Source organism: Oryx dammah, unplaced genomic scaffold (assembly GCF_014754425.2).
Source record: "Oryx dammah isolate SB20612 unplaced genomic scaffold, SCBI_Odam_1.1 HiC_scaffold_28, whole genome shotgun sequence".
Classification (NCBI taxonomy): domain Eukaryota; kingdom Metazoa; phylum Chordata; class Mammalia; order Artiodactyla; family Bovidae; genus Oryx; species Oryx dammah.
Window position 1 is genome coordinate 35,303,544 of NW_024070212.1, and position 72,089 is coordinate 35,375,632.

The 72,089-nt window shown below is 36.5% G+C and overlaps 1 pseudogene; it reads left to right on the forward strand.

Annotated features, from left to right (window-relative positions):
- The first annotated feature begins 6,371 nt into the window (after positions 1 to 6,371).
- On the forward strand, positions 6,372 to 54,968 carry LOC120856526 (annotated as a pseudogene).
- The last annotated feature ends 17,121 nt before the right edge of the window (positions 54,969 to 72,089 follow it).

Below are 72,089 nucleotides of genomic sequence, written 5' to 3' on the forward strand. Positions count from 1 at the left end.
TCTTTGTATCTAAAGATTTGCCTTCTCTGAACATCTCATAAAAATAAATCAGGTAATGTATAGTATTTTGTATTTGATTTCTTTCATTTACCATGTTTTTGAGGTTCATCCGCCTTGAATCATAGATCAACAGTTTTTTCCTATTTATTGCTGAATAGTATTTTATTATATGACTATGACACATTGTGTTTATCCATTAGAAAATTCTTATTTTGTTGCACAAAATAAGCTAGAGATTTTAATATATTGTCTATAACAGAATTTACTGCATATTTTCTTATGATAGAAAGTTACTAAAAGTCATATTTTCTATTTACATCAGGCTTTGGAGAGGTTGAGACTCTTGTTCTTCTGGGAAAATTTGAGAGAAAAGAAAGCTCTGAAGCTGCAGGCACCAGCACTGAACTCTTACAAGACCCTATGATTGACTTGGTTAAAAAAAAAAAAAAAAAAGCATGCATGATTAGAAGATCTCATTACTACTGATGATAGCTTTGCACAGCTGGCTCAAATACTAACAATACTGACAGGAATTCCACTTTATGATTGGCAGCAGGAGGAGCTCCATGGACCTGCTCCATACTGAGAGGTCATGAAATAGATGGATACATATATACATACATATGTACATATATAAGCAGAATGATTTATCTGTTCTGTACATATACATGTACATAGGTATTTAAAGACTCTGGAAATTGTCCTAAGATTTTATAGCAAATAAATAAAGAAACATTTATTTAAGAAAATACTTAAAACTTGATACATACACTGAGACTGTGTAAGTGAGCCATGTCTCATGTCCCTCTTCTGCCCTCATTCACTTACTCCCCACCATCAGCTCAGCTTGACAGAAGCTCCAGTTGGGGTAGACGAGACCAAGAAGACAGCACTTCCTCTCTTCTAAGTTTTCAATCAAGGGAAACTGTGTCTCCTAGGAAGAGTAACCTCAGCATTTTCAATTCCCTTCCGCTCTGAGTTGGAGAGTCTAAGTTATTGGTGAGTGCAATTGAGGAGTCACAGACTCCACTCATAAGGCAGAAGCTCCACATAGGTATGGCAAGCCAAGGATGTTAGGGCTTTTATCACCTTTACCCTAGCTCACTCAGCAAATGTTCAAAGCTGGGAGAAGCAAGCTGAGAAGAACAGAGGCTACTGCCACCTCCCATTGTCCAGAGCAGTTGCTCAGGAACAGTCCAGAAAAAGAGCACTCCAAAGCTTTCACCAAAGGAATTAATTCAGTAGAAAGTGTGAATAATTTTAATACTAAAAACACTCTCAAAACAATGGAAATTTAGGTGATAAATAATTAAGAGGTTGTTAGCTCTTTGGGATCACCAAGCTAAACCACTGGCCAGCTAGTTTACCAGAGACAAGCAGGGATGAGAAAAGCCCTCCTAGAGTCAGAAGAAACTTGGCCTTAAAACCACACCTGCCCATATTTAATTGAGTCAGGCTGTGGAATAGTTTATGTCTGAGGATACTGTCAAAAACAATAGAGAAATCAGTCCATAACTAGCAGAGTCTTAAGAGCTGGATGTGGTAACAGTAGAGACAGACAGCTTGAAATTAGGGAAAGACAGATAACAGAGGCCCTGTTAAAACAACCCTGATCTCAGTGATGTGCATTTACCCAGGGCCATACCTTAGGACCCTGGAGAAGGAAATTACAATCCACTCCAGTGTTCTTGCCTGGAAAATCACATGGAGAGAGGAGCCTGGTGGGCTACAGTCCATGGGGTGGCAAAGAGTCAGACAGGACTGAATGACTTCACTTATACCTTAGGAGGAACAATTAGGAGATTTCACACAATGGTATTAATACATTTCATAGAAATATTCTAACCTAGTCACTAAACAAAAAAGCCAATAATAATGAAAGCTAGCACTGGAGAGGAGGTTGGAAAGCAAAAGCTAGAGTTGCTGCAATATACTACCTAACATGTCCAGTTGCCAATGACAAAAAAAAAAAAAAAAGATATATGCAAAGAGCAAACAGATATGACCCATACATAGGAAAGAAAGCACACAACAGAAATTTCATGTGAGAGGGGCCAGATATCATATTTAGACAAACAAAGATCCTTCTGGAAAGAATCAGTTTCAATCTGGCTGGAATGGAAAGGCTTTCCAACAGTTCAAGTCTACACATTCTTTTCCAAGGACTTCTGGAAAAGAACTGGAATGACAGTGATGGAAAGACTGGTGTCTGGGGTAGTGAGTAACTACAATGTGCTCTGTGGACAGTTAATATTTAAAAATTAAAAAATATATATATATTGTCTTTCAGATATTAACATGTATATACTGGCTAAGATGGTAAAATATCTGCCTGCAATGCAGGAGACCAGTGTTTGATCCCTGTCGAAGGAAATGGCAACCCACTCCAGTATTCTTGCCAGGAGAAGTTCATGGACAGTGGAGCCTGGTGGTCTATAGTCCATGGGATTGTAAATAGTTGGACACAACTGAGCAACTAACACACATTTTTAATACAGAGCTTCCCAAGTTGCACTAGTGGCAAAGAACCCGCCTGCCAATGCAGGACACAAAAGAGACATGGTTTGATCCCTGAGTTGGGAAGATCCCCTGGGCTAGAAATGGTAACCCACTCCAGTATTCTTGCCTGGAGAATCTCATGGACAATGCAGACTGGCAGACTACACTCCGTAGAGTAGCAAAGTCAGACATGACTGAAGTAACTTAACACACAGACAACACACACATTTATATTATAAAAGTATAAAAATAACAAAACAATAAAGTACATTTATGTATAAAAAGTCCATTTAGGTCCAGACTTCAAAAGGCACTTGCATGCGTGCTCAAGCAGTCGTGTCTGACTCTCTGCAACCCTGTGGACTGTAGCCCGCCAGGCTCCTCTGTCCATGGGATTCTCCAGACAAGAATACCGGAGTGGGCTGCCATTCCCTTCCCCAGGGTATCTTCCTGATCCAGGAATCCAACCCAAGTCTACTGCATTGCAGGCAAATTCTTTACCATCTGAGCCACCAGAGAAGCCCTCAAAAGGAGCCTACTTTATTCTAAATGCTCAATGAAATAATAAATAGAAATATTGTGGGTTGGATTAAATTTCATGATTCAAGAAAATATATTACTTTAAATTTTTGTCTTTATTATTACATATTGAATCCCAGATATGCTTTTCTAATTATATCAAGAATATAAAGCACATTTTGTGTTAATTTCTCACTTAGAACTTATTTTTTTTCCTTCCTATCATATTGTTCAAATTAATTTTTCTCAGAACACTACATTAGATACTTACAGAGATACCTGTCATCTTGTGCATTTGACAGATTTTCTGTAAGATACTAATTGTGTGAAGAGACTATTTAATCAAAGAAAAATATGATGTTCTATATGGTGTCCATTGCATCATAAAAGCCTCTAGTACGTGAGCTGCCCCTAAGTTTGACTGAGAATACCAGATGTCAACAAATAAACTGATACAAAAGTTTCAAGAACACAAATTAAAAAATAGTTCTCAAGTTTTCCACAAGTGAGCAATTCAAAAATTAACTAGAACTATGAAGGCCATTCATTTGGGAATGGAATCATTGTATTCTCAGATGATCCCATGTGTTGCTGCCAAAGAGACATGTATTTATGACATTTGCACACATATAAATGTTTCCTATATACACCCAGGTTTGATAAAACAGAAGCATAGACAATCTGAAAAACACATTTGGATATTCTTCTGTAGCAAAATTATGTTTATAAAATACAATTGTGTTTTACCTGTTTTTTTCTTTTTTAAATCATGGAGATCTATTCCACAAAGGTTAAAGACTTTAAATATTTAGCAAAATGTGCCTTTTAACCTTCTATTTCTCAGAAGGCAATCCAACATATTCAATTCATTAAATTAATCCTTGGTGGCCACAGCAGAGTAAAATTTCAATTCTTTAGCATGCAAATTATGCTATTAATATGTGGAAATATACAGCACGAAAGTCATTTACTTGACTAAGTGAATTTTGTTCTGAAACCTGCAATGTATTTCATATACAAGCAATAAAGATTAAAAGAAATTTAAAATTTAATCTAACAGAAAATGCATGACATTAGTTTTGACTTTATGGATAAAAAATGCATTTTAAAAACTGTTTTGGAAATGTTTTGGGGTTTGTCTTTTGGCATAAAATTGGCTTAGACTATGCACTTAGAGCATTTTGTAGATTTAATGGATTTCAAACCTGAGTATAAGACCTTTAAATGATATTTGGGATGTGTTTTTGTTTTTTGACCATAGATATTTCAAATCATAAACATATATGTAGCTCTAGAGAGTATATTGTTTTTTAAAATAACTTTTTATTTTAGAATAGTTTTAGGTTTGGAGAATTACTCTAAAAAGACTAAAGAGGGTCCTCATATACTGAATCCATAATTTTCCCTATTACTAACAACTTGGATTACTAGATACATTTGTTACTATTTATAAACTAATATTGATATATCATCATCATAATGATTATCATCATCATTATTATTACTATTAACTTAAGTCCATATTTTAGTTAGAATTTTTTTTTTTTGCTCAAATTATTCCAGCTTTAATCATTGGGAGCTCTTTTAGTTGGCTGTGGAGCTCTTTTTATACAACCTCATCACTATTTTCAACAGTATGTGAACCGTGAACTTCCAGATGTTCAAGCTGGTTTTAGAAAAGGCAGAGGAACCAGAGATCAAATTGCCAACATCCGTTGGATCATCAAAAAAGCATGAGAGTTCCAGAGAAACATCTACTTCTGCTTTATTGACTATGTCAAAGCCTTTGACTGTGTGGATCACAGCAAACTGAAAAATTCTTCAAGAGATAGAGATACCAGACCATCTGACTTGCCTCCTGAGAAATCTGTATGCAGGTCAAGAAGCAACAGTTAGAACTGGACACAGGAAAACACACTGATTCCAAATCAGGAAAGGAGGACATCAAGGCTGTATATTTTCACCCTGCTTATTTAACTTATATGCAGAGTACATCATGTGAAATGTCAGGCTGGATGAAGCACAAGCTGAAATCAGGATTTCTGGGAGAAATATCAGTCACCTCAGATATGCAGATGACACCAGCCTTATGGCAGAAAGCGAAGAAGAACTAAAGAGCCTCTTAATGAAAGTGAAAGAGGAAAGTGAAAATGTTGGCTTAAAACTCACATTCAGAAAACTAAGGTCACGACGTCTGGTCCCATCACTTCATGGCAAATAGATGGGGAAACAATGGAAACATTGAGACACTTTATTTTTAGGGGTTCCAAAATCACTGCAGATGGTGACTTCAGCCATGAAATTAAAAGATGTTGCTCCTTGGAAGGAAAGCTATGACCAACCTAGATAGCATATTAAAAATCAGAGACATTACTTTGCCAACAAAGTTCCATCTAGTCAAGGCTATGGTTTTTCCAGTAGTCATAAATGGATGTGAGAGTTGGACTATAAAGAAAGCTGAGTGCCAAAGAGTTGATGCTTTTGAACCATGGTGTCAGAGAAGACTTTCGGTAGTCCCTTGGACTGCAAGGAGATCCAACCAGTTTATCCTAAAGGAAATCAGTCCTGAATGTTCATTGGAAGGACTGATGCTGAGGCTGAAACTCCAATATTTTGGCCACCTGATGTGAAGAACTGACTTATTGGAAAAGACCCTGATGCTGGGAAAGATTCAAGGCTGGAGGAGAAGGGGATGACAGAGGATGAGATGGTTGGATGGCATCACCAACTTGATGGACATGAGTTTGAGTAAGCTCTAGGAGTTGGTGAAGGATAGGGAGGCCTGGCATGCTGCAGTCCATGGGGTCGCAGAGTCAGACACGACTGAGTGACTGAACTGAACTGATCATTATTTTGAGTGCTTGTTTTCTGGCACTAAAGATGCTCTAGGTTCATCTTAAATATATGCTACCCCATTTCTAGAATCAATGCTTTTTAATGAAGCTCTGATTCTTCTTATAGGAAAATGGTATAAGAAACAAGATCTGTACATTGAGTGTTTTTATTACTACTGAGTTCTTGTTATTTTTAGGCCCTCTAAACTGACATGGATGTATGTACCTATACTAGCTCTTTTATACATACACATCTACAAACATTTCTCTGTAAATACCTACCTGTGTCTGTATTAAACTAAACATGAATTCATTGGAGTCTCTGACTCTAATCTCTTACCACACGGATCATTCTAACCTCCTCTCTTTGCTTATCTTCCCACTTAATAGTGAATAAAATTCCTAATGCTCTACCTACAAAAGAAGTAAACATCAAATTCTGTTGTATGGCATTCAAGGTATTCTGTAATATGCCATCAACCTATTACTTCAGAAACATTTGCCTCTGCATTTTTCAAAATGAACATTAAACATGTAGCAACTGACCGTGTGAACAAGCCAACACCTCCAACTCAACTTGGAAAGTTCTCTATGGAACTGGAACTCATCCTTCAAGATGTAAGTAATTTACATATTAACTTACCTAAAAGCTAAAAGGCCATTTGTTAGCTCAGAGCTCTGTGGATCGGCTTTAGGAAATACTGTGATGAACACTTAATTCCACTTATAAATTCACAGTTTAGTGGGATAAGCAGAGAAGGAAACAGTTGCAATGGATAAATATCTCATCAGAGGTTAATATAAAATCTTCCCTTGTCCCTATGATTGAAATAATTTCATCATTCCCCTTTGCTTATACTAATTTAATTTATTTTAATTTATTTTGCAGTATGATATACTATTTTCATAATGTATCAATATGATACATTAGTTTCAGTGTTATGACATTTATGAATACAGATAAAAGAACTTATTTACCTCTTTATATCTATAGCATCTAGTATAATGTTTTGACCAGGTAACACCTCAAAGATTTACAAAATAAAATTTTAGTATTTTACTAGTATATAATGGTGCTTCTTCTTGAAATAATCTTTCTATTACAAAGAATGTGAAAAATGTTTGAAGCTTTTACATTTAAGACTATTTGGTATAGCTTGTAAGTAGGTGTTTTATGTCTTGTGTTTTATAAGACCTTTTAATTAAAGATTATGAGTTATTATGGCAGCATCATTAAACTTTCTGTAAAGGAAAATATGAAATTGTATGGAATAATAGATCAAAAGTAAACTGCTTCTAAAGGATAATCATAAAATCTAAATATACTTGGTAAATATTTATCATTCTTCAAAATTTTAGTATACCTAAAAACAATAAAAGGTATAATTTGATATGAATACAAAGGAAACTAAGAAAAAAGTCCTTTGGTTAGAAGTGAGGAGATATTATTTATATAAATTATGGTAATGGTTGAATATTTAAAGAGTTATTTAAAAGCACATTTAATTACTGATTTTAAGATACCATTAACATGGCTAGATATAGACCAATGAAGACTATAAAACGGTTTACTAGATATGTTTCATTTGCTTCAGTTTTCTTCTCAGTTTCATTTGCTTCAGTTTTCTTCAGAAAAAAAAAAGACCCAGTTGTCTGCTTTGTATTGATTAAGGAAAGTAAATTTCCTGTCAAATGTTAAATATGTCTATATAAATTAACTCTTCCAATAAGATAATATTTAGAAAAGTTTACAAGGAACCAAACTTCTATCTTCAGAATGACAGTGAGCGAGGCAGAGTTTCTTGACTGAAAATGTTTATAATCTAAACATCAAATGCATGTGATATTTTTATAGAATGAAAAGAGTAGCTTTTTCACTCATTTATTTACTCAGCATATCTATTATATATAAGGCATGATGTTTTGTGAGAATAAGTATATAAAGATGTTACCTCATCCTTCTCTTTGTCTCTCCTTTGCTCTCTTCTCTTCATTTGTTCAGAAAACACACAGTGTAATATTTGTTCCAGAATTTTATCTGGCTATTTTCTTCATCTTTCCATTTTTATTTTGATGGTTGAAAGAACCTTGTGTAATACCTGCCAATTTCACCTAGAATATTCTCTCCGGAGTGAAGGAATTTACAGCTAAGGCTGCCAAGATGCCTGCAGGTGCATTCCTTCAATCTCCCCAGTTAAAGGTGTGCCCCTTCCTGTGAAGCAGCCTGCATCCAGCGTCTGTTTGTTGTGGGCACAACAAGTCCTGGACCCTGTGCTTCAATATGGGAAAACTGAAGTGCCATCTCAGCTCCTGAGGTCTCCATGGAATTGTCTGAGGGCCTCTGGTGGGTTTGGAACTGGACCAGATCATCTATCCAGTGTACTTCCTCTTAACGATTAGAGGTTGGTATCTGAATCATTTTCTTCTCAGATGGGTCTTCATGTCTTATGCTAATTTTCTTACATTATACCCAGAAAATTAAATTCTATATTCCAAGAAATTTGGGGTTAATTAACCTCTGTTAAAAACAAAGACAAAAATGAATAAAACATGCAAAAGCTTTCTCCAAAGCCATGGGCACTCACTGTCTTGTATCTGTTATTCAAGAAGTCACATGAATTATTCTTGCCAAAGCAAAAACGGTAATATCAAGGAGACATGTCTGCGTTAGGTCTAGAGGGTTTGATCTCTTTAAATACCAGACTTTTGCTACAGCACTAACAAAATGTTAGATGACCACCTAAGCAGCCAGTCTTTAACACATATATTAACTTTTATCAGTGAGAAAGGAAAGACAAAATAAATATGTGTTCAAAGGTAGATTAATCATTATTTGTTGTGTTGTCAAGATTAATCCATTCAAAAAGACAATCCATACTAATAACTTGTTTCATTTAGTTTTTTTCATTATTTAATATATTTTCAGTTTCATTTTCACCCCATGTTTGTTACAAACTCTCTGTATATCTTGATTATATTAATATATGCATATATACATGCCTATATTAAATATATATTCTTTTCCTTAAACAGGATATGATAAAGACAAAGTAAATAGTGGTGAGTTTGTGGTAGAAATAAAAATGTTAGAACATTAGAACACTGGCTATATATGATGGATATAAGGATGGCTAGGAAGTGAAGTCAGAGTTTAAATATTTTCCCATGAAATACACAGATTGGTTGTCTGCATTTGATAAATATATTTTTATAATTGCTCAAATCATATTTCAAACTGCCTCTATGAATACAGCCTCCCTGGAATATTTTAAATCTTTCAGTGTGTTTATTAGGTGCATATATTATAAAGTGTGAAATGATTATTTAATGAACTTTCTCTTCTGCTTCAGCTCCTACAATGACACACCCACCCACAAAACTATATTGAAATGAGAGCAATGTGTCATAAATAGAACGTTCCAAAAGACTATGATACAGTATAATTTTAAAACTTTAAATTGCTAGCAGATGATGAATGAGGTTCTAGATCTAAAAAAAAGACTTTAGCTGCTGTTTTCTTGGATTTCAATGTGTAGACTGTCTGATAGAGAATGTGGTGTTTCAGAAGTCCAGAGCTGCTGCATACAGCAGTGAGAATAAATGGGAGGTGGTAGGAGATTCATAACTGCTGCATGGAGGGAGATGAATTTCATTTATATACAAAATGGAAGTTTCTGATAAAAGGACAGGAACTATAAAATCTAATCACTACAGTGAAACTCAAAAGTTGCTATTTGAGATATGTTAAAATCAAAGACCCAGTAAGGAAAGGCAGAGAAGTATACACTGTGTGAAAGAGAGAGATGCCACTTACTAATAGCTACTAGTAGCTAGAGTTTGGCAGAATGTATTAGAAGAAGAAAAATCTCAATAATGCAGTCAAAGGTCGCTGATTACTGTCTCTACCTCTATCCTCTAAATTTTTTACAGAAGTGGGGATTTCAAGGAATAAAAAGAAATGTATAGGTGTTGGGACTTCCCTGGTTGTCCAATGGTTGAAGGTTGGCCTTGCAATTGATGAGGGTTCAATTCCTGGTCAGGAAACTAGGATTCCATTCACCATGGAGCATCTAAGCCTGCATGCCACCACTGGAGAGTTGTGTGCCACAAGGAAAGATCCTGCATGATTCAGCAAAGATTCCAAGTGCTGCAACTGAGACCGAATGCAGTCAAATAAGTAAATAAATAGAAGACAAGAAAATATCAGTTAAAAAACAGAAATATATAGAGATAATTCTGAAGGTAGCCACTGGAGTGCCCCTGAAGGCTGCACTAAGGTATTCAAATGGCCTATTGGTAAGAAGAGAATGTTGAATAGAAGCATCTTGCTTGTGCTTTGTTAATGACAGGGCTGATTGTCTTTAAATGGTCCCCTCCCTGTTCTTTGTTGCTTTCATAGGAAGATTAATTATCAGCAAAGAATAAGGGGTGAGTTTGAGGATGGAAGGTGCATATAAAATGGATAATCTATTTAATTCTATTAAATCTCTTATACTCTGTGTTTTGTTTTTTCCCCAAGCAAAACAAAACCAAATTCTCCAGGATAAACACAATGGGATACTACTGAATCATAAAAAATAGTTAAATTTTGCCATTTGCAGCAACATGGATGCTCTTGGAGGGCATTATTCTAAGTGAAATAAGTCAGAGAAAGACAAATACTCTATGCTATCTCTTATAACTGGAATCTAAGAAATACAACAAACTAGTAAATATAACAAAAATGAAACAGAATCACATATATTCAGAGGAAATTGGGGGTTATCAGTGGAGGAAGTGGAGCAATGTAGAGGTGTGGGAGTAAGAGGTACAAACTATTGGGTATAAGGCTACAGGGATGTATAGTACAAATGGGGTATATAATCAATATTTTATAATAACTGTAAAGGGAGCAAACCCTTAAAAATTGTATAACAATATATATAGAGGAAAAATAAGTAAATAAAAATAAATGAAAGAAAAACCAAATATTTCAAGTTTACATAATAGTGTCCAAAGCCAAACAATGAAGAAGACCTATTTTAGTTCAGAATAGTTAATGAGTTGAGTTTTCACTATAACTACTTTTGGCTTCCTCTAGAAAATAATTTTGTTTTAATATTAAGGATATAAAACTGAAAATATAAATTCAGACTGGAATGGTTCTCACTAAAAAACAAATTTCTTCAATTAGATTGTGTCCTTGCTGACCTTCTTACTGGACTTGGAGAATTGGACATAGAGTAGAAAGAAAATTGCTATTGAAATAAAACTGCAAATTTCTGTTATAACAACATGAAGTATAAAGTTACTGTAGTCCAGAATTATCTTTTAATTGTCTTTTGACAAACAAATATTGTACATTTATTACCTGCCAAGCAATGTGTTAGTTGCTCAGGATTAAAATGTAAATACGACACTACTTCCTGCCTTCAATCTGCTTATAACAGAGCTGTAAAGTCAAGCACCTGTACAACAGCTCAGTAAATAAGGTCTAGGGTCCCTGTCACACTAGTAATATTGTGAACCTGACTGCAAAGATGAGCCAGAGAAACCTATAATTTTTTTTTAAGCCATGGCTCTTGAAAATGATGAATATATATTCTGGGAAGGGAAGGATGCTGTCCATTAGTAGCTTGAAGATCAGGCAGAAATAGACAAGATGAATAAGACAGGGACTTTCAGTTTGACAGTATAGTTTCATTATTTGAATGGGAGTGAATTCCAAGATTTTTGGAAATACCTATATACTATACTACCAAACAAAATAATAAACTTTTTTTGAATTATATGATATTTGGTGCTATTCATGCTTAATGCTCCTCTCCACTAAAATAAAGACTGCCTGTTGAGTACTGGGAGACTTGCTTTCCATTTCCCTTCTGTCAGTGTGATTAAAAGGTGAACACATATTATTTAGCCCCAGGCAACATCTTGCGCAGGATCTCTGGCATTCAGTAGGGAATTACTTTGCAGTTAATAAACTACTGAAAACATTTCTAGTCAAGCCAAATATTTTATCAAATTCATTTTCTTCTTTTAAAATATATGCTTATTACTTTTGGCACATGAGGGAAATGCCAATTTTAAAAAAGTCATTTAAAGTTAAAAATGGTTTGTAATCAAATATGGTTGGAGGGTGGAGGCATGGCAAAGAGTAAAGCATTAAAACAGCCCTATCATGAGCCGACTCATGAGCAAAACTTCTCACTGCTAAATCCTCCCATGAGAGCCTGAATAAGCAGATGGCTTTGAATTTTACTTAGAAAGTTTGAGTATGTATTTTTAAGAAATGGAACACTGATAATACTGATTGCAGAGAGTAATCAGATATAGAGTAACTTGCTATTTTCTTTTTCCCAATGTGAATATTTTTGTTGTTTTCCATGGTAGAAGTACCTCATGCTAATTGCAAGAATCCAAACAAGTATGAAAAGAAAACTAGCTCCAGGCATTCAACTATGAACATTTGGATATGAGTAAATCATTTACTCTACTGTGGCCACCTTGACCTCCTGCTCCTCCCAGAACACTCCACAAACTCCCAAACCTCAGGCTTTTTCATTTGAAATTCCTTCTGCGTAGGATTCTATTCCCTGGAAATCTGGGGAGCTTGCTCTCTGCTCCCCGACTCCTTACAGTTTTTCTCTTGAGACCACAACCACTCTAACTGATCTACCATCATTCTCTATTCTTCTTACTCTGATGCACTTTTCTTCATAGCATTCTTTTCCACTGAGAGATCACGCATGATTTGCCAAAGTCCGTAGGGCAGGCAAGCAGCAGATTTGGGATTCCTCTAGGCTACCTGGCTGCAGGGAGGGTACTTAAAACCACTATATAGTGCTGGCTTCTCTATTAGATGCTCAATAAATATGTCTGGAGGAAATTTAATATATTTCCAGTCACACTTCTAAAGACATATAGTTTCATTAACGGGAGCACATGAAATATCTTACATTCTCACCTCTTAAAATATGTAAAAGTTAACAAATTTCTATGCCTATGTGTGAATATCTCTCTGCATATCTAGATCTTTATCTATCTATACATCACAATTACTTTAACCAGTCCATTATTGTTGGATACTCAAGTGGTCTTCACAATTTCACAAGACTGTTTTAAATACTCATCTGATTATTTTCTTAGGGTTAATTTCTATATATGAGATCGCTGAATTAAAAGGTAGTCATATTTTAAAGGTATTTTAATTATTTTATAGATTTATGTCCAGAAATTCTGAACTGGCTTAAACATTTACCAGTAGGGCCTGAGAGAGCTTGTTGTGTCCTGACTCTTGGCTTTGACTTGCCCCTATAGCCAGCACTTGCTAGTTATAAGTGGGCAGCAGGGTGGTCAGGCCTTGAGCCTGTCACTGATGCTGCTTGAGCAAAATTCCAGTCTTATCATATCTTTGCTTTCTTAGCTATATAATTTTGGACAAGCTATTTAAACTCTCTTTATTCTACTTAGAACTTTTAAATATTATATATATGTATATATGTATGCATATATCTAGTACTTTATTATGCATGTTACTTGCTTTTGTTTCTTCAATTTCTTATGATATTTGTTTTCCGTATACTTTTTCTTTTCTTTTTCTTTAGTGGTGGGAGCTGTTTTGTATTTTAGTTTTTTTAATGATCAAATTTATCAAATGTCATGATTTCTGCCTAAGTATGAAAATTGTAACTCATAAGGATATTGGCTTTTTATTATTGTATTTTTCCCACCATTTCTGGACTATCCATATTTCTTGGAAATCTAGCCTTTGCTCATAAATATATTCTAGTATAACTTTAAAAAATAATGCTAGAGAAGTGTTTGCTATTTGTGAAAAAATCAAGGATTAAACAAATATGTGAAAGAAAGAGTGGACGATATCTCCCTTTACCAATGCTAAGATTAATTGCTATTAATGACTTTTTGTGTATCCTTTGCACTTATCTGCATATGCAAATTATATCCATTGTTCTGCAACTTGCTCCTTACTTAATGTATAGAATCCTTCCTCACAGCACATTGAGATATCACTTTTTCTTTTAACTGCTTATATAGATTTCTATAATATGAAAATATTAAAGTGTATTTAACTATTCTTGGGCAAGAAGACCGTAGGTGGACTCTAGTTTTTGCTACACAGTGCCACAATTTTTTACATATGTCCTTGCACATGTGTGCCAATATTCACAGAAGATAGCTACTAGAATAATCATCTCATCACTCTAAGGATATGCACTTTTAACAGTTTTGTAAAATGTGTCAAATTGCTCCCAATTTGTACTCTATCCATAGTTAAAATCAAGTTCATTGTTTACTCTTAAGTAAATGTTAGTTACTTATGGTTTGATTTTCAATCTAACATAGATAGCTTATTTTTCTTATTTTGAAGATGATAGAAATTTCTCTTTATCCTTTGACATCCCAGATTACATGAAGGTTTGTCCTAGATACGTGTCTCTAAGGGAAAGTTTTCTATGTTAACTATTTGATGTTTTATCTTCTTCCATTATTTCTATTCTTTGTTTGTAGAATACTTACATTGCTTGTGAAACTTCTATTATTACAGATATTGAACCTTTCAGATTTACCCTCTATGTGTTTAAATTTTCTGTATAGTTTTATGTTAATTTTATTTTGTACTATACTATGGAAACAAATGGGATTCCCAGGTGGCTCAGTGGTAAAGAATCCATCTACCCATGTAGTAGACACAGGAAATGGGGGTTCAAACCCTGGGTCAGAAAGATCCTCTAGAGGAAGAAATGACAATCCACTCCAGTATTCTTCCCCAGAAAATCCCATGAACAGAGGAGCCTGGCAGGCTATATAGTCCATAGTGTCTCAAAGAGTCTGACATGATTGAGTAACTGAGCATGAATGTAGAAAAAAATAAATATTTCTTCTAGATTACTAATTCCATTTTAAGTATTATTTGTTCTTCAAGAAGCCATTCTTTATGTAGAGATTTGAAATTATTTTAGAAATCAAGTTTTTAACTTTCAAAAACTAAATTCACATCTCTCTGTGTATCAGTTGCTGTTAGTTTTCTGCCATTCCATCCTCTCTGCCAACAAAATATGGGATGGAAATATGGTCAGCTTAAAACAATAATAAAAAGAAAAGTTTTTATTTTCCAGTCTCCCTTGCACCTATGTGGTGTTCTGTTAAATGTTTAATGATCAGCTCTGTGAAAGTAAAAAGAGCTTTTTTGTAACCTTTGCTTATTCCATGGTAAAATTACCCAAGGAACCCCACTAATTCTCTGGCTGCAAAACCTATCCTTGAACTTTATCAAGAAATATGTTCTACATTATTTCAAGAGTTAATTTCACAGCATTCACTGAGAACAAACATCACAGCCAAGCATATGGAAGATGGCACTTGACTTGGATGAACAACCTGCTGACTACTCTTTGGCTTACTCTCACTCCATTCTGTAGTGGTAGATCTAGACCTTGGGTTCAGGTTTTCTAAAGGCAATTTTATTTTTTGTATTTGCTTGATGAAATTTTTCTTTCTTTCTTTCGTTATTTTTTTGGTGCTCTAAGGTTTTGTTATAAACCCAATGCAGTTTCTTAAAATTTTCACAGTTTTTCTCAGAGCTGCTTAGAAAAAGGCCCCTTTGTTTTCCATTGAAACTATGGATTATTTAATACTTATATTTTTTCTATCATTAAAATTTATCTTTTTGTAGAGAAGAGGGATATATTTCCTATATGGAACTAGGATCAGGAGAATCTTAAGAGTCAGACAGTGACATTTTAAAAAAAGTAAAATGCTGAATGGAATTTCATGAATGAAGTATTCAAGGAAAAAGACAGTAAAGTTATAAGTTTACTGTGAGACTACTTTGTAAGCTTCTTAGTACTTAAAAAAACTTAAGATTATATACTTGGTGAACTCTTTACATGCCATTAATATTTGAGAATACCCTGTATTTCATAATATTTTAAACTGCTTGCCCATTTTGGAATTTTGGGCTGTTTATATTTCTGTTAATTGTTGTTTTATTTTTAAACAATATTATAATAAATATCATTTTAACTAAAACTTTATTTACATATAAGGCTAATACCTTAGTATAATCTTGAAGAAATGAAATCAGACCATGAAATTCTACATATCAAATAAATATTGGTTTAAATAACTAAATTAATTAGGTAGTAGTATTTCAGATAGAGATGCTAAATGAAAAGGAATTGAATCAACTCTAAGAATCATCTAGGAGTTTACAGACACGGTTTTAATTTCAGCTCCACTGTTTATTAGTTGTGTGAACTTGGAGATACCATCTAAACTATGTGTACCTCAATTACCATTTGTGTAAAATGGAGGTTGTAATGTCTTGCTCATGAGATTGCTGTTAAACGAAATGTTGTATGCAAATCACTCTGTACTTGGCAAACAGTGATTCATCATTCACATTCAGGTATACAAACTGCACACTGAGGTTGTATGGTACACACCTATGTTGTCATATATGTGAACTCTGGCCAAAAATAAATGCTTGCTCTTTTTACTGATATGTTGTCCTTATGGATACCAAAGGTTTTTTAAATTATTTTTATTGGTATCTGAGTTAAAACATCCAGTTAATTATCTCAGTCTTCTTTAAGCTACAGTTCAAATTAATTTATAAATTTATAAATCAAATTAATTTATAAATGTGTACATCAAGTTAATTTATAATTTGATTGAACTTTATCTTTAATTTTTTAAGAACAATCTTTGTTTTATGGTAACTGACCTTGTGCATGTTTGCTCAGCATTTTTTCAATGGAAATTTTGTATCTTCAGAAAAATTATTGTAATTGTTTCCCCCACTCTTCCAGGCTTCTCCAGATTGTTTAAGAGGGTGAGGTTAACTTTGTAGGTAATTATGCATTTTATGGAGATTATGTGCAAAAATGTACTTTTTTGGGAAAAAAACATTAACGCATGGTAACACTTGAGATGGACAAGGGCATTTATACCAACACAAATTCATATTATTATAGTGATAGACTAGAAAAAGTAATGAAGATATCACCTGGTTCTGAGGCAAACATTGACTACCTACCATATAGCAAGGTTTACTCTAGGGGCTGGTAAACATCCAACCCCTAATCTTCTGGATCTTACATCTAAGAAAAGGGATAACAAGAGTAACCGAAAAACTTTCCAGACCCAAATGACTCCATTTCTTATTGAAGTCATATGTGAAAATTAAATTCTTCTACTCATCAACTGGCTTCCCAGGTGGCTCAGTGGTAAAGAATCTGCCTGCCAATGAAGGAGACTCGGGTTTGATTCCTGGGTTGGAAAGATTCCCTGAGAAAGGAAATGGCAACCCACTCCAGTATTCTTGCTCTCCTATGGACAGAGTAGCCTGGCAGACTACAGTCCACAGGCTTGCAAAAAAGTCAGACAAAATTTAGCAACTAAACAACAACTCATCAATTAGAAGGCAATCAAATTAATGGCATGTTTAAACACTTACAAAGGGAAACCTGATAGTAAATATTCTTGCCCATTATGTACATGTGAGAAATAAACCACAAGCTTCTCCTTCTTTCTATATTAATATATATTTCAGCGCTTAAAGGAACAGCCTTTATTTATTAGAATAGCACTGCTACTGTATTGCTTTCTACTGAAGTCTTTAGCATTCCTCAATCTGCAAAATGACTGAACTAGAATTCTTACTTTTCCCTGAATATTATCCATATCACAGGGGAAAATCACTGTTTTTTGGCAATGGAGCAGAATATTTGAAATGTTTCATATTTATATATAAATAAAATTTATATTATATATTAAGTATAATGAATATTACATATTAATATATAAAAATAAATTTGTATGTTTCCATGCTCTGTGATCATGCTGCTGCTGCTGCTGCTAACTCACTTCAGTCGTGTCCGACTCTGTGTGACCTCATAGATGGCAGCCCACCAGGCTCCCCCGTCCCTGGGATTCTCCAGGCAAGAACACTGGAGTGGGTTGCCATTTCCTTCTCCAATGCATAAAAGTGAAAAGTGAAAGTGAAGTCACTCAGTCGTGCCCGCCTCTTAGCGACCCCATGGACCACAGCCTACCAGACTCCTCCATCCATGGGATTTGCCAGGCAAAAGTACTGGAGTGAGTTGCCATTGATAACCCATTAAAATCTCTTTAGCTATCTTACATTTTAGGTCTCAACTCCCTATTAAAATTTTTGTCATATCATTTAAAGCTCAAAGATTGATCTCAATGAGAGAAAACATCTGCCAAGTCATTTAATTCTAGTACGATCTTACCATAAATGGGCATGGACATGGTAGTCTTTGAGTACAGCCTAAAATCAAATTGACCTTTCACGCAAATTAATTTCACTATTGGCACATATTGAACTTGCTGTAAGTTAAAGCCTTTCAGAGTTTCTTCACATGTGTTGGTATCAAGTCAAGTCTCTGTAATGATCTACCTGGCTCCTGTCCCCATCATATGCCAGTCCTGAGGACCTGAGTGAGAGCCACTAGTAAACTTTAAGAATGCTATAATTGGGGCTTGGCAATTTAGCATTTATTAATCCATGGTTTTGTTGACTGATATTGTCACTAGTTTTTTTTGTTGTTGTTGTTGTTGCTTGATTGTTTTGCTTTGCTCTTTAAAGTTTGTCCCAGAGGGATTAATATTAACAGCTGGCATCATCTCTTGTTGCTCCAAGTCCTGAGACCTCTGTCTTCATTCCTTGTCTCAGGTCTTGCTCTAAAAACCCTATTTGTGTCTAATCAGTAAAGTCCTGTTTCTAACCATTCTTCCCTCCACCTCCTCAGCTGTCTGATCTTCTCCATAGAGATATCAATCTTGACATGTAAGCATACATCTTGGACATGTTGTTAACACATTCGGGTTTACTTTGGTCTCCTTACCTTAGTTGCCCTTAAGTATACACTTCAGTTTAATCCTATTTCTAATGCTTGTTGTTGTTTTTTTTTCCAAGGGGCAAGCTTGTTGGGGTATAATTTGTGCAGTGGACAGGCTGTAACTTGGTACTCAGTGATCTACTTCCAGATCTTCATGTCTTTGTGGAATCTCCTTCCCTCACTTGTCAGCTAGATGTAGCAACTTGCTCCTAGTGAATAGAATATGGTATAAGTAGGTGGCTCAGATGGTGAGGAATCTGCTCGCACTGCAGGAGACCCACGTTCGAACCCTGGTTCAGGAAGATCCCCTGGAGAAGGGAAGGGTAACCCACTCCAGTATTCTTGCTTGGAGAATTTCATGGACAGAGGCTACAGTCCTTGGGGTCACAAAGAGTCAGACACTAGTGAGTGAATAACACTTTCACTTCAACAAGAAGTCATTACCAAGGTTAGACTGAAAAACACTGGCTTCTGTCTTGAGCTGATCTCTCCGTCTCTTATTTACTCACTTTATGGAACCAGCTTTCATGCTGTGAGCTACTCTATGGAGAAACTCCCTTAGAAGGGACTGAGGGAGGCTTCTAGTCAATAAGCAGTGAGGAATGGGATACTGCCAACAGCTATCTGAGTGGGCTTGGAAGTGGATCCTATCTCTACCTTGAGAACCTTGAGATGACTGTACCAGCTCAGAAGTTATCATGCAACATTGTGAGAGAGACTCTGAGCCGGAGTTACCTGAGTTTGCATTTCTGACCCACAGAAATTGTGAGATAATGTATTTGTTTTAAGCCACTAAGTTTTAGGATGCTTTGTTAGAGAGTAATAGATGACTGGTATGGTTTTTTTACAGTATAGTTCATTCACCTTTTTAGGTATACAGTTCTTTGAGTTTTGGCAAATGTATACAGCTTTGTGCCCTCAGCACAATCAAGACACAGAACATTTCCATCAACCTCACCCTGAATAGTTCTCTCTTGATACTTTCTAATCGATCCCTTCCTGCCCTTCCCTCACCCCTGGCAAACACAGATCTGTTTCCAGTCCCTCTGATTTTGCCTTTTCCAGAATGTCATATAAATGGAATCATGTAGTATGTAGCCTTTTGTATCTGCTTTCTTACACTTCATATAATGATGTATTTGAGATTCACCCAAGTTGTTGGATGCAGCAGTAAATTCCTTTTAATCGTTGAGCATTTTCCATTTTAGGGCTTCCCCAGGTAAAGAATCCATCTACAATGCAGGAGCTGCAGGCGACAGAGGTTTGATCCCCGGGTCAGGAAGGTCTCCTGGAGAAGGGAATGGCGACTAACTCCAGTATTCTTGCCTGGAGAATCTCACGGACAGAGAAGGCTGGTGGGCTACAGTCCATAGGGTTGCAAAGAGTTGGACACAACTGGAATGACAGCATGCACGCATGCATCCCATTCTATGTATGCAACACACACATGCATCCCATTCTATGTATGGCACACACGCATGCATCCCACTCTATGTATGGCACACACGCATGCATCCCATTCTATGTATGGCACACACGCATGCATCCCATTCTATGTATATGCCACAAAAGTGCGCATGCGGTCTTGCCCCATTCTTTGTAACTTCATGTACTTGGCTCACCAGGCTCCTCTCTCCGTGGTATTTCCCAGGCAAGAATACTGGATTGGGTTGGTATTCCCTTCTCCAGATCTTGACCCAGGGAATGGACCCACATCTCCTTTGTTGACAGGTGCAGTTATTTATCTATTATCAGAAGATGAGCATTTGGGATACTTGCGTGATTATAATAAAGCCACTCTAAATATTTATAAACATTTTTATTTTGGGTGGGCATATACTTTTCCTATTTGGTTAAACACCAAAGGTGGAATTTATATGGTTTCATGGTAAGTATAGGTTTAACTGTATAAGAAACTAGCAAACTGTTGTGAAAAGGGGCTGCACTTTTTTTCTTATCATTAATGTGTTCAGAGTTCCAGCTGATTTGCAGCTTCAATCGAGACTTGTCGTTAGCAGTTTTATTTTTTGTTTTTGGTATTTTATTATATTTGTAGAGGTATTTCATTGTGATTTTAATTTTCATTCTAATGATTTATGATATTAAGCGTATTTTCATGGGTTAATTTTTCATCCATATGTCCTCTTTGGTGAAGTGTTTTTATGAATGCTTTGCTCAATTTTTATAAGTTGAAATGAGAGATCAAAGAAAATATCCTTGACTTGTCCCTAGTCTTAGTGAGAAACATGTTTACTTTAATGATAATTATGACAAAGCTGTTAAGTTTCTTTTGTACATGCTATTAATCAGCCAAAGGAAGTCCCCTTTAATTCTTAGACAGCTGAAATCTTTTCTATATCATTAATGAATGCTGAATGTCATTAAGTGTTTTTCTGCATCTTTTCAAATGATCATTATGATTTTTCTTCTTTAGTCTGCTATTAATAATATGGTGATTTAAACTGATTTTCAAATGCTAACCCAAACATGCATTCTTGGAATGAACCCCACATGGTCATGGTGGATTTGATGGATTCAGTTTGCTAATAATTTGGAGGGGTACTATTGAATCTATGTTTATGAAGGATACTGATCTATAGTTTTCTTGTAATATTTTTTGTCCACTTTTCATATTAGTTTAAATTGATGAATTGAAACTCACAAAATGAGTTGAAAACTATTCTTCCCTCTTCTGTTTTCTAAAAGAATTTGTGTAGAATTTGTATTGTTCTTATGAGTATAGGTATTGTCAGAGATACATCAAGACTTTTTCTGATATTCTGCTTTCAGTCAAATGAGTCTTTGAGAAGTTATTTTTTCCTCTATAAATACTGTTTTTTTCTTTTTGCTCCTTTCCTAGTATAGATTAAAAATAATGTAGCCTCTCTCTGACTTCTCTTTAAGAAATCATCAGTGTACTATCCTAACAATCCTCTAACCACAAGGATTTAACCTTAGATTTGTGATACACACATGAACACACACAAACTTCTTATTAAGTATTGCCATTCCCCTTTCTATAAAACATGTTTACTTGAAGCATCTTCTAGTAACATGTTTGTTGTCAACTCCATAGCACCAAACTATGTTATCATGTAAAAACTATATTTGCATACTTGTGTTAAAAAGTTAAGCCCCCAAATTTTTACTTACTCTTTGTGCAATGACATAAATATAGTTTAGGCTTAGTTAGAGTTAACTTATTGAGTCAGAACTCTGTGCCAGGCATTGTGCTAGGTGATGAAGATAAGACAATAATGATAGCCATATTTTCTGCTCTTATGGAACTACAGGCAAGTGGGAAAAAGATGGAGTTAAGTAATTCCAATTTGGCTTAGATCATCTCTACATTTTTTTAAATACTAAGAATGTTGGAAACATTCTTTATTTTGATTCTCTATCTCATCAGTTTTCTTATTTAAATTTAATTTGCTTACAGGTGAAAAAATGGATGCTTTTCTTCCTTCCCTTTGAATTTCAATTAAATTTTTTGATTAGTCATTGAAAATTCATCAAATGCATTTCATCTCATTTAGGATCCATGATGTTGTTGGCAAATGTGGCATAGAAGTAAAGCCATTTTTTTAGTGGCTTCTACATTGTTGAATCTTAAAAGTCTCAGACACAGATCAGTTTCACATTTCGGGAAGCATATGTACCTTTTGCTTATGCCAGCAGCTCTAAATAGCAGCATTTTATCTCTCTCTCAGTCATTATGTCCTTTCTTTCATTTATTGGTGCAAACATGAGTTTTTGTGTTCTAAATGAGAAGATCTTAATTCTTCTTTCTTGAACAATATTACTTAGCATTGCTTTAACTTGAAAAAGTGCACAATTCCTTTTTAAAGATTTCATTGAAATATAGTTGATTTACAATGCTGTGTTAATTTGTTAACTTCTGCTGTACAGCAGAGAAACTCAATTACGCCTATATATTCTTTTTCATTTTCTTTTCCATTATGGTTTATTACAAGATATCAAATGTAGTTCCCTGTGTTATACAGTGGGACCTTATGCTTATCCATCCTATACATAATAGTTTGCATCTGCTAATCTCAAACTCTGAATCCTTCCCTGCCCCACCCCTGCTTGGCAACAACAAGCCTGTTGTCTATATCTGTGATCTATTTCTGTTTCACACATAGGTTCATTTGTGTCATATTTTAGTTTCTGCATATTAATGATATCATATATTTCTCTTTCTCTTTCTCACTTCCTCCACTTGGTATAATAAGCTCTAAGTCCATCCAAGTAGCTGCAAATGTCATTGTTTCATTCTTTATAATGGCTGAGAAATATTTCACATGATTCTTTTTGATATTTTACACAATCCAACTCATTCTCCTTGGTTTCTTAAAACTGGACTTTATTTCATTACAAACATTGACAATTTTGTTTTTAAAATGTTTAGTGCTTTTATTATAAAGTAATACCCATAATAGATGGTAGAAAACTTTATGAAGTTGAAAAATAGTCCCTTCTCACAACTACTTTTTAGTGGAGTACTTATAGAAATTCAAAATTTTTAACAAAAAAGAAAACAACATATATACATGGATATACACACATACATGTATATCTACACACAGACACATAATCAAGTTTTCAGACTTTCAGTAATAGATATTATAGGGCAGTGATCACTGAAGAAGGGAAGTAAATGAGATTATACGATTGCCCTAGCAAACTGACTAGAGCATTTCCAGGCTTCAGCCTGGGAAGGAGATCATATTCAGAGACTGGTGGTCATCCTGAATGAGGAGATATTGCTGAGAATTCAAGGAGGAAAAGGCAGGCAAAATGTGCAGGGAAGATAATAGAGAGAAGAGAATCTTCCAGAGAAAATTTAGGAAAACCTGATAGTTTTCCCACGAGTCTGCTTCTGAGTACTTATGAGCACAAGAGTGAGAAAAGGGCCACAGGAAAAGAACTGGAGACAGAATTCCTAGGGCTAACATGAGACTAGATACATCACATGACCCAACAGTCAGTGGCAAACTGCATAATACATGGGCCTGAAGAGTACTTAGGTGGTGCTGTTTCATTAGCGAGATAAGACTAAAGACTACTTTAATCCAAAGTAACAAAGCTTGAAAGCTAGCTTTGAAAGGATCAACCTATTTCAAAACAACTGTATCTTAGAACACAGCTCAATTATGTATACAGGAATACATTTTTTTTTCCTGAGTATAGAATTCCATTTCTAAAGCTTGATAGAAAAGGGGCCCAGAACAAAGGGATGAATTATAATTGGTTTAAATAAATCATAGAAATTCAATTTCCAAATTCCAAGCCTTCTTGTGTCTAAGGTTGGCAATTAAACTAATTCTAGCTAATAATGTATAAGGGGAAGTGAACTGTGAAAAAGGCAGCTTTTCCTTGATAAAAGTTTTTTCTCTGTTTTGTTCTCTGATAAAAGACAAGATTTGAATCATAAGTTTTTTCTAAATTGTTTCCTGACTTTGAGTATTCTAATGATATCTGACACTATGGTAGCTCTGTTGAAACCATGAACTGATGAAAACACTCCCAACTTTTGAAAATTTATTTATTCAATAATATTTGGTCTATGGAAAAGAGGAAAATTGAGTTGTCATTCATTGTAATGGGAATCCTATAAATGAACATATTTTCAATGGTAGGTGAAGAGTTTAGTTTTAGACAGTTTAAACATGTCTAGTGAAGCAGTGGGAAATATTAGACCTGGTGAGAGAGCCACTCATTAGAGAAGAATGTAAAAAGTATGAAATAAATACTTATCTAGGAATATGAGAATTTGAAAAGATTAGGGAAATTCAGGATTATTTGAAAACACTAAGAGGCATTTGACCTTGGGGGTCATGAACTTACATGAATATGATTATAATGAATGGCAATGGTTAAGGTTAAGGTTAATAAAGATGGAAGTCAGAAACTGAAGAAAATGGATGGTCATTGAAAAAGTAGGTTCAATGCTTTAAATTCCCATGGAAGTGAGACACTAAGATAGAGTAATAAGAGATTATTTTCAGTGGAGTAAATGCCTGAAATTGAGTTTATGAATGGGATGTAATTATTAGTAATATACAAATCTAAGGAATAAACCATGGGATCAAGTGGCTGAAGTAGGATAGAAGATGAAGTTTTTGAAGGATAGGAGGTCAAGGAACTGAAAGGCCAAGAGACTGAAGAATTATGTGAACAGAGAATTAAATTGCTAAGAATTATGATGAATGACAGGAGGCAGTCACAAAACCATCCCAAAGAAAAAGAAATGCAAGAAGGCAAAATGGTTGTCTGAGGAGGCTTTACAAATAGCTGAGGAAAGAAGAGAAGTGAGAGGTAAAGGAGAAAGGGAAAGATATACCCAACTGAATGCAGAGTTCCAGAGAACAGCAAGGAGAGATAAGAAGGCCTTCTTAAATGAACAATGCAAATAAACAAAGGAAAACAATAGAATGGGAAAGACTAGAGATCTCTTCAAGAAAACTTTAGATGCCAAGGGAACATTTCGTGTAAGGATGGGCATAATGAAGGACAGAAATAGTAAGGGTCTAACAGAAGCAGAGGAGATTAAGAAGAGATGGCAAGAATACACAGAAGAACTACACAAGAAAGGTCTTAATGACCCAGATAACCACAGTGGTGTGGTCACTCACCTAGAGCTAGTCAAGTGGGCCTTAAGAAGCGTTAATACAGACAAAATTAATGGAGGTGATGGAATTTCAACTGAGCTGTTTAAAATCCTGAAAGATGATGCTGTTAAAGAACTGCACTGAATATGTCAACAAATTTGGAAAACTCAGCAGTGGCCCCAGGGCTGGAAAATGTGTTTTCATTCTAATCCCAAAAAAGGGCAATGCCAAGGAAGGTTCAAACTATTGTATAATTGTGCTCATTTCACGTTAGCAAGGTTATGCTCAAAATCCTCCAAGTTAGGCTTTATCGGTACATGAACTGAGAACTTCCAGATGTACAAGTTGGGTTTCAAAGAGGCAAAGGAATCAGAGATCAAATTGCCAACATTTGTTCGACCATGGAGAAAGCAAGAGAGTTCTAGAAAAATATCTACTGTTTTTTTAACCACATGAAAGCCTTTGACTCTTTGGATCAAACAAACTCAAAAATTCTTAAAGAGATGAGAATACCAGATCACTTTACCTGTCCCCTGAGAAACCTGTATGCGGGTAAAGAAACAACAATTAGAACCAGACATGGAACAATTGATTGGTTCAAATGGAAAAAAGTATAACAAGGCAGTTTACTGTCATCCTGCTTATTTAACTTCTATGCAGAGTGAGTGCATGCTAAGTTGCTTTAGTCATGTCTGACTCTTTGTGACCCTATGGACTGTAGCCTTCCAGGATCCTCTGTCCATGGGATTCTTCAGGCAAGAATATTGGAGTGGGTTGCCAGGCCTTCCTACAGGGGATTTTTCCCACCCAGGGATTGAACCCAGGTCTCTTGCATTTTCTGCATTGCAGGCAGATTCTTTACCACTGAACCACTGGGAAGCCGCTCTATGTAGAGTACATTTTGTGAAATGCTGGGCTGGATGAATTACAAGCTGGAACCAAGACTGCCAGGAAAAATATCAACAGCCTCAGATAAGCAGATGATACCACTGTAATGGCAGGAAATGAAAAGAAACTAAAGAGTTTCTTGATGAGGGTGAAAGAGAAGAGTGAAAAAGCTGGCTTAAAACTTAACATTCAAAAAACTAAGATCATGGCATCTAGTCCCATCACTTCATGACAAATACAAGGAGAAAAAGAAGAAACAGTAACAGATTTTATTATCTTGGGCTCCAAAATCAATTCAGATGGTGAATGCAGCCATGAAATTAACAGACTCTTGCTCCTTGGACTTCCAATGGACTTCCCCTCATGGCTCAGACAGTAAAGCATCTGCCTATAATGCAGGAGACCCGGGTTCAATCCCTGGGTTGGGAAGATCTCCTGGAGAAGAAAATGGCAACTCACTCCAGTATTCATGTCTGGAAAATCCCATGGACAGAGGAACCTGATAGGCTATAGTCCATGGGGTCACAAAGAGTTGGACATGACTGAGTGACTTCACTTTCACTTTGCTCCTTGGAAGGAAAGTTGTGACAAACCTAGACAGCATATCAAAAAGCAGAGACATCACTTTACCAGCAAAGATCCATAGTCAAAGCTATGTTTTTTTCCAGTAGGCATGTACAAATTGAGAGTTGGACCATAAAGAAGGCTGAGTGCCAAAAAATTGATGATTTCAAACTGTGGTGTTGGAAAAGACTCTTAAGAGTCCCTTGGACTGCAAGGAGATCAAAATAGTCAATCTTAAAGGAAATCAACCCTTAATATTCTTTGGAAGGATTGTTGCTGAAGCTGAACCTCCAATACTTTGGCCGCCTGATGGGAAGAGCCGGCTCATTGGAAAAGACCCTGATGCTGAGAAACGCTGAAGGCAAGAGGAGAAGGAGGTGGCAGAGGATGAAATGGTTGCATAGCATCACTGACTCAATGAACATGAATTTGAGCAAGCTCAAGGACATAGTGGAGAACAGAGGAGCCTGGCATGCCACAGTACATGGAGTCTCAAAAAGTTGGACAGCACTCAGCAAGTGCACAACAGCATGATGAATGACATTGGAGAGAGTGATCATGATTCAGGACCTGTGGATGATGGCAGTCTGGAGAGGATGCCAGTGGTGTAGTTTAAGGGCATATATTTTAAAGCTGGGAGATTTAAAGAAGAAGGAAGGCAAGGGTCATGATTCACTAATGAACAGCACGGAGGGCATCTGACACTCAGGGTCAAAGTGTGAGGAGCACGGGAGAAATGGAATCAGTACTAACCAGTGAGTGCAAGGAAAGCAGTCTTCCAAGGAGAGCAGACAAGGATTCAAACAACCAAAGGAAGGAAACATTTTAAGAAGTCAAAGTAATTTAGGGATTTTGATGATAATGATTTGATGATTTTGAAATGCACAAAGCAGAGTGCAAGGATAAGTAGAGAAGGGATAGGAAATGAAAAGTGAAAGTGAAGTCGCTCAGTCGTGTCTGACTCTTTGAGACCACATGGACTGTAGCCTACCAGGCTCCCCCGTCCATGGGATTTTCCAGGCAATAGGAAATAGTGTTGTATTAATCTGAAAATGGAGGAGTAGATTCATGGATTTAAAGCAGCCAGTCACTGTTGAGTTGTTGACCTATGTGCCTCTAGTCCCCATTTGAAGTGACATTATTTGTTTAAGCCTCTGATATTTGGATTTTTTGTTTCTTTTAAGCAAACTGATCCTAATATGGCACATATTGGTTGTTTTTTTTTTAGCAGGAGTTTGATTTAATCCAATATACTTTTTAAAAGAACATTCTTGTACTCACTGGAGAATGGAATACATGATGGCCAAGATGGAGGCAAAATTACAAATGGCCAATATTTCATAAAAAAGATGCTCAAACTGACTTTTCATTTTTATTGACTGCTTGTGCTGGTTTTTTTTTTTTTTTTTTAATGTCATTTGCTTGGTGTGTTACTTTCCTAGGGTTGCTGTAACAGATTACCAACTCCTCATAGCTTAAAACAACAAATTTATTCTCACACAGTTTTGGAGACCAGAAACCTGAAATAAAGCAGCGAGTCATGCTCCCTCTGCAACTTCTGAATCCTTTCCTGTCTCTCCCAGCTTCTGTTATCTCTGGAATGGTTTGTGACAACACTAACTATAATCTCTGCTCCTTCTTTAATGCCCTTCTAATCTGTGCATCTGTGAGTCCCATGGTTCCTTGTCTTCTGAAAACACTAGATATTGGATTAGGCCCCAAGTCAACTTATACTTCTTCATTATATTCTTTATTATTTTTACTGGACTAATTATCTTTCTTACTATTGTTTTATATATTCTTTAAAAATGTACATGTGCTACAAATGTTTTTTAAAGTAGTCTTTATACCCTACTTAAAAAAATAGCCACTGGAAATTGTTAATTTTTAATAAGTAATGGTCTTTCTTTTTAAAATTTATAGCAGTGAGTTACATATAAAAACGTTTATCGTTCCAAGATTATCTTTCAATCCACCCATTTTAATCAATCATCTTTTTTTAATATTTAAAGAGTTGATTTGTTATTATTTCAGAATTTGATTGGGATCTTAATTACATTGTCTTCCTTCATGCCCTTTATTAGCAAAGAAATCAACTTGCGTTTTCTACCCAGTAATCAATGCCTGCTTCAGGCCAGAAAGATGCAGAATCAGGGCCTTTCATCACCTGCTCTGGGCCTCTAATGTTCTTTCTTTCTGGTTATCAGGAAGAGCTAAGTTATTTATGATATATTCTCAAGAGCTTCTGAATAAGTAGACTGGGAAATTTCTAGCTTATTCCTTCCAGTCTGAATCAGAGGCTTCTCCTGGGAGATTCAACTCTTGCAAATTTAACTTTTCCAAGTGTGTATGGAGACAGTCATGAAATAGGTGCACTCGAGGGATTTAGAGGAGGAAATAGCCTTGAGTGGAGGTGCAGGGCATGGAGTATAGAGCAGAAGAAACCCCAAGTCTCAATGCTCAGGAGAAAAGTGTCAGTGAATAGAGCATTCTTGAACCAATATGAATCAAGGAGTTGTTACTGTTTGCTCATAGATTTTTTTCTAAGAAAGGACTTTCAGTGTTATGGTTGGTAGCAGGCTTCCTTTAGTGGTCATAAATCTCTCCCAAATGCTAAGAACCTGTTCAAATTTGGCCAGCCAGCTGAGTAAAAAGGTCATCTTCTTGCCTAACAGCAGATTCTGTAGTTTTTACCACACAATTCCCTTTATGGTCATAATTGTCCCTTGCAAAAATATAGTGCTACAGCCGAACTCATAAAACTGCTGCCTCTGGAATAAACAGGAAAGGGCACATTCTCATTTCAAAACAACAAATGAACCAATAGAGTTTAGCTTCCATTTAAAATGGAAAGCAGTGACTCCACTAACAATGCAATAGTTTTGATAGACTGCCCATTTGACCTTTTAGTGCACAGATGAATCTGTTTGTTTTTGTTTGGATGGGTGTATCTTTTAGATTATAGAATCAGATGTGATTCTCACATATATTTACATTTCCTATAGGGCAGCAATGCTGTATTTTTGGTTAATCCAGGACTCAGCACAGTTTTCAGTGTAAGGAGGAGCTTAATAATATATGTGTTTTCAGCATTCTCTGTACTGAAAAGAAGCAAACAGAAAAAGAAAGAAATAAACAGTGACTGGTGAAGAATGGGTGCAACCTCAACCTAAAAGAGAATTTAAAGTGACCTTCATGCTTTGAAGTTAGCAAGAACATGATGTGTGGAAAAAGAAAGGAGAAACAGCAAAAATCCACATATGTAAAACTATTTCTAAATCAGACAGAGCTTTAGTGGGTTATTAAGCAGAAAAATTGACCAGCGCCCTCTTTTTTGATGGGCAAGTTGTAGCTTTTACATTGTGAGTTATGCAAAAGGAAACAAAAATTTTGAGAGGCAGGTTAACTGGGCAAATAGCCTTCCTTCCAATGGAACCTGATCTCTAGGGGAAAGAACATATCATAGGTATGTAGCTACAGGGAGGAGAGGCCATTTATTGTTGTTTAGTCACTAAGTCATGTTTGACTCTTTGCAACCCCATGGACTGTGGCTCACCGGGCTCTTGTGTCCATGGGATTTCCCAGGCAAGAATATTGGAGTTGGGCTGCCATTTCCTTTTCCAGGGATTCTTCCTGACCCAGGGATTGAACCTGAGTCTCCTGTATTGCAGGTGGTTTCTTTACCACTGAACTACCTGGGTAGCTACCTCACTGAGGAATTAGATCACATGAAAAATATAAGATGCTATTTAGCTTTTGAGTTTTAAACCCTGTGGCCCAGCCGTACTTTGTTTTTTTAACTGACTATGATGTGTAGGTGTTGAGAGCTCTTGAGTCTGGATTCAAAACAATATCCTTAAATCTATTCATGTGAACCAGTTACTTGTTATTTCTTGTTAGTTACTCATTATTTGGAAGGCCGCGGGTGGGGGGGTGGTAATAGTGGGGGGCACTTCCCCAGTGGCTTAGCTGTTAAGAATCTACCTGCCAAGACTCTGTCTTAAAAAGCCTTTCATAATCTGTCATTTGTTTCCTAATCTGGGCTTTTCTCAGACTGCATCTTCAGCTGTTCTAGAGCCTCCTTGCTATTTTCTACCTCCTTTCAACTCACTCACACTTACTCACACTAGTTTCTCCTTCCCTGATACACTCTCCTGATCTTCTCATGACTGGTTCCTTTCTGTCATTCTGATTTCAGACAGACCACACATCGAAAGCAGCTTCCTGTTCACTTCTATAATATAAAGCTATTGTAATTTAAAATTTTAAGACTTCATGCTACTTGACTTTTTCTTGTTAGTTTGTTTACTTGAATGTATTTATCATTTATTTTCCCACTCCATTTTAGTAGAAAGTAAAATATCCTAAAAGCTAGACTCAAGTTTGTCTTGTTGTTGGTTACCTCTTCCCTCCCCATATCTCTTGTAATCACAAGCTTTCAGTAGATAACTTTTGAATGAATGAATAAGAGCATAGCAAGTAGCTTGAAGTGACTGTGGATTGGCAGGGCCAGCAATAATTGAACTTAAGCTCAAATCTAACAGAATAAATATTTGAAGGTAGTTGGCTGGAGTTCAAAATGCATTAACGATAACAGGATGTGAAGCAGGATATTTTGATAGGGCCACTTTGATGCTCTTGTTTTTTGGAGTTTGTTTTTGTTTTTTTCTTCGATGTGTTTGCATCAAAATGGTTCTGGCAAAATAGATGGAACAATGACAACTATATCAAATGACAAATATCCAGAGGCTTTTCTTCTGTTACGGTTGCAAGAAAAGTGCCTGGATTTTCTCTTTTTCCTTTCTCTATTTTGTTGTGGTGATCGGATAATGATAATTATCTCCCATTAGAGACATATTGCCAACATCTCTATTTCCAGTAGAGAGGAATTAGAGGACAGGAGAAGTGTGATTGATTTATGTAAAAAACAAGAACATTTATTCCAAGGGCAAGGAGTGGAGAAAGGGGGCTTGTGATCTGAGAGAGAAAAGGGGTTTAAGGAGTAGCAGCTGTCTGACAAAGAGGATTTGAGGGGCATCAGATGGGTAAACAGTACTGATTAGGATTTGGAGGGCTTTGGGTGATATTCCTCACCTCCTTCACTGCCTCTTCAAGGTACTTCTGTAGAGAATTGTATGATTTTTTTTCAAGGCTATTGGAGTTAGATTTGTTTCTTTAGATGTGACAAGGCCAAGATGAGCCTCTAATCTGTTTTAAAACACAGTCTCATTTGGGCTACATAGGTTGTTTGTTTTATTAGTTCGTCAAGCTGCAACACATATCTCTGATCCTGACTTCTTTTTTAACCTCCATTTCTGACGCTCAATGAGCATTACCTTTTTACAACAAGAAAATAGCCAATATGAGGAAAGTAGTTTAGGAGTTTAACACCTGATATTTTTGTTATTATAAAAACATTTAACAAAATGCAATATATGAAGGCTGTTATTATTAAGAGAAATAAGAGAAACATCACTGAGAATTTTCTGTGCAATTTGATGCAGAGATAAGTGATCATATTATGACCCAACTCTCTGTCCTATTTCCCCATAAATCACCTTTCTCAAATAAATATTTTCAATGAAATAGCATTGGCCTGTTGACTGAAAAAAATGTACAACCTAAAAGTTGGGAGTTCTGTTTTATTTGGGGGACAAAACTGAGGACTTAAACCTGGGACACAGCATCTCAGATAACTCTGAGAGGCTGCTTCAAGGAGGCAAGTGGGAGACCCAAGATGTACAGGAGATTTGCAACAAAAACCAGGTAGTCAGAACAGTGATTATTGTCACTTAAGGAAAACCAGATATCTCAACTTAGTGAATGTAGTGTTTTGCCATGTATTGGAAGATACAAGAGTCTGGGCTCACTGAAATCATTCCTTTGATCTGCACCTCATCTATCTGGGGCCAGGATCCTGTGTTTTCTCATCTTGAGTCCCCTTAAGGGTACACTCTCAGGGTGACTGCAGCAGCTGACTGCTAAATGGAGGGAATATCCTGCCTCCATGCTGTGGTCCTTCAGGGCTCACTAGGTCCCTCACTGGGCAGCTGTAATGTGATGGCTTGATGGTTGCAGCATCACTGTTTACTCGTATGGCAGGCAATAGTTTTCATTGACAGGCCAAATCAGGAAGCTTACCAAAAACAATTTCCTGTATATAAAGGAAAAGTATCATTATTAAGCTGGCTATTTATTCTATTTCCATTATGAAGTGCTGTTTTTAAGTGAGAAATCAAAGGCTAAGAGATAGTTCACGTAAGGTATATATTACTATGGAGAGAATAAACAAAGTTTATTTTGATTTATGGTTTTCCTGAGGGGGGAAAAATATAGTGACATGACTCCTGACTATATGTGGTTTGTCTGCTAGGTGTTTCTCACAAATCGTTTCATTCTTCAGCCCATTTCCTTTCACAGCCACCCTGGCCTCTGTGTTATTCCCTCATACTCATACCTTGCGTTGACTATAAAGTGGTGAGATGGACTGAGGCTGAAGGATAAGGTAAAAAAAAATAAATGTTTTCCAGAATCAAATAGTTGAATGTTGGTATTTTCACTTATTTATCTCAAAATAACTCCCGTCAAAACACTAAGTTAAAATGGTCTTGTTGGAAAAACTTTGATATGAATAAATAGCTGTAACATAGTAGTCTCTCAAAAATACCGTGTTCCCAGGGGAAGGGCTTCGAAAGGTTAGTAAAGAATCAGGATTAGATTTTAAAGATACATTTATGTTAGACTCTGGAGGGTTGAATGGAAAATTTGTGCATTTGGCCTTGATTTAGTAAAGCATAGGAAACTAGAAAAATTTCCTTTCAATTCAAGAGTGATAGGAATAAGGTGGCATTTTAATTGCTGTGTTTAGTGGAGTGAAGTCCAAAGTTAGTTTCTCGGGTATTGAAAACCTTACTTCAAAAAGTGGGAATAAATAATACAGCATTTCTGTAGTCACATAAATTTGGGAAATGCTGAGTTAAATGAAGAGAAGAATATATCTAAGCTACAGGGCTTCTAGAGCCTTCAGAGACAGTTGATATTCCACGTAAATATTCCAGACGAGGAGGTAGACAGTGTTTCTTCGACTTGAAGAGTCAGAGATGTGAGAACACACTACAGAATGCAAATGATTTTGAGGGTAAACAGACTGGAAGCAGAGGGAATGGTAAATGGGTTATTCAGATAGTCCAGGGGGGAGATGATCATACTGACCTTAAACACGGGAGAGTGATAGATTAGGAAAGAAATCTTCAATGCTGTGGTCTGTAAGAAGTATTCCAAAGAGTTGGTATAAAAAAGACATTGTTCAGATATCAATTATCCTTATCTTGATACAAGGCTACTTGTCTACATTCTTATTTTTTATTAACCAATATTTCTGCCAATTGAACATATTTCTCCTGGTGGCTCAGACGGTAACACGTCTGTCTACAATGTGGGAGACCTGGGTTCGATCCCTGGCTTGGGAAGATCCCCTGGAGAAGGAAATGGCAATCCACTCCAGGACTATTGCTTGGAAAATCCCATGGACAGAGGAGCCTGGTGGGCTACAGCCCATGGGGTCGCAAAGAGTCGGACACGACTGAGCGACTTCACTTCACTTCACCTGTAATTAAAGTGGTATGTACTTTAATGGATTATAGTTTGCTCTGCCTACTCTCTGACTATACGATTTATCTATTTCATGCCTCAGTCTCTCAAGTTCTAACATATCCGCTTCATTTTTGAATTCTCCTTTTCATCACCTGAAAATACCGAAAACCTTTAGGGAAAGAGAGGGTGAGAAGAATATAGAGTAGCATGGAAACATATACATTACCATATGTAAAATAGGTAGCTAGTGGGAATTTTTTGTACGATGCAGGGAGCTCAAATTGGTCTTCTGTGACAACCTAGAGGGGTGGCATGGAGTGGGAGGTGAAAGGAAGGTTCAAGAAGGAGGAGACATGTCTACCTGTGGCTGATTCATGTTAATGTATGGCAGAAACCAACACAATATTGTAAAGCAATTATCCTCCAATTAAAAATAAATAAATAAATAAAAACCTGTCCCTTTTACCTTAATTGCTGCTAATCTCTGTCAACTCTTCACCTCTTCTGACTTCCTTTCAAATTCTATTTCCAAAATTATTTTCGTAAAGAAAGTTTAATAGCATCACCTCTATTCTGTGCTTGGAAATACTGTCCTTCCCTGTTGCCTAAAGGAAAGAGCCAGTTTCTATGTGGGGGCTTATTTGGTCCAGACCAAACTCCACTCTTGCCATTCCTTCCTTACTGGACTGAGGCTGTTCCCTGATACAATACAAGCATTAAATCTCTGTATCCTTGAAACATCTTGTCTCCTGCACCTGAACTGTCCTCTCTCTTCTCTATTTGGCAAAAGCTCACTCATTCTTTGAAGTTTTTGCAACCTCTTTGAAATCAGATTTGAAGATATATATATATATATATATATATATATATATATATATATATATATATAATGTATATATCTGTCCTGTCACTATTCCTCACATACTTCAATGTCACCATTTATACAGATAAAGAAAAACAATTTAGTCTTACCTTTCTTTCCTCTACTGAAGTCAGGTTTCTCTTCATGAGTAAGCATTTCCTCTAATTTTCTAGTGAATTTGTTGGTCTGGAAACGTCCCAAGACTTTCTAAAGGTTGAAATAAATGATTCCCATTGGTTCCTCCTTTGTCCTCTTGTTTGTCAAAATACACACACCACTTAGTTAAATTTAATTCCATTTTTGGCCTATTTTACTTTTCTATAAAACAACTAAAAACTGCTTATTTCATGACAAATATTTACCACATAATTTACTAATTTTCAACTCTGTAGCAGCAAACCAGTTCCAAGGTCACTTTCCAAGTCTTCTCAAAACCTGAGATGGCAATGTGCCAATGGATGGTACACTGTCCAATCCTAATGAAAGATTAAACATTTCAGCCAGCAATTCCAGTGTCCTCTGACTGCTTTAAAAACATTTGGTTGGATGCCATCTGTTCTTGGTGATTTATTTATGTCTTGTTTGTCAATTTTTTCTAAAGCATCCTCTTGACTTATTTACTTATTGATCCATTCCTCTGGCCTATGCACTATGAAAGTCAATATGAATGTAAAACAACTAACCTGTGCCCAGCACGGTGCTGGGTAATGTGAGAAATACAAAACATTTGAGCAATACAAAACCTCTGAGGGGTGCTCCTATCTCTAGGAGCTTGTCTTTTGCTGGGGTATTAATAAAAAGCAGAAACCACCACCACTGCAACAAAATGGAGAATGTCCAACTCAAACGACCCAGGTGCTATTAGTTGTGGATACCAAATACATTGAGCTCCAGATTTTAATGTCTGTCTAGTTCCTTCTAGTGGTCCTCTTCAGTTCTCTACCGAGCTCTTCCGTTGCTCTGGAATTTCTGAAACTTTTCTTAGGAAAAGTCTACTACTCATATTCTTTCCTGTTAGAATTCTCTTGAGTATTTATCACCCAAAAATGTTGCGAAAGAGATTTCACCGTTGCCACTGCTGTCAGTGGTATTGAAATTTTTGCCTCTCTGTCAGGCATAGCCGACACTACTGATACTTTTTGTCTGCTCTACACTCTGGCTTGATGCTGCCACTTTGGTGGAAAAATGGGAAGGATTTTGCTCTTCCTAAATCTCTGTTCCCTAAGCCCTGATGTGTGGCTGACTGAACATCTGGTTTTTCACTGTTGTGCTAAGTCACTCAGCCGGGTCCAGCTCTTTGCGACTCTATGGACCACAGGTATGCAGCTACAGGGAGGAGAGGCCATTTTTGTTGTTGTTTAGTCGCTCAGTCATGTCTGACTCTTTGCAACCCCATGGACTGTAGCTCCCCAGGTTCCTTTGTCCATGGGATTCTCCAGGCAAGAATACTGGAATGGGTTCCCATACCCTCCTCCAGGGGATCTTCCCAACCCAAGGATCGAACCTGCTTTTCTTACATCGCCTGCATTGTCAGGCAGGTTCTTTACCACTAGCGGCACACTACACTTTGTCAAAATGACCCCTTGTTTCTGCCTCGCACCTATTTTTTTAGACCTTGAAGTGGCTGGATAATTGACTTCATTTTCTATTTTCTCTACTTGGTATCCTCTGCCTCTGGTCACCCTCTTTCTTCCTCTTGCAACCCCAAAATAAAATTTGTCATTTGTATAGATTTATGCAAAGAAATGCTGGGAGCTATCATTGGTCCTACACATCCCATCTTTATTTGCTACCAACCAAATAAATCCATGGTGCATCTTAATTAATTCTCACAGCAAGCCTACAGGGTGGGCACTATTATTTATGTTTTACAGCAGAGTGTACTAAAGTTTAAAGAAAACTAGCTCAAGGGTATACAACTAGTAAGATTCCATCACTCGAAAATGTTGGCAGCCTATTCCATGAGTGGAAAACTGCAGCAGTTTGATTACTTTGATTTGCAGTCCTCTTTTACATATAAAAAAGTAATATCTTGATTACTGGGAGACCAAAAAAGTGGATTTAAGATATGATAGAACTTTTTTTTTTTTTTACTTTACAATTCTGTATTGGTTTTGTCATACATCGACATGAATCCACCACGGGTGTACATGATATGATAGAACTTTAAGTTAAATTCACGTTGATCAATTGGTCTCTCCTCCGAAATCTTTTTTTTTTAAGTCTATAATATAACCCTCTAAGTCAAATTTGAAATAATAAACAGTAAGGCTGCTGCTCAAATCAGGCATTACCTGTTTCAGAACTTGTCATGTCTCAGTTTCTGATTGGCAATTGAATCGCAGCCAAGTACTTATTAGACTGTTAGGCTCCCTTCCAGCACAGTCTTCAATTATCTTTGTTATTGTACAGCAAAGTACATTTGTTTGATGAAGTAGGGCTGATTTGCTTATTGTATGCCTCTGCATTGCCATTAATCTCTCCAATTCTGCAATTCGTGTTGGTTTTGTAGTTATTGGTGTGAATTCATGAGAGCGTGCTTTATTATTAGTGCAATCTCCTAGCAGTACCTAACCCTTTGGAATATGCAGGAAACATGACAAACTCCCAGTCTTGCCCTGAGGTCTTTACAGGCTGAGTATGAACGGCTACATTGCAGTACGTAGACAGCATGGGTGCTAACGCTTTAACTTATGGAGCTAAAGAGCAAATAGAAATGTATGAACTTTCTTAGTCATTGAAACAGTCATCTCTTCCTTCTTTTCATCCCTGTGGCTTAAATGGGGTTTACAAGTGTATATTTATGTGTTTATGGATTCTCAATTCTTTGTTTTAGTCCTTTGGCATTTTGGTAGTGTATTTATTCCATGATGACAGTGGATGCAGGCTCAGTTTTACTGTAAGACTTTAATTGAAGAGCCTCTTGAGTCTTTTATCAAAATGATCCCTGTTAGGTGACTCACATGAACTCTCCAGCTTATAATTAAATACTGATTAAAAAAGGTTATGATGTCTCTTTGGAAGATCCTAAGTTCAGAAGTTTGTATTCTTTGACTTTGGGAATAACCCGTCTTTTCCATTCACTGGACTTTCCTAGGCAGCTTCACATAGTACTTGATTTAGGGCAGATCTGGGTAGGGAGCCTGACCTTTCTTAACTACTACTTAAACAAAAAAGGAAGCAAGGAATTACAAAGGTTTTCTATTGAATTTTTCTTCTTCTTAGTAGTATACTATTTCCATAGGACAGTAGAACTCATTTACTCTTGAAAATGTAAATTTAACACAGGATACAGGGATTCACACACGGTGTATAAAATTGTAGCATGTGAACAATATTAAAGTGGCAAGATCATTGGAAATAATTTTTTGGACAGAATTGAAGCATTTTCTAAAGAACGGATTTTAAGAAGAGGAATAATGGGGGAAATGAAATGCTCTTCAAAGGAAGATAGTAGTAATCAAATTATTAGTGTTTTTGTACATGGAAGTGCCTTCATATTTAATCTTTCTGAAAAGTTTAGCTCCATTCTTTCCAGGTAAATATCTTGAAGTAAGGGAAACATATTTTTGGTTAATATCTCTTGTCCTTTATGACTGATCATTTATGATCATGTGTATTTTTGGTATTGACTATTAAAACCTTTTCAGATGCCAATGGGAATGACCATTTCTCCATTTTTTGATTCAGGATTCTCATAGTCAATATTGTGCAGAGATGCCCTGGGAGGTGAAGTATATGAATAATGATGTTTTATGACTGCAATTATTCCCGAGTTGATTATTCATTACTCATAGTGAGAAATCTGAGTGAAATTTAAATTCTCTTCCTATAGTTAAATGTTACTGTCAATTTAGTATTATAAATTTCTGCCAGATATAAAGTAATCATGCTTCATTTCCAATATTGAATTGTCTTTGAATGAGTGATCATATTTCTTTACCAAGCCTTTTGTATTAATTACTAATATTTTCAGTCTTGTAGAGTACCATAAATCTTACTTGTTAAGTGAAAATCATGGTTAATTCTGAATCATTAAATGAAAACTGATGACTAAATCTTACTCAACTTATGATAGTATCTTTCTAAATTCCATGTTTTCTCCAGTCTGCATTAAACCAGATGTATTTATACACTTGCTTCACATTTGTGTTTTAGCTTTTATCCTGGTTTATTTTTCCCTAATAGTTCTGTGTTTGTACCTTGAACGCTTCCAAAAGGTTTTAAAGCAGCTTCCTATTGGGTTCACTATGGCTTGGATAGCTCTGATTACGCTTCAAATCTTTATTCTTAGGAAAATCTCAATACCTTGATTTTTATTTTCTTCTCAAAACGCCTTTAATAGTTCTTTATTTTGTTTGTTTTCTATACCAAATCATGTTCACGTTTGGCCAAAAACATTAAACAGTGGTTATATAAAACATTTATTGCAAACACAAGGGAACATTTTAGTTGCACGTACCCTTTTCCTTGATTTTTTTTTTCTATTATAAGTAAATAAGGCTCTGATGTGTATCCTTATACATATTTTGGTGCATATTTCTGCTTATTTCCCTGAGATAAATATTTAGAAGCTATATCACCAGGGAAACATTCTTACTTGGGCAAATTTTTATCTTTGCCTAAGTGTGATGTGTAATTCTATATATGTATATGTGTGTGTGTGTGTGTGTGCGTGTATGTTTCCATATATTGATTGAACACTGATGTTTCTTCAATTATGAATTGCTTGTTTATTAATTTTCTTTGCCTATATGTCAATTGGAGTTTTCATATTATTGATTGGTAAGAGATATTAATAAATTTGTGATGTTAGTCCCTTGAAATATTCTTGTACACACATCTTATTTGCTCAACTCTAATAATCTTTCTTTGTAATTCATTTCTTTTCAACCAATTAATTAATTAGTACTGTCAAATTAATATGTATCCATAATTTCTTTTAGTTTTTTCACTTTTCCCTATTTACTGCTATAATAAATTTGTAATTTGTTTCTCAAGAAATTGATCTATTGTACCCACACTCTTGCTTTCACCATTGGTCTCTTAGTATGCAATTAGAGTTATCTTTTAGAAAGTTTGATTAACGTACCCTCTTGCTTATAATGCTCATTTTCCTCTTTCTCCATCACTTGCAGCTTTACTGCTCTGACTCCAGCTGGTCCCCTACACAAATCAGAGGTGCCACAGTGTAATATATAGAATGATGGCCTACAGAAGATGCCCATGCCCTAGGCTCTGAAACATGTGAATAGGTTACACTACTTGGCACAAAGGACTTGGAAGATGAAATTAAGATCATGGCCTTAAGGTAAGGAGACTACTTTGAATTATCTATGTGGATCTGTTTACATGGGCCCTTAAAAGTAGAAGAGGAAAGCAAAGGAGTCAGAGAAATGTGATTGGAAGAATAGGCAGGAGACATTTGAGGTATGAGAGGGACTTTGCTTTGTGAAGTTCAATTTGACATTGAAGGAGGGATGTCATGAAACAGAGACTTGTTGATCTTTAGAAGCTGGAAATAGTTAGCAGACAGCCAGCAAGGAAATGGAGACCTCAGTCGGGCAACCACAAGGAACTGAGTTCTGCCAGCAACATAAATGAGCAAGGAAATGGGTTCTCCCCTAAACACAAACGAACATAAGCTTGCCAAACTTTAATTTTAGCTCAGTGAGACCCATGCTAGACAATAAGTTTTTGGTAATTTTTTATAAAAGCAATAAGAAATTAATAAGCAAGGCCTTATAGACTTTTATATTGGGCATATCTGATTCAAATCCTGACTCAATCCCTTAATAAGCTGAGTAACTGCAGAGCTATGTTTACCATCTACATCATGAGGTTGTTGTGAGCCAGAAGGTAGGTCAGATAATGATTAAGTTCAGTTCAGTAACTCAGTTGTGTCTGACTCTTTGCAACTCCATGGACTGCAGCACTTCAGGCCTTGCTGTCCATCTCCAACTCCCGGAGTTTACTCAAACTCATGTCCATTGAGTCAGTGATGCCATCCTACCATCTCATCCTCTGTTATCCCCTTCTCCTCCCACCTTCAATCTTTCCCAGCATCAGGGCCTTTTCAAATGAGTCAGCTCTTCTAGAAGTAACAGTAATGATGACAATAATATGAATAATACTTTAATACTATAATACTATAGACATATACATATTTTAAAAATAATGATTGTAGGCAGCATTTATTGAATGTTTACTATGTGCCAGATAATTTTCTAAGCACTTAATAGGTATTTTTTTTTAATCCTTAAAATACATCAATTAGATGATATTATTATAATCCACCAACATTTTTTTCTTTCCTTTTTTTTTTTTTAGCTTTTCATTTGGATTGGTGTATAGCCAATTAACAATGTTGTGATAGTTTCAGGTGAACAGTGAAGGGACTCAGCCATACTTATACACGTATCCCTTCTCCCCCAAACTCCCCTCCCATCCAGGCTCACATAATATTGAGCAGAGTTCCGTATGTTACACAATAGGTCCTTCCTTGTTGGTTATCCATTTTAAATACAGAAGTGTGTACATGCCCATCCCCAAATCCATAACTATTCTTTCCCCCCATCTTTCTGCTCAGTAACCATAACAGAACTTTTTTTCTTACACATGAACGACAGTGATTTAGAAAAAGAGAAACAGACAGACAGAAAATCAGAGAGGATAAGTAACTTGCCTGAGCTCACACATTGTGTTAGAGTGTTGGAGCCATCACACTAAGCCTAGAAATATGAACCAGAAGCTGCCTATTTAATCATCTTGCTGCTGCTCTTGTCTAGTCACTAAGTTGTGTCCGACTCTTTGTGACTGTAGTCCACCAGACTCCTCTGTCCATGGGATTTCCCAGGCAAGAATATTGGAGTGGGTTGTTATTTCCTTACTGTTACTGTTGTTTCAATATTGACCATTATGTGGCAACTGCTCGATTATCATTGTTTTTGTTGTTACTACTATATTATTATTATTATCATTCCAACATCAATCAAAAGTCCACAGATAATACAAAATAGTAATGGGAAGACTTACACATGGAGTTTTGACTTTGAACAAAGATTATCTTTCAGTCTGCTTTACAGTTTGATCAAAGGGCCAGTTCCCCTAACCAGAGCCTATAGACCTTGTGTGACTGTATGCTAAATTGCTTCAGTTGTGTTCAACTCTATGCAACTCCATGAACTGTAGCCTGCCAGGCTTCTCTGTCCTTGGGATTCTCTAGGCAAGAACACTGGAGTGAGTTGCCATTTCCTTCTCCAGGGTTAGACCTGTTGTGAGTGTTGGCAATTCATCCTGGAGTCATATGTTCTGCTGTTATGTATCAGCAGTTATTAAATTTATCTGTGAGTTCTGAATAGTTTATTTAATTTCCATGTTCTGGTTGCATAACTGATCTATCTAATAATATACTCCTTTTAAAGTCACAAATGAAGTTAGGTCAAAAATTATTATAACTATAAAAATATGAGATAGATCATTCAAATGTGAGGCTTTATATCAACATAAACTTTTTTTTAAGAGCCCATTAGGAAAAGGACAGATAAATGAATTGTTGGATTTTTCACTTATATCCAGAGGCTCTATGTGTTTTGTTCATCAGCATAGTTGCTTTTATAACACGTTTTTATAACAGGTTTTCACAGCCTTTGACCACGGGACTATGGCTGACAAAGCAGAAGTGTGTGAGAAGGGAGACAGTGAGATACAATGACCAGCTGTTCAATATTATGACACCACTGAAATGAATAAATCCACCCTCCTGTGGGAGACAAAAAATACCTTGCTCTACAGCAGTGATGTGTGCAGAGAAGAAATAGTCTGAGTGCTATGAATGTGATGACAAAGAGAGGGCTGAGAGCCACAAATGAATTCTCAGCCAGAGAAGACCCTTGCCCCCAGCTAAGTAAATGCTGTATCAGCCTGGCCTTCAGCATCCCACAGATGGGGCCTGCATTTCACTTACTGAAAGGGGAGCAATCACACTTCTCCCCCTGACAAAAAGGAAAATTGGGAGGCCTGGAGGGGTGAGGGCAAGGAAGATTGTTCCAGTCAATACTGGAAGTCCAGTTAATCTAAGCCAAAGAAGTCACTTTAATCACCTCTATGATCTTCCTCACCTTACTCAGTACACTTCTGGCTTTTCAATTAGTATTTCATTTCTTTGGCAAATGATTCACTATACTTTTGCTGTTTTGTGAACCCATGTCCCTCTCCTCCAGTGGATCTTCCCACATCTCCCTAGTCTCCTGTATTGCAACTAGCGTTTCATTTCTCTGGCAAATAATTCACTATGCTTATGATTTACTTTTATGGTAGTCACTTATTGACTCACCCAAGTCAGTCTTGGGTCATGGTAACTCAGCAGAAATTCCAGCTGAGAGATTCCAGCATGCTCCTAATCAGCCTCCTGGCTTAACTTTACCAACTCATTCTTCACCCAGATACCAGTGAGATGGCTCATAAGAGCAAGTCTGACTGTAATCCTATTGCTTGTCTGCAAGTCAAAATTCAACTCAGAATCAAAGTCTCCTAATGTTTACTGTGAGGAGAAATTTCACATTCCTCAGCACATCCTCAGAAGTCTTTATGCCCAGGGTACCTCTTTCTGAGGGCTTCCCAGGTGGCTCACTGGTAAAGAATTTACCTGCCAATGCAGGAGGCACACGTTCAATCCTTGGGTTGGGAAGATCCACTGGAAAAGGAAATGGCAACCCACTCTAGTATTATTGCTTGAGAAATCCAACGGACAGAGGAACCTGGCAGGCTATAGTCCACAGGGTCATGAGGAGTTGGACATAACTGAGTGGCTAAGTAACAACAACAACAACAGAATGGATTTATATAACTTTAGACTGTGTTTTCGTCATGCCTTAAGCCTTCCTCGTTTAACATTCAGCAATGATGAATAGCATCTGGCTGTTTTCTGTCTCCCTCAGTAGACCGCAAGTTCTCTGAGAATATGGACCATCTCTCGTGCCCATCACAGTGCCTGGCACACTGGACAATGGGCATCTCTTTGTGTTAAATATTTCTGTTAACCTGGCATGCTCTCACCACCCAATGTTGGTAAAGCATTTGGGTTGACCAGTTAAATTAAATCCACAAGATAAAAATTCCAAAGTTATACTCTGTGAGGTTCCAAATTGCCTTGGTACTGTGTATCAAATAATTAGAATAATAAAAAAATCAATTTTTTCTGTAGTTCATTTTCCAATTTATCATCTATGTGTCTATATGAGCAGGAGCTGCAAAACTATGCAGTCTGGTAGAAATTGTTGCCATCATGTCACATAATTACTTTTTCATAAGCTAAAAGTGTATCTTTTTCTTAATAAGCTGAATGATAATTCTTATATGGGTATATGCATCTATCTATCTGTGTTGATGGCGATTTCATATGCATTGTGTTATATATTCCTCATAATACCACCTTGAGGTAAATACTACAATTTTAATATCTCTATTTTATAGACGACACATCAGCACTCAGTGTACTTAATGTTTAGCCTGAGTCACCAGACAGTGAGTGACAAACCAGAACCATCCGGTTCACAAAGTGGAGTCTAATTTATTTTCAATTCTGAGTTATTTTGAGACTCCTTGAGTTCAAAATGTAAACCAATTCATACCGTAAACTTCATATGAGGGCTTCCCTGATAGCTTAGTGATAAAACATCTGCCTGTCAATGCAAGAGACACAGGTTCGATACTTGGGTCGGGAAGATCACCTGGAGAAGAGAGTGGCAACCCACTCAAGTATTCTTGCCTGGAGAATTCCAGGGACAGAGGAGCCTGGCGAGCTACAGTCCATGGGGTCACAAGAGTAGGACATGACTTAGTGACTAAACAACAAAACCCCATACGAACAAAACCCATATATGTTTTCTTCACAACTGTGTTGCCCATCACTGGGCTCGACAGAGAGCAGGTACTTAATAATTATTTGTTAAGTGAATGAATGAACCTATAATGGGAATTCTTTTCATTACCTTTTCATTGCCTTTCAAGGATTTTGTATTTGCACATGGCAAACAGAGAAGAGATGGCAGCTTCTAAAGCAGCTGATATGAAAAGGGATGCAGGATATTGAAGTGACTAGACAGACTAGGCGATGAATCTTGACTCTGCTATTTATTAGTTGTGTATTTTGGATCATTATTTGAATTATAAATCCCATTCCTATCATCAGGGTTTTCCATCATCTGGCCTGAACATAAAGACAGCATTACTTGCTTCATAGGGTTTTTATGGGAGGTAAATGAAATAATGTATAAAAAGCATCTACTACAAAGTCTAGCATTTAGTAGATGCTAGATAAATACTAGTAGCTCTCTTTCTGCTGTGAAGGAACCATGTTAATTCATAGCCATTTAGGTCAGCAAGGGAGTCAATCATTTAAGTTTTTTTATCCCTAAATAGTCATTACATATTTATAATTCCAGACTGCTTGATTTACATGTACCCCTCTTAGCTGTTTCTAAGCAGTTTCAAGCTTTTGCATACCCTTAGAGTTTATCTCATTCTGCTATATAGGCTGAAGATAAATTTTGAAATCAAACCAATATAACTCAGCAATCTTTCAGGCTAGTGGATTTAGTTGTGAGGTTTAGCCAGGAAAAATAACAACCATAGTAAAATGTTTTGTAAATCCATACCTGATTGGAGAGAGGATATTAGACTTTAAGCTCTTGATTTTAATATATCTAAGCATTAAGCTACCTTTTGTATTTTGCTTGGTATGCTAATCCACAGAGAAAGCATTACAGAAATTATTTCATGAAGTCCTCTCTAAATAATTCTTTTAACCTTATGAGTGCTGAAATGTACAGTCTTGCCATCCATTCTAGCTACTTAAGGATTCAGAAAACAATATTAGGTTTGCTTTTAGACAAAAATTATTCTAGGCATGACTTGTGTCTAGGGAGTTAAGAAAACAGTGATACCATTTTTTGATTCCTTTACGTTGATATATTAAGTTAGTGAAATTAACTTGCAGTTCATTTGTTCCTTTTCTTCAAATACATTAAAAAAATAAGTTGAAAAAAATATCTTCTTAGCCATTTCTACAGCTGATTATTGCTGCTTGTTAGGTTTGGGCAACTCCTTTCCCATGAAAATGTGTGTGGATTTCTGAAGCAATGCACAATCTGCATCAACTGGTTTTGTAACTTTTTGCATGAGACTGACCTTGGTTTGCATAGTAGCTCTAATTCATTAGCTAAGTCATTTTAACCAATGCATCTCAATTTTTCCACTAGTCAAAAGCAGTTATTACTGTTTATCTAACCAGTTTGTTGTGTGGATGAAATAATATAGGTAGATCTCTTTATATGGAACAGAAACTCTATAAACATTAATCCCTTAAGTATTCTTTAACCATTTTCATGCCACTGATGGTTTCATGTCTAGTGATAATACCACTTTGCATATGTATCACTTTCCAATTTTGCCAAGCACTCTCTCACACAATCCTTTTATCCTCATAACACATCTGAGAGACCCCTTCTGTTTGGAAGATGAAAAAATTTATTAAATTGTAAACTTCTTAGATGTAAAGGATGATGTCTTCTGCTCTTTTCTTTGTTCTTCAGGCCAAGCTTAGCCCAGAACTTGGCATACTTTTGGGGCTGTATAAATATTTGTTGCACAGAACTGATTGATGTGAAGAATAGTAATTTGTCCAAGGTCACACTCAAGGTTTTGATGGCAGGATAAGGACAGGGTTCCTTTGACTTTTGGATTTTTCCATTAGACAAGTGGTGAGCAACGCTTGGATTTTTTTTTCCAACAGGGTCAATTCAGGGAAAATAAAAATATTTATGTGTCACAAATTTCCAATTAAAATGAAAATAGCTTTATTGAGTCTCAAGGAAAAATATATTCCTTCTACTTAGATTACTTACTTCTGAAGTACAAAAGTGCCAATGAGAAATATTAGCACTCCTTTTTCACCACTAAAATGTTAATATCTGGGCATATTTGAGAAGGAGCCACCCAGAGGCTGCTTTCCAATCTTTTATCCTTTATATTTGCAAAGCACTTTAGAGTTCTCAAAGTGCTTTCGTAGGCATTATCTAATTACATTTTTGAAACAATCCCAGAAAGAGGTATTATTACCAACCACACTCTACAAGGGTGCAATAAAGTTGTGAGGAGGGGGAATGACTTGCCCAAGGTCACAGAGTAACTGCATAAATAAGGCATTGCCTCCCATACCCTTTATCCTGAGGACTTGCCCCCTTTGCCTATACTGGGTACTAGGAGTTGAGACAAGATAGATTCCCCAACCCAAAACAAAACAAAGCATAAAACACAAAAATTTGGGTATGTCTGTCTCAGTTCTGCTCATGAGGCTTTTTTATTAATCTAGCTCAGTACAGGAGCCTAAGAATGAACCAATCAAAAAAAAATTACTTTATTGACATGAAAGTTTTCTGCTCCAAAATCTTTGCTTTGTATGGGCGGAAAGGCTACAGTGAGAATTATACTATGAGCTACAAACTGAAGTGTGGTCTGTAAGCTGCTCTGCATGACCTAGTTGGATGATTGATGCCACCAGGTCAGAGTTCTGTTCTGGTTTATGGAATGCCAGTGATCTGGTACTGTCTTGACTTAAAATATCTAGAAATGATCAGTTTTGTTATAATCTGCACATATGATGAGGCTTTAGAAATTTCTTTTACTAAATGTGCATGTACTGATCTTTCCTTCCCACATCTATAAATCTTAATTTTTCATACACTCCTCATTTGATTTTACTTACTTTCAATTGGAGATTGCAGTAAAGCAAGCTTATTTAACCAGGTTGTCCACTGTGGGTAAGTAAATAGAGGTTTTTTCCCCCCACAATTCCTCTTCAAGGAGTTCTCCAATCAGTTACATATTTGTATGAAGTGCCAAGCCAGGAAAGTATGAGGCAAGAGTGGGAATGGGGTGGGAGAGGAGGTGGCATGGCTTTCCGATGCTGTTCCTGTCTCTCTTCATTCAGTCTTACCCCCACTGGTCTCCTCTATTTACCTTCTATGGTTTCTTATTTGTCATCATCACCTCTACATGAGCTAAGAATAAATTTGGAGGGTTGTTTCTTAAAGTTATTTTTCTTTTTTTGAGGCTACATCTGCTTCCTTTCTCATTTATATTTCACAGTTCAGTGTTGTAAGTGACATCATTTTCCAAATTCATTAAAAATGATAGGGATGTCTGCAGTTGTGATACTGATAAGCTCTTTCGTAGGGAGAAGCAACATTTGCAGAAAGTTTTGTTGACCTCAGACAATTTGCCATTCTTGAAGAAATCCAGAGCTGCTACATATTTGATTTTCTGCTTTCTGACCCAATAGAAATAATCATTGACTTGTTTTAGACTTGGTTGTGTTTGCTAGTTGATTGATGAAGTCCACATTTAGTAGACTTGCTGGGTTTCTCTGTTTGTTCTTTGAATAATGCTGCTGCAAGTGAAATTAGACCCTCTACAACAGATACTGTCTCAGTGGATGAGTGGGTACATTTAATCCATGGTAGGGAAGTCACCTTCAGTTCAGTTCAGTTCAGTCACTCAGTCATGTCCGACTCTTTGTGACCCCATGAACTGTAGCATGCCAGGCCTCCCTGTCCATCACCAGCTCCCAGAGTTTACCCAAACTCACATCCTTTGAGTTGGTGATGCCATCCAACCATCTCATCCTCTGTCATCCCCTTCTCCTTCTGTCCTCAATCTTTCCAAGCATCAGGGTCTTTTCAAATGAGTCAGCTCTTCACATCAGGTGTCCAAAGTATTGGAGTTTCAGCTTCAACATCAGTCCTTCCAATGAACACTCAGGACTGATCTCCTTTAGGATGGACTGGTTGGATCTCCCTGCAGTCCAAGGGACTCTCAAGAGTCTTCTCCAACACCACAGTTAAAAAGCATCAGTCTTCGGTACTCAGCTTGCTTTATTGTCCAACCCTCACATCCATGACTACTGGAAAAGCCATAGCTTTGACTAGACGGACCTTTGTTGACAAAGTAATGTCTCCGCTTGGGTATATGCAATTTTTTCTTCTTATATTTTCTTACATCTGCATTTCCAGAATATTGTTTTACACTTTTTAAATAAAGAAAAAGAACAAGTTCAAAGATAAATCAATGAGTTCACTGAGTTGGAAATCTTTATAATGTGTAATTTGCAATTGCTTTGTCACTTTTTTGATGTTTATTAGTTTCCATATTTCCAACACACTAATGACCATATAAACAAAAGTTTGTTCAATGTGTTTTTGTTTGATGAGAATCAAAATTTCAAAAACCCATGCTCATGGTCAGAATTTTCCCAAAAGATAATTCATATGAATAATGAGAAAAGCTTGTGCTTTCTTTCCTCCATATGGTAATTCAGTTTATTGTCAAAGACAGCATTCAGTCTAATGTTGTTCACATTTAGCAAATATTTAAAAATCACCTAACTGCTAAGGCACAATACCCTTAGCTCTTAAGATATGATCCTTGTAGTTTTATATTAGTTCCTTAACTGATTTCCTTTCACTTTGTCTCTCGATACTCCTAATCAATCCTCTACATTGACAGTTCCTGTATGAAGCCATTTCTGTTTTCTCATCAAAATTATTTCAGCCTCTCTTCATTCATTTATGGCATAACACTTATTCTTGTTTAATGGCATATGATGCCTGCTATCGTTAGACGACGTATCTGTTACAGATAATGCAGGTGATTAATTACTCATGTATGGCAGATACAGATGCAATGTGCTATCCCTACATTCCACACATTTTTAAGATAAGCTATTGAGTGTAACAAGCACACAAACAACTGCATAAATCACATATGCAGTTGCATAAATTACATTTCTCAATAAATTTTCACATAGTGAACATGTTCATATAACACCTTTCCAGAGCAATAAAAAAATATCTTCCCAGTTCCCAAGTAGGGGCTTTTGCTCCCTCCCAGTCACAAGTTCCCTCACCGAAGGTAACACTAGCCCACTTCTCTTCACCATAGATGAGTTTTGGTTTTGTGGCTGGATTCTTTCACTCAGTATTGTGTGTGAGTACTGGCATTGTTAGTAGTTTATTCATTACTACTGTTGTTTAATATCAAATTTTGTGGATATACTACAATTTATCTATTCATTTTGTTGTTCTTGAAAATTTGCTTTTGCTACTTATTTGGTTTACTAGCTTGAGCTATTAGAAAGAGTCCTTCTAACTATATTCTAACATATGACTTGCAGTAACATTTATATAAGTACATTTTTGTTCATTCATTTATCCCTACCTTGGGATGTTAAATTGCCAACATGAAATCAAGAGTTGCATTGTTGTTGTTGTTGTTTTAAGAGAAATGTGTTTCTGAAAATATTTGAGTTTTGAAGACAAGTAAAAGGAACTTCTTAAGCTGGTCCACTTTCCAGTTACAAACATTGGGACTTTTATGTCTGTTTCAAGTTCTGTATCCCAGAAGATTAATAGAGAGTATTAATAATTAATAGATAGTATTAATTTTTAAAATTCAGTTCTCACTTTAAAACAAGCAAACAAAATATTCTATAACATCAAAGAAAAATAAAAATCACAAAATTTAAAGGTAATATGAATTCTTAAAGAGGGTCTTTCATATGAATTCCTAGAAAGTTTTATAAAAACAACTCATGTCAATGGCTAGTAAACTGAAGCTAGATCTTAACAATGATTCAAGAAAGATGGAAATAATTTCTGTATAAAAAATAAAACAAGCATTGAAAACATTTAACACAGTGTCATAGAATTAGCCTTGAAGAAAGTCAAGTAAGTGAAATAGAAAACAGATTGGAGCAATTTTATTCCACTAGGAAATGGAGAATAAAAATATACTGTGTAAGTAAGAGAAGTCCACAGAGAAAAACACAGAACAAAGAAGGATTAGTAAATAAGCAAAGATGGAATAAATAAAATTTAAAAACCTAGAGCTAGAAGAAATAAATTTTCAATATTGGGAACTAAGAGAAATTTTAAAAAGACCTAGTATGTTCAAAGTAAAATGTACAAATATAAGCTACTACTGAAAGACGTTAACAATTTTAACTTTAATTTTCAATGCTAAACACATGAAATAACATAAACAAATATGGATTTCACAATTTATTTAAGTATCCTCTCCTGAATAAAACACTGGGAGATGTAATCTACAATTTTAAATGTGGAATTCCACACTTTGAGCTCAACAACAATGTCTTTTTTCTTTTTATATATTTTTTTAGCATTTTGTTCACTTAAATTCTTGTTTTATCTAAATTGATCATCCTTTAGTCTTATATATAAAAACATACTGGATAGGGTATTCCTAAATATGTCTCCAGAAATTCACAGACTCATGGAATCACTGATGAACATGAAGAGTTAAATGATTGATTTTTCAAAGTTATAGGTACTGTTTGTACCAATAATGGAATATCCACTAAGTGTTGCTATTGTTTTTGAAAAGAAACAATTAGGCTTAATTAAACCACATCATTAAGATAGGAGAAAGACTAATAAGAATAAATTAGAATACAGAACGTCAAAATTAAAAGAGAACTGGTACTGAAATCTTAACTGGTATAACTGCTGGATCAGAGTAGGATACAAAAGAAAAACAAGTGACAATTAATGGACATTACCTTCAAGATAAAATACAGATATGTGGGAAGAGTCAGAAGATAAGGGAGAAGCAAGAAGCTATAAAAATGTTCAACTCTTCTTTTTTTGAAGGCAGAATGGGAAAAGAATATCCTAGTATTTCAAAACTTGTAATACATTACAAAACAAGTAATTAGGTAATTAAGAAGAAAACAGTAAAGTAAGAGCATAAAATAGGATTATAGAAGATAACATCTAAATAACAATTAGAATAACAAATTTGATTGGTTTAAAACCTCTATAAAAATCTGAAGGATCTTAAATTGAGTTGATAACATATACTGAAAATATAAAATGGATTTTTTTCTGAACTCTACATATAAACACCCTTGGGGACTGCTCCAAGCCCCACATTGAGGTCCCTAGGTCAGTGCCTTCTCTGAGGTCTGCCTTCATCATAAGCTGGGGCCCCAAGCACCAGTCTAGGCTAGGCAGACTCTCATTTGCTTCCTGTTGTCCTTTCTTTCCAGAATCAAATTGATCTCCATCATGGACATGACAACATAAGTAGGATTTGTTAGGAACCATTAAAGGAAGGTCGCTATTTCTGGAAATGGACCATTCAAGGAAGGTATAGATCACTCACCTATAGCCAGACATCCTGATATGTGAAGTTAAGTGGGCCTTAAGAAGTATCACTATGAACAAAGCTAGTGGAAGTGATGGAATTCCAGTTGAGCTATTTCAAATCCTAAAAGATGATGCTGTTAAAGTGTTGCACTCAATATGTCAGCAAATTTGGAAAACTCAGCAGTGGCCACAGGACTGGAAAAGGTCAGTTTTCATTCCAATCCCAAAGAAAAGAAATGCCAAACTAGTTCACAATTCAAACTACTGCACAATTGCACTCATCTCACATGCCAGCAAACTAATGCTCAAAATTCTCCAAGCCAGGCTTCAACAGTATGTGAACTATGAAATTCTAAATGTTCAAGCTGGATTTAGAAAAAGCAGAGGAACCAGAGATCAAACTGCCAACATCCGCTGGATAATCAAAAAAGCAGGAGAGTTCCAGAAAAGCATCTACTTCTGCTTTATTGACTACGCCAAAGCCTTTGATTGTGTGAATCACAACAAACTGTGGAAAATTATTCAAGAGATGGGAACACCAGACCATCTTACCTGCCTCCTGAGAAATCTGTATGCAGGTCAAGAAGCAACAGTTAGAACTGAGGACATGGAACAACAGACTGATTCCAAATAGGAAAAGGAGTACTTCAAGGCTGTATATTGTCACATTGCTTATTTAACCTATATGCAGAGTACATCATGCAAAATGCTGGGTTGCATGAAGCACAAGCTTGAATCAAGATTGTCAGGAGAAATATCAATAACCTCAGGTATGCAGATAATACCACCCTTATGGCAGAAAGCGAAGAAGAACTAAAGAACCACTTGATGAAAGTGAAAGAGGAGAGTGAAAAAGTTGGCTTGAAACTCAACATTCAAAAACTAAGATCATGGCACCCAGTCCCATCACTTCATGACAAATAGATGGGGAAACAATGGAAACAGTGACAGACTTCATTTTTGGGGGCTCCAAAATCACTGTAGATGGTGACTGCAACCATGAAATTAAAAGATGCTTGCTCCTTGGAAGAAAAGCTATGACCAACCTAGACAGCATAAAAAAAAGCTGAGATATTACTTTGCCGGTAGAGGTCCATGTAGCCATGTATAGATGTAAGAGTTGGACTATAAAGAAAGCTGAGTGCTGAAGAATTGATGCTTTAGAACTGTGGTGTTGGAGAAGACTCTCGAAAGTCCCTTGGACAGCAAGGAGTTCCAACCTGTCAATCCTAAAGGAAATCAGCCCTGATTATTTATTGGAAGGACTGAAGCTGAAGCTGAAACTCCAATGTTTTGGTTACCTGATGCAAAGAACTGACTTATTGGAAAACACCCTGATGCTGGGAAAGATTGAAGGTGGAGGGAGAATGGGATGACAGAGGATGAGATGGTTGGCTGGCATCACTGACTCAATGGGCATGAGTTTGAACAAGCTCTGGGAGTTGGTGATGGGCAGGGATGTCTGGCGTGCTATAGTCTATGGGGTCACAAAGAGTCAGATGACTGAGGGACTGAACTGAACTGATTCAAGAAAGGATTTTTGCTGAACCAGGTAAGACAAGATGAAAGCTTTAGCATTGGTAACTTACAGATCAACAATACAGAATTTCTGCAAGTAATTGAAACCATTAACCTGCTTCAGAACTTTTTGGTTTTTATCACTAGGCAAGAGCAAAGTTAATGAAGACAGCTTGCATGATATCCTTAAATATCAGATGAAGAAATTTACTGATGGGTACAGATTCTGGCGGAACATGCAGCAGAAACACTCAGAGAGGAGTTTTTCCACAAGCAGCTCCCCAGCTTTCTCCCCAGGACCAATCTTCTTTTCAGTCTCTTCAGTTTCATCCCCACAGCCATCAATGCCTCTTATGCTTTAGAACAGTTTCTTTACACACTAAATGAAAAATATGATCAAAGGAAATCTTTTGCTATTCCCAATCTAGGCAATGTTAGCCAGCATGAGTACAAAGTGCCTTCAGTGACAAATATTAAGTCATGCCAGTTGCTAAAGAACACGGCACTGATTTTGACTTTTTTAACAATGATGGAGTAATGAAAGACATCAGGGCTATCTTAGGTTTATATCACCCTTCACACAGGCAGTGTGTGCCGATGTGGAAAAGAGTGAGTGAGCTGTTGAATTTTATCAGGCAGAAGTGAACAAATTAAGAAAACAAATCACTCAGATGAAATAACAAAAGAACAAGAAAGAAGATTGCAGCAGGTGATGCTAAAGAGACAGATGCCATCTGAAAGTTTGGAAACCATGTTTGGCCCTCAGATGCCCAGAATTTGTAGCTGAAGGCAGATGTACACTAGCAGATACAGAGGCTTGTGATCCTCCTCCCTCTTACTTTGATTTTCACCCATTCAGTCAAACCACGTCCAACCCTTCTCACAGGGAAAGTGTATTTATGCCTTGATCTCAAGCTGTGGGCCCTGCCAATTATGTTTTCACTAATGCCAGACTGAAGTATCCTGGAAGTGGAGCAGGATGAAACTTTGATTAACTCCCACTGGCTCCCACACACACATAAGGGAATACTCAACATTCGAGGAATTCGCCAATACTGACATGTACCCATGGGGGCTCCAGAAACACTCAGACCTCCCAGATTCAACTAAAGAAGATGAACTCTTCACTCAGCACTGTTTGTTTTTAATTACTTATTCAGACAATATTTTAAAACATATCCTGGAGGAGAATTGCTTTCTTGGAGCCCTGAACGCTCCCAAGAGGAGAGTCCTTATGCTTAGAACTTGTTGGAACTTCATGTATGTGGGTCCTCAGCTTTCATCCCAGTGTACAGATGTCAAGGTGCAACCAAGAATCAAATTATCTAATTCTGATGTGGTTCAAGGGTCTGTGGCTAACTTTAAGCAAAGTAAATTATAAACATAGTTTTTGTTCTTTAAAATAAATTTGGAATTAGAGAGGAAGCACAAGAAGTCTATAAATATTCTATAATTATAAATGAAAAACTTACCTCTTGTACTATGGTGCCTTGAAATTTACTCTTTTTCAAAAGAAAATGAGTTAAGCAGCAGATTTCAAAGAACTGTCTTTCCAAAATAAGTCAAATTCATCTTTACCAGAAGAAAAGTTTTGATAATTCTAAGACTGATTGGGACAAATCAGATGTGCCTTCTCTTGTCCTTATTGGATGTGACTTTGTAGGATCAAAAGAAAAGGCTTTGTTTCAACTTTTTTCCACTAGCCTAGTATTTATTGGCACTTAAAATGAATGCCTCGTAAATAAGGTTGACATGCTAATTGCCAGTAAGTAATCATCCAAATAAGGATGTCATCAAATAAATTACTCTACTTTTGGAGGATTACAGTGATTGCTGTGTTGCATTAGCCACTTCATGGTCTCTGTTCTAGAGTCCTAAGGGGAGGACACACAGCAGTAAGCAGACTCAGATTTTACAATGAACAGATTTCAAACACAGTGGATTTACTACACATTTAACTCATTTAGCTTTTCTGAGAAATCTTAGTGTTAATTTTAGTTGTGGAGGAAAGATATTTAATAAACTGTTTGAAAATCTTAATGAATAAAGATTCATTTTAAATCTGGGGAAAAAATAAGCCTATAGCGTACAGGTAAAAAAAATTACTCAGGATCTATATTTTTAACTTCTTAATCTCCCCCCCCCCCCAATACAGAGATTGAATCAACATTTTTCAGATTGGAGGAAAATAAAATAACTTTTGATCTGGGTTATATCTCAACTTAAATTTAGGGAATATTAAACTAAACACAACTTTCCACCTTGAGTTCATAAAATTAAGAGTGAAAAAAATAAGAAAAAAACTGAATGATTCACTGAAAATCATACAAAAGTAAGGATAAACATAAAAGGAAGTAAATTGTTAACAGATATTGTCAGGATATTAGTCAAAGTGGACAAATTTGCATGTAAATGTTGATCATATTATCTGACAAATTGCTTTATGTAAAGCTGTGATAACATTGGACAATGTCGGTGTTCATTCTTATGTAGACTTCCAGAATACTTATGGAGCTTGTAACTCAGGAGATTTTAGTGGCACAGTAGGAGAAGGGGACGACAGAGGATGAGATGGCTGGATGGCATCACGGACTCAATGGACGTGAGTCTGAGTGAACTCCGGGAGTTGGTGATGGACAGGGAGGCCTGGTGTGCTGTGATTCATGGGGTCGCAAAGAGTTGGACGTGACTAAGCGACTGAACTGAACTGAACTGAACTGAACTGAAGTTAAATGTATGGCATGAGTTAAAGGTACTGATTTTCTTATAACGTTGAGTGTTTAAACTTACTAATATAGTAGATAATGTTTTCAGAGAAGACTGGTGATGCTCATAGTTGCTATGAATGAAGATTACCAGCATAAGGTTTATACTAGCAGGATTCTATACATTTTATATTATAATATTAATTTTACAAATATATTTTGACATAAGAAATCCCACATGAAGTAGAGTCTTCCAAGAGCTGTGTTTTCCTTAGTTTGTGGCAATTGCAGAAATTCTAGGAATATTCATGAAAATGAATATAATAATATAGGAAATACAATAGTAAGAAATTAATTTTATGCATCAAGTTCGTTAAGTTATTTTTTGAATGATCGTCATGCTCAGTTTCATCAAGTTCAGAGCATAATTTAGGAAGCATCACTTCATATCATCATTTGGTGTTAACATCTACCCTCAGTATTTCCCAGGTAACAAATATATTTGACACTGTCATATATACATTTTTTTGCCTAATTGCATATTGACCTGCCATTCCTCCAGTGCTTTGTTTTAATATGCTCAGATTATATACAAGTCATATCACTCTACCTAAGCCATACTGAACTATAGAATTCCAAAATATAAGCTATAAAATTTAATACAATATTTTAAAGTGATGATATGCTTTTAGCTGTCACCTAGGAGGTCGGTTTGACAAGCCATTTGTCATAGAAAGTTTGAAAGCATAGGTACTTTATTCCATTTATGTTTGATTATGTTCTTTACAGTTAAAATACCAAGTTAATTATTTTTGGTATATGTTTTGTTATGTATTTTTTATATCTGTTACTTAAATAATATTTTCACTCCATCTCTGCTAGTAAACATATATTTAGAGTCACTGTTAACTTCTTCCAATATGTTTAAAAACATTTCATGCACTATGTAATCTAATGAATTAGATTTAACCTTGAAAGCCTTTGTCTTCACATGTTTTCATTAAGGCTGATCAAGGTATATTTGGACAAGTAAACCATATTTTAAGAGGGTAAATATAATCCTATAAATGTAGTAAGATGCAATGAATTTATAGAAAAAAGTAGGAAAAAATGTTGCCTTTTGAGAATTAAACTAGTAAGATACACATATAAAGAGTGTAGTCAGAGGCTTATTGCTGATTTTAAGATGGAGAATACTTGAATATTTGCATGAATAAGGAAATAATTTGGATATGTGTTGGGTGGGAGGGGAGATATTAGAGTGAATAACTGGTAGCCAAGACCCCCTGGGAAAGGAGCCAGCTATATGTATTTTTAACAAACTTCTCATGCAATTCTTTAGTAAACTTAAATTTTATGGAATTTGAGTCTGATATTTATATTTTGCTTATTTTTTAATTGGTTTCTTGAATCTTTAGAAAATGTCTTGGTTTGGGAAACTTGTCTTCACAGAATTAGCTAGCTAATGTCACAAAGATTTTTCTTCTACCTGTGTGTTTATGTCTAGTATTAAAAAAATTATATATATATTGTAGCTTGTTTTCTTGGATGCTTTGGCTCCTTCAGCTTTCCCCTGGATGCTTTCCTTTTCTTACTTCTCCTTAATGTGGATTTGTATTTAGAAGGGAGCTCTCATGGGTGAGGTTGAGAGTTCATAGGGTACAAGTTGCTTCAACCCCTCCAATGATCTCACCAGGTACCCCTGGAGTTTACTCACCTGCTATTGTGGAGGAAGCTGCTTCATTTTTAGCTGTTGTTCTCAAATTGTCCTGCTGCATGTTCCAAAGAATATCTTTTGGCCATTTGGAGTTCTCTCATTTTCAGGTCAAACACCCCTTTGCTTCTATCAGATGTCACGTCAGTAATATGTTTCTGTGGTTGTTGTCAATTCCCCTGTGAATACATAGGGCTTCCCCAGAGCTCAGTTGGTAAAGAATCTGCCTGCAATGCCGGAGACTCCGGTTCGATTCCTGGGTCACGAAGATCCACTGGAGAAGGGATAGGCTACCCACTCCGGTATTCTTGGGCTTCCCTTGTGGCTCAGCTGGTAAAGAATATATTGGGGTTTCTAGGGATAACTAGTAAAGTAGTTTTGTCTTATATGTTCTCTGTGTGGTTTTGATTTTGCATTTAGTTTGTCCTTTTGTGTGTGGGAATTCAAGATACAAAACTATGCGTGATATTCTAAATTTACCTTTGTGAAGAGTTCTGCAAGTGATTCTTGTATACCACTACTTCACATCAGAGTATTTTAGCCTAGTACCCACGGTCAACTAACCTCAGCCTGTGTTTCTCTTGGTTTCAACATATAGGAGTGAAAATCTGGGTAATTATTAGTGGTAATGGTTTGCTTGTCTTCAAGTCCAATCATGGTCTAATAAGCAATGGGTGGTGACAGGAGCTGATACACATTTTTGTGTAAGACTGAATGTTGAGATCAGTAGAGGAAAAGGAAATGGCTGTTTAACATATATTATAACTTGCATTCACAGTTTTCTCTGAAATATTAAAACATGTGACTAAAAATATAAGGACTACTTTTTTCCTCATGCTGTCATCTTTGCCTTAACTCATCCTGTGCTCTATCCCTTTGCTGACTGATGCCAGCTTTGTCTTCACATGTCAGTCCTGCTCTCTCCTAGGAAATATCCTTGACATCTTCCTTCCCCTCAATCATGAGTTACATGTTTTCTCATTCACCCATCACATTTCACTTTTTTTGTCTTTCTTCAAATAAGACACTAAATTCCTTAGTGTAGGAATTGTCCTTTTCTCCTCTGTATCTCTACTATCAATACAGTATTTTCCATGTAGAAGAAATGAAGAATAATGAATGAGTGATTTGGAAAAGACCCTGATTCCAGGAAAGATTGAGGGCAGGAGGAAAAAGGAGTGGGGGAGGTTGAGCTGGTTAGATAGCATCACTGACTCAATGGATATGAGTTTGAATAAACTCTGGAGATAGTGAAGGACAGGGAAGCCTGGCTTGCTGAAGTTAATGGGGTTGTAAAGAGTCAGAAATGACTTAGTGACTGAACAGCAATAACTTATGAATGAATGAATATAAATCATAAATAATTTTACCACTTAATATTTATCATCGGTGATTTAATGGTAGGCTAAATAACATCCCCCCAAAGGTAGCTACGGCCTAATCTCTAGAATCTGCAAATATGTTGCCTAGTATGGCAAAATCATATCTCTTTGGAGATATGATTAAGGATTCTGAGATGAGAAGATGATCCTGGATGATCTGGGTGGGTCCTAAATATAACCACAATGGTCCTTTAAAAAGGAGATGATGGTAAGTAGGAGATGTGATGACAGAAGGAAAAAGTCGGAGTAACATGAGGAAGGAGCCACAACCCAAGGGAAAAGATTTCTCTCTGAAGACTTCAGGAGAAACATAGAAACATAGCCCAGATGACTCATTGATTTTAGACTTTGGACCTTCAGGACTGTAAAAGAATAAGTTTCTATTGTTTTATGCCACTGTGGTTTGTGGTGATTCATTACAGAAGCAAGGAGAGACCAATACACTATTATATTTCTCCTGTTGTTTCTGATCAATAACATATATACTTCTAGTTTACTGAATTAACTGACAATTGTTTGGGCTTCCCCGGTGGCTCAGGAGGTAAACAATCCACCTGCAATGCAGGAAACAGGTTAGATTCCTGGGTTGATAAGATCCCTGGAGGAGGGCATGGCAACCACTCCAATATTTTCGCCTGGAGAATCCCATGGATTGAGTAGCCAGGTGGGCTACTCTCCAAAGGGTTGCAAAGAGTCGGACATGATTGCGTGACTAAGCACGCACGCACAACAATCATTTCATATCATGTGAAGAATATATTCTCATTTTTCCTATGAGTTTTGGTAAAGTTCGTAAAGATAGATTCTAGTCCCATAAATATGATAGTCACTACCAGATTTTTTTTTCCTTTGAAATGTTTTTGCTGCAAGCAAGCTTTTATCTTCTTCCTCACTGTTTGTATTTTTAACCTCTGACCTTCAGAGACCCAGGCATCTCCCAGTATACATTAGACCACACAAGGGCACTTAATCATGTAAACAGTGAAATAAATCTCACTGCTAATCTTTTATCTAATGGCAGATTTCTTAGCTGTGAGTTCTTTGATGGTGATGAAAGGAAATACTTTTTATTATTCTGCAAGACACATTCCAACTTGAGAACCTCAATCTGCATTGGTTGTAATTGTAATTTTAAAAAACCTTGTCTTTTTTTTTTTTCCTGTTTTGATTGCAAATACAGTCTCATTACTTTGGAATACAATGCCACTCCAATTTCACCTTTCTCTTTGGCATACATAATATAAGAAAGAAAATGATGCACCTACTAATATTTTGTCCATGAGAAGGACACTAGTTTTTCCTTTTTGCTTTTGTTATGTTATAAGCTATGTTGGAGATAATGGATTACAGTGAAGCCATCTTCACTGTGATTCATCATTCTTGAGGGGTGGGGGCAACATCCACTCTGCTCTTAGTGACTTGTTTCTAAATGACATGACCTTTTGTGACATGAAAAAGGAAGTTTGTTTCTAAGGCTTGAGAATTACATTTAGCAAGAAGGCAGAAAATGTATTTGTTGTCAGTGAGTAAATTAAGATGCCAAAAAAAGAGATGTGGGATTGTTCAGGTTTCATCTGGTTTGTGGGGCTCCCCTGGTGGATCATCAGTAAAGAAACTGCCTGCCAGTGCAGGAGATGTGAGTCTGAGATCTTCCCTGGGTTGGGAAGATTCTCTAGAGGAGGGCATGGCAATGTGCTCTAGTATTCTTGCCTGGGAAATCCCATGGACAGAGGAGCTTGGCGGGCTACAGCCCATGGGATCACAAAGAGTTGGATATGGCCAAGTAACTCAACACACACACACACACACACACACACACACACGCGCATCTTTTTTGGAGAAATGAGGAGTTGAATGGTTTCTCACATGGTTACATATCCCCAACCCTTTTACCTGTGGAATTACTAAATACCAAAAGCACCTTTGTGGTTTAGAAGATTTCACATTTACAAGAGCAGCCAAATAGAACTGTTTGATTTAAGCCACTAAAACTAGATCCCTGACTTAACTTTGAAAAAAAAGGTTCAGATACAAATCTGGTTTATAAATTATCAAGTTTAAATAATTGATAATTGGCAAGGCAATTAAAACAGCTGGATTAGCTCTTATTTTAATATGTTAATCCTCCAAAATTTAAAATGTTTTGATTGTTATATATGATAGACTCAGTCAGGCCCTAATGCCATCAATTGCTGTTATTTTAGCAAACTTTAAAATTCTTTATATTATTCATTTTTCAATTCTATTAATGAGTCTTCTTATTAACTCCATTTTCCTTTTCACATTTTTTGCAAAGTTTAAAATATCAGCACCTATAAGTTATACACTTAGGACCCCAAAGCGAGTCATTGGCAAGTGAGTCTTTTCACCATAGAGCTCCAAGTTCAGTTCAGTTCAGTGGCTCAGTCGTGTCTGACTCTTTGTGACCCCATGAAACACAGCACGCCAGGCTTCCCTGTCCATCACCAACTCCCAGAGTCCACCCAAACCCATGTTCACCAAGTCGATAATGCCATCCAACCATCTCATCCTCTGTCATCCCCTTCTCTTCCTGCCCTCAATCTTTCCCAGCATCAGGGTCTTTTCAAATGAGTCAACTCTTCACATCAGGTGGCCAAAGTATTGGAGTTTCCGCCTCAACATCGGTCCTTCCAATGAACACCCAGGACTGATCTCCTTTAGGATGGACTGGTTGGATCTCCTTGCAGTCCAAGGGACTCTCAAGAGTCCTCCAACACCACTGTTCAAAAGTATCAATTCTTCAGTGCTCAGCTTTCTTTATAGTCCAACTCTCACATCCATACATGACTACTGGAAAAACCAAAGCCTTGACTAGACGGACCTTTGTTGGCAAAGTAACGTCTCTGCTTTTTAATATGCTATCTAAGTTGGTCATAACTTTCCTTCCAAGGAGTAAGTGTCTTTTAATTTCATGGCTGCAATTGCCATCTGTAGTGATTTTGGAGCCCCCTAAAATAAAGTCAGCCACTGTTTCCACTATTTCCCCATCTATCTGCAATGAAGTGATGGTACTGGATGCCATGATCTTAGTTTTCTGAATGTTGAGCTTTAAGACAACATTTTCACTCTCTTCTTTCACTTTCATCAAGAGGCTCTTTAGCTCTAAAAAGACATCTAAAGTTTAGATTCTGGAAGATTAAGGTTCAGTGATTTTCTTCAAGACAATAAATTGATTCTTCCTATAACTGCACCCCATCTTTGGACAATTTCTCACTTTTTTGTTTTCTGTTATATTATATTCCTGTTGTCAAAGCAATGCCAACAGTCTTGTGCCTAAAGCTCACTATTTCATAGAAGGACCAGGAAAGGGGAAAATTAAATAGCTGGGAAGAACTGACTACAATTTACTGAAAAGCTATCTATTCACTCACATATCTTTTGGTGTCTGAACTCATTTTTGTAACCCCTTGGGTTTCAACAAAATTTCTTATTAATAGAAACACTGAGATGATTATTATGTTAATCAGTCATTATTTTTAAAGAAGAAGTCTGTTCCCCTTAAGATTTCTAGTATACTCCTCTGAATAGATATAGTATAATTATGCAGTATTTCTGATGAGAGAAATATATGAGATAGAAACCATGGCCATCCTGATGAGGCTTCCTACAGTTCTACCAAGTTGACCCCTTTATCAGCCCTGTTAGATGTATTTGAGAAAGTACACATTCAGCTCATTATTTACTCTTTAGGATGTTTTATTATACCCCAAATTTAGACCCACCAGTAGCAGGTGAATTTAACAGATTTAACAAGTTTCTAAATCAGTTTGCATTTATACAAATTGAGTCAAAGCAACCCAAATCCTTTCAAGAAAAACTAAAAATAAAGGAAGCTTTACTTCCTCCACACTCCCAAAAAAGGGCATGCAAGATTAGAGGAGAAACAAATCTTTTTACTTAAGCTCATTTATATTGGGGCACTGAAAGTGAGGGATTTTATCTTTGGATGGTTAATGATCAAATTATTTTTTTTTATGTGACTATTCTCTCAGCCTCTCTTAAGACAGAAAGCTGGATGGTAGAGCTGTTAAGGACTTTGGCTTTGGTACTAAACTCTGCCTGATCCAGGCTCCATCATTGCAATTTGGGCAAACTCCCTCATCTCTGATCCTTTCTGTTTTAAAAAAAAAATGTACCTCAGTTGTTTATTGTGAGGATCAAATGACATAGTCCATATAAAGCACCTGGTACAGCGGCAAAAAGCAAGCACTCAGTATATTAGATATATTTATTATTCATGATATCACAATTCATGGTCATACACTGGCATTCCAAATCTGGTATCAGAATGTACAATCAGTTCAGTTCAGTCACTCAGTCGTGTCCATTTCTTTATGACTCCATGGACTGCAGCACACCAGGCTTCCCTGTCCATCACCAACTCCCAGAGTTTACTCAAACTCAGTCCATTGAGTCAGTGATGTCATCCAACCATCTTATCCTCTGTTATCCCCTTCTCCTCCTGCCTTCAATCTTTCCCAGCATCAGGGTCTTTTCCAATGAGTCAGTTCTTTGTATCAGGTGGCCAAAGCTTCAACATCAGTTCTTCCAATGAACACTCAGGACTGATTTCCTTTAGGATGGACTGGTTGGATCTCTTTGCAGTCCAAGGGACTCTCAAGAGTCTTTTTTAATTTTATGGCTCCAGTCACAATTTGCAGTGATTTTGGAGCCCAAGAAAATGAAGTCCGTCACTGTTTATGTTGTTTGCCCATCTATTTGCCATGAGGTGTTGGGTCTGGATGCCATGATCTTAGTTTCCTGAATATTCAGAACAAAAATCCTAATTAGCTGACTCCTGATTCTGTTCTGAGGAGATACAAGTTCATGAAATAGGGAAGAGGGAAAAGCCACTGAATTTTGGCATTATGAAGACAGGTTGAACTAAGGATTCCTTTGAATCATTAGTCCTTCCCATAATTTTAACATATGACTCAATTTACAAAACTCCAACTTAGAAGAAAACTTTTATGGAATTAAACTGTTGTGTGGAAGCAGTACACCTCCTTTGAGAATATGTTGATATTACTTTTTTTCTCTTGTTTTGATGATGATTATTGTACCAAGTTGTGGACAAATTCAAGTGGTTTATTGTCATATTTCTGACTCCCATTTTGTCTGTCTTTAAAATAGAATTAACTTTTTGTTCATTCTTCCTTTAAAATGAGAAGGCTGATGGTTTGGAAGAAAATTAACAGAGCAGATTTTCTGAATCAAAGTGCTATATTTCTTTCAGTGTGAACACTCAGATGTGTGTAGGTAACCAGCTGGGTTGCACAATGTCTCTTAATTTTTCCTGCATCATTCTGTGTGCTTTTAATATAATCATTAAAAAAAGTTCTCACTGATTAAGTCATATTTTCTTAAAAATAACTATCATATTTTGATGGTTTTTTCCTTTGGAAAAATGTTAATAATATCTGGGTAAGAGGGTCTGAAGATTACATAGTTTCAAGAAATGCATTTAATGTAGTTTATAAACTAAAAGAACAAAGAAAGAAACATAAAATTCTTTTGGAGCTACATTTTTGAAGAAACTTGAATTGCTTTGTAAATTACTCTGATTAACATAATTTCATAAAGTAAAAGATTTGTGCTTTTTCACCATCTGCTTTTAGCAGGACTTGAAACTGACATTTTTGACTCTCATTTAAGAATCTTTCCATGGTCTAGTGAAATATACCAAGTCATACATATATACACATTCTGAAAAATTCTCAGAGCTCATGAATTTAATGTTTTACATCTAAATTTCACTTCCTTCTACATTTTCTATCTTCTTGATATTACTACCATTTTGACTATTATTTATTTTTTCCTTATTTAAACCTCACAGTAAAATTTGTGCTAGACATTATTCTCATTTAGAAGATGAGATCAATAAAACTCCAACTGGTAGATAATTTGTCTATGCCAAAGAATGCTCAAACTACCACACAATCACACTCATCTCACACGCTAGTAAAGTAATGCTCAAAATTCTCCAAGCCAGGCTTCAGCAATACGTGAACCATGAACTTCCTGATGTTCAAGCTGGTTTTATTTTTTATTTTTTTTTAAATATAAATTTATTTATTTTAATTGGAGGTTAATTACTTTACAATATTGTATTGGTTTTGCCATACATCAACATGAATCCACCACAGGTATACATGTATTCCCCATCTTGAACCCCCCTCCCTCCTCCCTCCCTATACCATCCCTCTGGGTCATCTCAGTGCACCAGGCCCAAGCATCCAGTATCATGCATCGAACCTGGACTGGCGATTTGTTTCATATATGATATTATACATGTTTCAATGCCATTCTCCCAAATCATCCCACCCTTGCCCTCTCCCACAGAGTCCAAAATACTATTCTATACATCTGTGTCTCTTTTGCTGTCTTGCATACAGGGTTATCATTACCATCTTTCTAAATTCCATATATATGCGTTAGTATACTATATTGGCGTTTTTCTTTCTGGCTTACTTCACTCTGTATAATCAGCTCCAGTTTCATCCACCTCATTAGAACTGATTCAAATGTATTCTTTTTAATGGCTGAGTAATACTCCATTGTGTATATGTACCACAGCTTTCTTATCCATTCATCCGCTGATGGACATCTAGGTTGCTTCCATGTCCTGGCTATTATAAACAGTGTTGCGATGAACATTGGGGTACACGTGTCTCTTTCAATGCTGGTTTCCTCGGTGTGTATGCCCAGCAGTGGGATTGCTGGGTCATAAGGCAGTTCTATTTCCAGTTTTTAAAGGAATCTCCACACTGTTCTCCAGAGTGGCTATACTAGTTTGCATTCCCACCAACAGTGTAAGAGGCTTCCCTTTTCTCCACACCCTCTCCAGCATTTATTGCTTGTAGACTTGTGGATCGCAGCCATTCTGACTGGTGTGAAATGGTATCTCATTGTGGTTTTGACTTACATTTCTCTGATAATGAGTGATGTTGAGCATCTTTTCATGTGTTTGTTAGCCATCTGTATGTCTTCTTTGGAGAAATGTCTATTTAGTTCTTTGGCCTATTTTTTGATTGGGTCATTTATTTTTCTGGAATTGAGCTGCAGGAGTTGCTTGTATATTTTTGAGATTAGTCTTTTGTCAGTTGCTTCATTTGCTATTATTTTCTCCCATTCTGAAGGCTGCCTTTTCAGCTTGCTTATAGTTTCCTTTGTTGTGCAGAAGATTTTAAGTTTGATTAAGTCCAAGCTGGTTTTAGAAAAGGCAGAGGAACCAGAGATCAAATTGCCAACATCTGCTGGATCATCAAAAAAGCAAAAGAGTTCCAGAAAAACATCTATTTCTGCTTTATTGACTATGCCAAAGCCTTTGACTGTGTGGATCACAATAAACTGTGGGAAATTCTGAAAGAGATGGGAATACCAGACCACCTGACCTGCCTCCCGAGAAACCTGTATGCAGATCAGGAAGCAACAGTTAGAGCTGGACATGAACAACAGACTGATTCCAAATAGGGAAAGGGAGTATGTCAAGGCTATATAGTCTCACCCTGCTTATTTAACTTCTATGCAGAGTACATCATGAGAAACACTGGGCTGGAAGAAGCACAAGCTGGAATCAAGATTGCCAGGAGAAATATCAATAAGCTCAGATATGCAAATGACACCACCCTTATGGCAGAAAGTGAAGAGGAACTAAAAAGCCTCCTGATGAAAGTGAAAGAAGAGAGTGAAAAAGATGAGCTTAAAGTTGTTGAGCTTAAAAAGTTGTTGAGCTTAAAGCTCAACATTCAGAAAAAGAAGATCATGTCATCTGGTCCCATCACTTCATGGGAAATAGATGGGGAAACAATGGAAACAGTGTCAGACTTTATTTTGGGGGGCTCCAAAATCACTGCAGATGGTGACTGCAGCTATGAAATTAAAAGACGCTTACTCCTTTGAAGGAAAGTTATGACCAACTTAGATAGCATGTTGAAAAGCAGAGACATTACATTGCCAACAAAGGTCCGTCTAGTCAAGGCTATGGTTTTTCCTGTAGTCATGTATGGATGTGAGAGATGGACTGTGAAGAAAGCTGAGCACTGAAGAATTGACGCTTTTGAACTGTGGTGTTGGAGAAGACTCTTGAGAGTCCCTTGGACTGCAAGGAGATCCAACCAGTCCATTCTAAAGGAGATCAGCCCTGGGTGTTCTTTGGAAGGACTGATGCTAAAGCTGAAACTCCGGTACTTTGGCCACCTCATGCGAAGAGTTGACTCATTGGAAAAGACTCGGATGCTGGGAGGGATTGTGGGCAGGAGGAGAAGGGGACAACCGAGGATGAGATGGCTGGATGGCATCACAGACTCGATGGGCATGAGTCTGAATGAACTCCAGGAGATGGTGATGGACAGGGAGGCCTGGCGTGCTGTGATTTATTGGGTCACAAAGAGTCAGACATGACTGAGGGACTGAACTGAACTGAACTGATATAGCTACTAACTGATGGAGCCAGGCTTCAAACCTTCTAATTATAGTGCAACTTGGTTGCACTGAGTGATACTTAGTTTTGTGACATTTAGTTCATAGTGATATCTATGGTTCTGTATGTTGAGAATACTATTAGTCATGGAAGAGAAAGACAAGACATACCGAACTTCTATCCTCTTGATCTAAATTATGATGTAGATGATGTAAGAGAGATCTCAGAGAGTTTTCATGGAGACATTCAAAACATTTTCATATAGGAGATGGCAACTGGGATGAGTCTTGACAAATGAGTGTTTACCAGTAACTTGATAGTTTCAGAAATATGTCCAAGGCATGAAAAAGTAATGTCCATCATGCTTTAAATGAGTACCACTATGATTTTTAAAAATGTGTGAAGTTCATCAGTTCAGTTCAGTTCAGTCACTCAGTCGTGTCCGACTCTTTGCAACCCCATGAATCGCAGCACTCCAGGCCTCCCTGTCTATCACCAACTCCCAGAGTTCACTCAGACTCACGTCCATCGAGTCAGTGATGCCATCCAGCCATCTCGTCCTCTGTCGTCCCCTTCTCCTCCTGCCCCCAATGCCTCCCAGCATCAGAGTCTTGTACATATTAAATGCTCAATTAATGTTTAGTTATTATTTTCACTTTGAAATAACATGTGGTTGTAGCCACCAAAAAACAAATAGATGTTCGAAACGCTGTTTTCTGTTTCATACAGCCTAAGCATCTTAACAGTGATTATGAAAATAATTTAAAAACAATAACAAGAAACAGTAAGATACATATATGAATACAGTTTTGAAGGATTCTAAGCATTTATATAAAAATTCATTGCCAAAATACAAGTACTTTCTGGCATAGTCATCTTGAGTTACTACACGTTTTTTATTTTTTTATTATCAAACTGATTGGAATTAATTTTGTTTGCTCTTTTTTCAGTTCCCAGGCATCAACATAATTGATACTGTGTTTCTGCTTCAGTTGATTAGTTTTTCTGTTTATATGCAATTTGGGGCTTGAAGGGAAGCAATGATAAGCAGATTGAATGTCAGTAAGTTTATCAACATACAACTTTCCTGTCTAAATTGAATGTGGAATGTAAAAAATCATTAAAACTCACCTTTGAAACCTACAAATAAACAGTTCAGAAAAAATGTCTAATGAGACAGCAGCAGAATTCTCTAAATACAACTTTAACCATTACAGTCTTTGTTAAAATAAACAAACCAACTGACACATTTTTCTTTGAAACTATTCAAGTAAGGATAGGTATACTACACCTGCAAAATCCTGATCACAAGAAGTACATGGAATTCTTGTTTCCTAGTGAGGTGTTTTGTTTCGTTATTATCTCTCACTCTTTCTTGTTGTACAACCTTCCCCAATCTTTCCTTCTATTTTTAACACTCATCCCCAAAACACTTGAAGCACATACCATGCCCATATATTCATCTTCTACTGGTTATTTTTGATGACTTCAAAAATCCACATTGCTGACTATTCAAAAGTTTTTGCCACTCATTTACTTATCTCCTAAACTCTAATGAAAATTTTCGGCATTTCATATCTGCAACCCACCATCTTTCAGCTCATTGTCAAACAACAAATCAAAACAAAGAAAACCCAAATCTAAACCTACCACCTTCAAGACTTGAACCCTGAGTTTTCTTTCTAAGGAATTCAACATGGTGATTATATTAATACTTGTCATTCAAATTCCTTATTTCCCTTTATTTGTAAAATATTGTACAGTCATAGCTGTTGAGTGATGTTATAAAAACCTGATTTAAAGATGTTAAAAGACTTCACCATGGGAAAAGGGAATAATGGAAATCTCTGTATCATCCACTCAACTTTGCTATGAACCCTATGAAAACTTCCCTAAAAAAATAAGGATGACTTTATATGGTCTAACCTTATACAAGCTCTTTAAAAATGGCTCAGTAACCCCTGTGTACACACACCTATAGCCTCTTAAGAGTCTGTTACAGTTTTTTTTTTTTTCAAATTATCTCAAGACCCTAAGTTATTTCATTAATCCATAGAAAACATTGTGTATTGTGTCACTTAAAGTTTTAAGACCAGCTGGCAATGTTTCCTCAAACCTCGCTTTTCTCCATCTTTCTATGCTTCTTTTTCCTCCTCTTTCCCTTCTTGTTATTCTTTAGTTGCTAAGTTGTGTTTGATTCTTTGAAACCCCATGGACTGTAGCCTACCAGGTTCCTATGTCCATGGGATTTCCCTGGCAAGAATATTGGAGTGAGTTGCCATTTCCTCCTCCAGGGAATCTTCCTGACCCAGGGATCAAACCTGCGTCTCCTGCATTAGCAGATGGATTCTTTACCACTGAGCCGCTAGGAAAGTTCACTCTTTCTCTTAGTGATCTCAATAATTCTCACAGTTTTAGTCTCCCTCATAACAAAATGATCAACATGTTTATATCTTAAACTGTCTTGTCCTCTAGGATGTCTGAGATCCAAAGTAAACTCAGTTGGATAGATCACCTCAAACTTTACATTTTTAATATATATATATTTTTGATATGGACCACTTCTAAAGTCTTTATGAAATTTGTTAGCAATATTGCCTCTATTTTATGTTTTATTTTTTTATTGCAAGGCATGTGGAATCTTAAAGGTCCCCAACCAGGGATCAAACCTGCACCCCTGCATTGGAAGGTGAAGAGTTACCCACTAGACTGCCAGGGAAGTCCCAAACTTTACAGTTTTTAAGTGCCTCTGTCATCATCTTCCCCAACCCTGCTCCTCCTCCTGCCCTATTTACCTCACCTAATGAAAGGACATAATATGCTCCAAGGCAAGGATCTTCCAGGTCATTTTTGCCTTTTCAGTGTGTCCTAAGTGCTATGTATAGCATCTCACCAAGATGCTGTGAGTTTTATGTGAGGAAAACAATGTGGCTTTCTTTAAAAAGCTTTGAAAAAAATTTTTTCCTCAGTTGAGTCATAATAGAGACATTCTAGAATAGGATCTAGAAAGTAATCTTAAAATAATCTTTATTTCCAGGTTTTATTAAGGTGCTAAAATATTTCAAGGAAACAACAACAAAACATGATATCAATCTTGGTGATGGCTCAACAATGAAAGGCAGAAGAACGAGACATAACAGTTTTCAGCACCCTCCGTTGAAAATAGTGCCCAGCTCTGAACCTGAATATTTAAGACTTATGTCTCTAGTGAGAACGAGTGAATTATGCTCTCAGGGCTCGATTACACCAGTAATCAATTTCATTTTAATAACGTTATTTGTTCTGATTCCATTTTCAGCCAGCCGACTTCTGATTGTATTTTGGGTTCTTATGTAGTTTCACCTCCAGATTCAGTTAAGACAATTTTTCCGTCTAAATAATACTTGCATTTTTCACTATAAATTAAACCATTGGCCTTCTGGCTTTGTATTATAAGCTTGGTGAATGTTGATACTTTTCAGCAAAATTGGTCATTTTGTTTTTATTGGAATAATATATCTACCTAAAATTATTGTATGGCTCCATGAGTTTAGACACTGACAATAACCAGTAACCAGAATTCTGATGAAGAAAAAGAAGTGGTTAGCACCCTAAGCCCCACTAGCCCAAGTAAGGCTATGGACCGCTTACCTGGGTCATTGAAATAGACCTCAAAGTAATTTTCATTTCTCTTCCCTGCTGCTTTCTAAACTATAATCAAGGAATTTCTCTGCTTAAAGAAACTGTGCTTCCCAATTGCCTAATTTCCAAGGCTCTAGGAAGCCCTTAGAGTAATAAAAGTAAATACTTTTCCAGTTCCAAATCCCACTACATCTCTGTCCAAAATAGAAATCGTCTAGGTCTAGAAGTTCATCAGAAAA